The following is a 70,107-nucleotide window of genomic DNA, read 5'->3' as shown; positions in this document are numbered from 1 at the left end:
GACTCCTCTGCAGTCCCTGCTCTACTCAAGGCTTCCAACTCTTTTAAATAAGCCCTGCAATTGCACTACTGGGTGTTTACCCCAAAGATACAGATATAGTGAAAAGAAAGGCCATCTGTACCCCAATGTTTATAGCAGCAATGGCCACGGTTGCCAAACTGTGGAAAGAACCAAGATGCCCTTCAACAGACGAATGGATAAAGATGATGTGGTCCATATACACTATGGAGTATTATGCCTCCATCAGAAAGGATGAATACCCAACTTTTGTAGCAACATGGACGGGACTGGAAGAGATTATGCTGAGTGAAATAAGTCAAGCAGAGAGAGTCAATTATCATATGGTTTCACTTATTTGTGGAGCATAACAAATAGCATGGAGGACATGGGGAGTTAGGAGAAGGCATTTGGGGGAAATTGGAAGGGGAGGTGAACCATGAGAGACTATGGACTCTGAAAAAGAATCTGAAGGGTTTGAAGAGGTGGGGGGGTGGGAGGTTGGGGGAACCAGGTGGTGGGTATTAGAGAGGGCACAGACTGCATGGAGCACTGGGTGTGGTACAAAAACAATGAATACTGTTATGCTGAAAATAAATTAAAAAATGATTTAAAAAATAAAATTAAAAATAAATAAATAAATAAATAAATAAATAAATAAATAAGGCTTGTGCCTGGGGTGCCTGGGTGGCTAAGTCCTTAGGTGTTGGCTTAGGTCATGATCCCAGAGTCCTGGGATTGAGCCCCGCATCGGGCTCCTCGATGAGCCTGCTCCTCACTCTCCCTGCTACTCCCCCCGCTTTTGCCCTCCGCGTCAGTATAATATTAAAAATAAATAAAAGCCTCGTGCGTGCCACGTTTAGAGATTGAAGGGGGCAACCTGCAGAAAAATTGGTCTAAGAGGGGCCTTATAGGGGAATTGTCTGGGCTAAGCTCCACTTAGTCCCCATTTCCCCTGCTGCAGGCGTTGTCCTGGGAGCCCACCCCACCCGCCACCACTGCAGGGGCTCTGTTTTCCCAGGTCCTTGATCCTGGCAGTCCAGATTTCGGGGCATTCTGAACCCAGTGTCCCAATTCAGCAGCGCATTCCCGGTGTCCCAGCCCTTCTGCTTAATCCCTCACCGGCGAAGCCGCCGTAGCCGCGGGTCCAGCAAAGCCTCCACCTGTGCCTAACCACAGGCCACACTGCTCTCCGCCGCGGACTCAGCCCGGCCGGAGACCCCTCCCACTGCAGGCGCGCGCGGAGCCACTCCCCTTGTGTTCCCCTGCGTTCCCTTAGCAACGCGGTACACAATTGCAAGCCCGGCCACACGCGCGATGTGTTTCGGCAAAGCGGGTGCGCGGGGCTGAGGTGGAGGAATCAAGGGTAGAGGGCAGGAGGAAGAGTGGGGAGGCTGGAGGGCGGGGGGACGCAGTCGTACCTTCCACGGGGTTCGGTCGGGTTTTTGTTCTTGATGGGGCCCAGTCCTGTCTCGGCCTCCCCACAACCTACGTGCCCACAGGGCGCTCACTTAGACGAAGGGGCCTTCCTCACGTGGAGTTTCTGCTCTTTCTTGATCCTCAGAGTCGCTGGTTAGCTACCCCTTTGGTACACGTCAACAGAGGAAGCTCTTTCCTCTTTACCACCCCCAAAACTTGTTGGGGAACAAGTTTCTCCCTCTTCGAGGAGCGCCCCACAGAGGGCCTGGATGTTACATAGCAGAAGATGTGAGTATACACCTTCCCTTGGGTGGGTCTCAGCGTCCTGTCTGCGAATACCCAGGCTCCGTGGAAGAAAAATTCAATGGGATTTGTGATCTTTGGGCTGGCAACATGAGAAGGTGTCCTGGTCCTCTGCAGCGAGCTGTCAGGGCCAATGTAGGAAATTAAAAGACCCTTGCTCCCCACTTCCAACACCCTCCAAACGCAAGCCTTTCTAGCCTTTCTTCATATAGTCCTCTATATAGTCCCCACTCCATCCTCACCTTCCGAAGCCTCCGAACCAATGCCTCCCATTAGTCCAAACTGGGAATGTTGCTGTGCTGCTAGATCAGTTTGTGAAAGGCCATCAGACTGAGGATGGGATTATGGCAAATTCAGCTCTGTGGGGCTTACAGGACGGGATTCACTGGAATGCACAGGAATGTCATTTACTCTGCCTAGGCAGCCACATTTCTTTGCAGACTTCCTTATAGAATTGTTGCTATGGTCTTCACTCAGAGGAGTCAAAAAAGAAAGAGCAACTTATGCAAAAGAGTCAGATAAGAACATTTTGAGTTCATTCTGTTTTGATGACTGTAATATTCTCTGTGTGTTTCCTTTCTTTCTTTCTCTCTTTTTTAAAATATACTACCTGAAGGTATATGGATTGGCATACAACCTCTCTAAGATCCCGACCAGTAGAAAAGGATATACTCTTGGTGCCAGAACAGCTGAGAGGTTTAAGGCGATCAACAAGGTTAGAAATGGCTTGAATGTGCTTAGATTTTCGTGTGATCCATGTTGCTACATGTATTTGCATTGGGAAGCAAAGCGGGGAGAGTGGGAAGTTACCAAAAAATGTGCCCTGAAATTCAAGAAAAATATTTAGACCAACACTATGAAGAAATCTATCTGGAACGTTTAGGGGTTAGCATCTCAAATGTATATGAGAGTCCTGGGAGCATGGAAAACAGTTCTTGAAAGAAATGGTATCAAGACCATTTCTTTGGGGCTGACACAGCTTATGTTCAAGTATCAAAGCTTTGTTTCTATATATCCTTTTATCTTGCCACTTAAAAAACAAATTGCTACTTTTGAACCCTTTGGTTTTCAAGTCTAAAAGTCTTCAGTACAGGATCCTAATCAGTTGTTGGATATTTTTCTGACACTGGAGCTCCAAGAGAGGGGTACTGGCTCTAAAGAGTCTCCAAGTAGGATGGTGGGGGCAGCAGTTGCAACAAGTCACTTTGGTCCTTTACCTCCTGCTGATCTCTTTCTACAGCCTCAGCATATGTTTGTTTCAATAGCTGAATCCCATGTTTATCTTGGTTTTCTCCCTACTGTAGCCTTATATCTATAGCTGGGGTGGTAAAACTATAGCTGATACATGAACAGAAAGAGGATGAGTTGGTTTTCTTTAATTAGAGCCTTTATAAGTATATATCTCACCCTTAACATGTTTATCTTTTTCTGACAAACAGGACACGATGCTTTACCCAGGCATGTACCAGGCTGCAAATCCTCAGGAGCAAATACACAAACAAAATTTTGCTCCATTCAATGCCTCGTTGCCTCGATTTAAGACATACTCAAAGGACAATTCTTATCCTGGGTATGTCTTCTCTCTTCTGGAGCATTTCATCAAACAGCAATAGGAAAGGATGCACAAAGGAGGGGTTCCATCCAAACCATGCCTCTGAATAAGAAACCACCCACCCATCTTTAAAGAGCCAACCTCTGACCTTCCAGATCTCCGGCATTATAGAATTCTAAATCCTAGTGGTTCAGTCAATCAATAGTTATCAATGCGCTAGGCACTTCCAAGGGATCCAGAGGTTTTGTATTAAACCCATCGCACAAGGCTCCTCATTCCTTGCAAATTACACTGCCAAATCTGGACAGATGAGAAGCAAATACACTTAAAAAAATCAGTGGTAATAAGGACAGTTACCATATAATTTAGCAGTCAGACAGTGACCCTTCTGAAAATGTGCTTACTAATTATGGCAAGACAGTAGCCATGAGCTAGGACTGTCACAGGCATACTGGGCAGTGTGGTGACCCAGTGATGCACTGTGAAGACAGTGAACAAGGTGGTGGTGATGGGATGGATGGCGCCACTTTGGCAAGGATGTCCAGAAAAGTCTTTAGGGGAAATGACACTTGGCCTGAAGTCTGAATGACGAGACTGAGCCAGCCTGTGAAGATCTGGCCAGGGCTTCCTAGGAAGGAGGAGCTACAAGTGCAAAGGCTGTAAGCTGGGGAAGAATGGGTGGGAGGAATAAGGGGGAGGCTGGTGTGGCTAGAGTGTGGTGAGCAGAGAGGAACTGAAGACAGAGCAGGAGGGCGGAGGCTGAGCACGTGGCCCTTGTAGACCCAGTGTTTCAGGAAGCCACTCAGCAAGGGTGGAACTGCCGGGCAGAGTCAAGGTCTTTTTTGGTTCATGAGAAATGCAGGGATCAGTGAATGAGTGTAACTTTCTCCAGGCTGCATTAAGGAAGTGGAAGTGTTGAATATTGGCCCCCGTGCTGATTCTAAGTACTATTTCTTTCTTTTTTTTTTTAAGATTTATTTATTTATTTATTTGACAGAGAGAGCAAGAGACACAAGCAGGCAGAGCAGCAGAGGGAGAGGGAGAAGCAGGCTCCCCACTGAGCAGGGAGCCCCATGAAGGGCTCGATCCCAGGACCCTGGGATCATGACCTGAGCCGAAGGCAGTTGCTTAACCAACTGAGCCACCTAGGTGCCCCTAAGTACTATTTCTAACACAGCAAAAAGTCTACACCAAAGACCAAGTGTTATGAACAAAGGCAACTATAATATAATGCCACCTCAGTCAAACTTTAACGGTTCTGCCTCCTTATCCTGAGATTGCTGATTGAATAATCATCACTCTCTTACTCCCAGTTTCAAATCACGGACAGTACTTACTCATGATGGTGGTAGACTCTTTCCTCACCCACCCGTCCTGGGATCTCAGCCAAGGATACTGGGTTGCAGAAATATTTTTCAAACTAGAATCGATTTTAATCTTAACTGGGATGTCAAGACTAGATATATTTATTTTTTAAATGTTATTTATTTGAGAGAGATAGATAAAGGGAGGGGAGTGGGAGAAGGAGAGTGGGAGAAGGAGAAAGAGAAGCAGGTTCCTCTCTGAGCAAGGAACCCAGTGTGGAGCTCAGTCCCAGGACCCTGGGATCATGACATGAGCCAAAGGCAGAGCTTAACTGACTGAGCCACCCAGGCGTCCCAAGACAAAATATCTGTAACACTCACAGCTAATCGGAAATACATTAAAAGGCAAGGAAACCCCACAGTTGTCCCACGTTAGAAAGCTAATTGGCCTGTTGACTTTCCTGAAAGAATTAGGCCAAGTTCAGGGATAGCTGTGGTACTGATGGAGTTCGTATATGGTCACTAAGTTATTACACATGATGCTTAAATTTTTATTTCTAGCCCTGGCACATACAACCCGGAGATGAAGCCACCCCCCAAAATCACTTGGCCAATGAAATTTGGATCTCCAGACTGGGCTCAGGTTCCATGTCTACAGAAAAGAACCCTAAAAGCTGAGGTAAGAAGACTTGAATTTATGTAGAGCCCTCTCTCTGGTACTTTCATATGTATCAGGGCTTCTTATCCAGAAAGAGCTGCAGGAAGTCCTTGCTCCCCTGACAGTATATGTTTGTGCAGTTTTGTGCAGATATGCATATGAGAATCCTTTTGGAGAGTTGCCCAGTTTCATTAGATTTTTATAGGTGGCTATGAACGACGAAAGTCGCTTTTTGTTACTTAATCCTCAAATAATGTTCTGGTACAGGAACAGGACAATTATATCTTGGTGACGGAGGAGAGAAATCAGACTCTGATCGATTAAGTGACCTGTGCAAGCTGACAACTTGAATCTAGATCTTGTGACTCCTAAGCCAGTGCTCTTTCCATATACCACTAGAGTATCAGATCATGAGGGGGCTGTAGAGCATTCTGGTAAGAAGATGGATTCAGGGGACAGACTGCCTGGGTTCAAATACTAGCTCCCATATTGCTGACTGCGTGATCTCAGGCAAGTTTTCTAAGCCGCAGTTTTCCTTCTTTAAAAATGGATATTATAATAGAATCAATTTGATAAGGCTTTAAAGATCAAGCTAATGTAGAAAAGCATTTAACATAGTACTTATAACGTAATAAATGTTCAACCCATGTGAGCTATCATAATTTCAGAGGTGCTATTTTTTAAGAGGAAATTTGGGTTAATTCCACAACTATTTGTTAAATGCCTAATGTATCAACATCATCACATTAGATGAGTAACATTCAGGAATCAAATGCATATCTTTGTTTTTGAGAAGCTTACCAGGAATACTTGAAGACTTACCAAGTCCTAGCATGACCGCACAGGGAGATGACAGAGAGCAGCTGTACATTGACAGAATCCTAAGACTTGGTTCCCATGGGGTGCGCTTCAGCTGTGATGTGCACTTCTATTTTGCAAGTCAGGAAGACCAGAGGCAGCGGGATCGCATCAGAATATTGACCCAGACAATATTCCTTCATTGCAGTTGTCCACCGACAAGGACTTCAGAAAGCACCGGAACCGTGTGGCCTACCTAAGCCTGTTTTACAATTGAGGTGCTGTGACTACCTTCACGTGCCCCTCCTGACCACGGATCTAGGACTGAGGACAGGGCTGCTCTTCCCCCCTGTACTGCTGTGCTCGCTGTCTGCCAGCATGGGACCCAGGGAGGGAAGGGGCTCCCAACTCCTATGTGAGAACAGAAAGATTACATCAGAGCGTTCTGTGTCCATGTGCTGGTTTGTCATGTACATATGTAGATGGGCCTGGGGGGGGGTCCTGCCCAATGTTCAATGTGGTGGCTCCATTTTACTGAAATACTCATGGGTCTCTGTCTTCACGCTCTAATTCCCAGTCTTATGTGTTCTACCACGAGCCCTGGGGACAGGGGCTGTTGGCCTCACCATTGACTGGATGGTCACTTTGGATTGGTTTAGATGGCCACCTTGGACTTATTCATGGGCTTGCTACACTCAGAGGGTACTGACAGGCAGGGTAAACATTTATTTTTAAGAAAACTGTCCAGATTTCTGAGTTTCTGACATGCAATGGGCAGGTCAAGAATTTGTTCCCTTTCCCAGACTGATATTAAACTCACTGGATCAGAAATTCCCCACTTCCCATTACCTCATCTATGTCATTTGTCAGTCATCATGTTTAACTGAGTTCCTACCATCTGTCAGGAAGTGTGGCAAGGACTGGGAGTATAGCAGGAATCAAAATAACCTCATCTCCTGGTCTGGAAGCAACAGAAGCAATGACCTGCTGTAGACAAATTCCGGGACTGTCTGACTTGCTGGAACACACACTCTAGGCCCTAGAAATGCTCTATGTGGTTCCTTTAGCACTTTCTAGCAAACCACAGGGAGCCTCACTTTTATATTCTGGACCGTGAGCACATGGAAAAGGGAGAGAAAGCAACAGTGTGAAAAACCAGAGGTCTAAAGGCCTGTGTGTGTGTGGGTGGGGGGTGTCAGGGGACAAGCCAGGACAAGAGAGAAATGGCATGGAAAAATCCAAACTGAGCCTTGGCCCATTGAAGCTGGGGGCTGGATCTCTGCTCCCTGCTCCTTGCTGGAGAGACAAAACAGCTAGGGTCTGTGTGATTTAGCAGCTCAAAGCAGCACCATCCCATCTCGGCTGCCATCCAGCACAAAGCCTGGGGCCCCAGGCCCTCTACGTAAGATCTGAGTCTAGAGGGACCCTAGTGTCTCTGTGAAAGGGGAAGAGCTGCAGAAGGCAGAGTACCAGAAATCCAGCCTAAAGCCTGCTTCCGGGTCTACATTTGTTCATTCCTGAGCCCCACCCCCGACCAACCGCCCAGTCTATTTTCTTGGCAGAGCCCCCACTTGCTGTGGCCAAGTTCAGAGAACTCATGACACATCAAATCTTCTCAACAAGATAGTATTCTTCTGCACATGGCTTTGATGGCGAATGACACATGGAAGCAGGCCTCAAACTCCTACCATCATGGCCAAAAAGCAGATTTTGAGATTTCTGGTGACGTTTGCATAGTAAAAGCTGGGTCAAAGTGGAACTAAGAAATGGGGAAGCCAAGACCTCATCACTACTGGTTGGCTCTAAATTCTGGATTTAGGGGTGAGATACAAAGGGGTCTTTCATTCTGTTTAGGTCTTTTAGCCATGACTATGAGCCCAGGAAAATGGACAGAGTTCTACAGCTCTACCAGGAAAAAAGGATATGCCTCTATCTGAAATTGAGTCTCCACGCAAGCTAAAACGTGGAGGACCCCAGTTGAAGGCTAGAGAACAGCAGAGGAGCCTGCCAGCAGAGCCCTCTTCCTCAAATATTTGATCATTGGTCTCTCTTCCACAAAAACCCATATGGGTCCCCTTGACAGAAGAATCAAATCTGGACATTTCGCAAGGTCCTGCCCATCTGACCGCAGCCCACCTTGGCTGCCTCCTCTCCTGCTATCCCCTCCAGGTACCTTGTGTCCACCTGTTGGCATTTCCTGCTGCTCTACAATCACACAAACTCTCTCCAGCCTCTGTGCTTGTCCTTAGGCCAGTTTCTGCATGAGATCCCTTTTCTAACTTTCTCTACCCAGTGAGTTCCTACACATGCTTCAGGGTGAAATCTAACAGGGTTTCCTTTGTGATACCTTCCTCTTGCCTGCTGCTCTCAAGCACCTTTCCCTGTAACAGTCTCTATGTCACTTGTATTACCGTGAATTTGGCTGTATAGCAGGCATTGCTAAGGACTTGTTATCACAAGACATGTCAGATCTGGGGACGTAAAGAGAAAAATGAACAACCTCTTTTTTTTTAAATTTGAACTTTATTTTATTTTTTTCAGTGTTCCAAGATTCATTTTTTCATTCATATCACACCTAGTGCTCCTTGCAATACGTGCCCTCCTTAATACCCACCACCAGCTTCACCCAACCCTCCACCCCTCTCCCCTCCAAAACCTTCAGTTTGTTTCTCAGAGTCCACAGTCTCTCATGGCTCATCTCGCCCTCCAATTTCCCCCAACTCCTTTCTCCTCTCCTTCTCCCAATGTCCTCCATGTTATTTCTTATGCTCTACAAGTAAATGAGACCATATGATAATTGACACTCTCTGCTTGACTTATTTCACTCAGCATAATCTCCTTCAGTCCCGTCCATTTTGATACAAAAATTGGGTATTCATCCTGTCTGATGGAGGCATAATATTCCATTGTATATATGAACCATATCTTATTTATCCATTCTTCTGTTGAAGGGCATCTTGGCTTTTTCCACAGTTTGGTGACCGGGGCCATTGCTGCTATGAACATTGGGGTACAGATGGCCCTTCTTTTCACTACATCTGTATCTTTGGGGTAAATAACCAGTAGTGCAATTGCAGGGTCATAGGGTAGCTCTTTTAACAATCTCCTTTCTCTTGATCATAACTGAGTTCGGAGACAGACGTGCCATGGATACAATACTATACGATGTGTAGTGAACTGTCAGAGGTACAGAATGCTGTGGGGGGAGGGAAGGAGGAGTAATGACTTCTCATATGGAGTGGGAAGGTAGGCAGAGGACACGAAGAAAGATTCAGGGATCAGGGGAGATTTTACTAATTAACGGTACTTCATTAGTGATGATGGCACAAGTAGTAAATGGAAAGAAAACTCAAAACATGTTTTACAAGTAGAACCCAGATACAGACTGGGTTCAATGTGGCCACTTTCTGCATGAATTCATGTTTAAAAACCATGTTACAGCTGCCCAAAACAAAGAGAAATTCCGATGTTTATATCTCTTACAGAACATCAAAAAGTCTCTGATTTGTAAGCATACGGAACATTTCTCAAAATCTTTATCCTATGTTCTCCTCCAAGATGTTGCTGTGGAACATTGCTCCCAAGAAACTCCAAGTTCCAAATCTCTATTTTCACCTCTCCCATCCATAGTTTCTTCCCCTTCTCTCTTCCCTGTTACCTTCCAACTTTTTAAAATTTCATTTGCTCCTCGTTCCTTTTACATTTTTTGACCCACTAGCATCTTCTTCCTCTGCGCGTACGTGCCTGTGTGTGTGTGTGTGTGTGTGTGTGTGTGTGTTTCTGTCGACAGACCTTCAGTTTCTACCACATAAGACACAAGAATCAGACAGGCAAGATCTTTACTAGTGTGGTGGGGACAGAATAACATATTGCAAGGTGGGGAACACTCCCATATTAATAAATCTTGTCCCTGTCCTACAATGATAGACAAGGCGGAACAGACCATAAGCTGTGGACAGCTTCTGTTGGGTGTTATTTTCTAGAATCCAGGAGCAGACAGAATTGCTAGCTCTGGCCTTACCAATACCATATGTTGTTCCTGTGGCTGCATTTAGTCCCCGCTCATGAATTTTAGATTACTCATGATAACCTGAATTTGGTGTATCTTGGTGCTGAGAACTTTCTAGAAATTATATCTCTATCTTGAGATAGAGATATAATTGAGGCCAACCACCACCAGAGCATGAATAGAGGTGATACCGAGGCAGGAACCGTGGCTGAAGGGGTAGGAATGAGGACGCAGGTGAATTGGGGCTGAGCTGAGCTCCCTTCCCTTTGACAGAAAAGGCTGTGTTTCCCACGAGAGAAACACAAAAGAAAGAGAAAGGAATGGCCAGAGTTCAGACATTACCCAACTCCATAAGATCAATTCCATTGTGTGTTGGTGGAGGGGAATGATGCAATGATGAAGGAAAATGTACTCCTCCATTCACCACTATCACTCCCACACATCTAGATGGAGAATTCTTTGCATCTTTCTTCCCAGGTACATCCTTCTAATTACATTTCTTGCAAGAATTTTGGGTCCCAGAGCAGTACCAGTTTTTACCTCCCTAAAGGTGGCATTACTGCATTAGAAGAACCCACTGCCTATGATTGTTCATAACCTACTGTGGATTGCAAGTTCAGGCACTGGGCTTGCTTCAGACAGGAAACATGCTCAAGAGCAATAGGCTGATAGAAAATTCCTAGTGAGCCAATGCCATGTCTTATTTGTCATCACGTGCCTCTGTGCCATTCACAGAGCAGACCTTATCATATAGCAACACGACAAAAAAAATTAATACATTGATCTGGATCTGATTTTAACAGTAATTGTATGATTACCCATCCACACCTCACTTTCTTTTTTTTTTTTAAGATTTTATTTATTTATTTGACAGAGAGAGAGAGCACAAGTAGGCAGAGAGGCAGGCAGAGAGAGAGGGGAGGAAGCGGGCTCCCTGCCAAGCAGAGAGCCCGATGCGGGATTTGATCCCAGGACCCTGAGATCATGACCTGAGCCGAAGGCAGAGGCCTAACCCACTGAGCCACCCAGGCTCCCCACACCTCACTTTCTTCCACTGTAAAATGAGATTGGGTTTCAAAACTCAAAAGCTTTAAGCCCCAGGCAGATAAACTCATATGTGAGCAGGCTGAGAGCTCCCATAGTGAGTAGGGAGGAAAGGGGTCTGTGAAAATACCCCATTTAATGAAAAAAATTCATTAAAACTGTGATGCTGTCTCAAAAAGAACCACCATTTTGTCATCTGAGCTGGCCTCAGACCACCAGTTTGAAATGTTCTCTAAGGTTTCTCTTTCTTCTCTAACTTTCAAGAATGGAGAGAAGAATGTGTTAGAAGGAATAGTGCTGAGAGGGCTGGTCACCTCCACCAGAATGTAGGAGCTACTGTGTCCTTAATCTCTGCGCTGTGGGTCCTCACTCAGGGAGCTCTGCCCTGTGTTCTCACCCGTTGATCAAGTCACAGATTCCCCCAAAGAATTGTTGCTAACTTTCAGTTTAGAATAAACCTTTTTTTAATGTTCATTTAGCCACATCGTTAGTTTTTATGTAGTGTTCAATGATTAATTAGTTGCATAGAACACCCAGTGCTCATCACAATACGTGCCCTCCTTAATGCCCATCACCCAGCCACCCCCACCTCTGAAACCATCAGTTTGTTTCCCCCAGTGCATAGTCTCATAGTTTGTCTCCCCCTCTGATTTCTCCCCCTTCAATTTTCCCTCCCTTCCCCTATGATCCTCCATGATATTTCATATATTCCACATATAAGTGAAACCATATGATAATTGTCTTCTTCTGGTTGATGCATTTCCCTACGTATAACCCCCTCCAGTTCCATCCACACTGATGCAAGTGGTGGGCATTCATCCTTTCTGATGGCTGAGGAATATTTCATTGTATATATGAACCATATCGTCTTTATCCATTCATCTGTTGAAGGGCATCTCGGCTCCTTCCACAGTTTGGCTATTGTGGACATTTGCTGCTATGAATGTTGGGGCGCATATGCTCCTTCTTTTCACTACATCTGTATCTTTGGGGTAAATACCCAGTAGTTCAATTGCTGGGTCATAGGGTAGCTCTATTTTTTAACGTCTTGAGGAACCTCCACACTGTTTTCCAGAGTGGCTGCACCAGCTTGCTTTCCCACCAACAGTGTAAAAGGGGAACCCTTTCTCCACACCCTCACCAACATTTGTTGTGTCTTGTTAATTTTTGCCATTCTATCTAACTGGTGTAAGGTGGTATCTCACTGTGGTTTTGATTTGTATTTCCCTGGTGGTCAGTGATGTTGAACAGTTTTTTCAGGTGTCTGTTAGCCCTTTGTATGTCTTCTTTGGAGAAGTGTCAGCTCATGTCTTCTGCCCATTTTTTGACTGGATTATTTAATACAAGCAGAATACAAAGAAGACATCTAGAAGGATCAGTAAAGATGTTTAGAGATTCTTAGTTTATTACTTGAGGGAGTATGATTCTAGTGCACAGAGGGATCAAACTAGTCTAATAAAATGCTGCTGTCAGCCCAGAGAGACAATGGGGCAATCCCAGAGTCTTGCTGGGAGGGAGGAAACAGCTGCCTCTTGCTAGTCTACTTAGAAAGGGCAAAACCCACCCTGTTGACAGCCAAGTCGAAGACAGTATAATATTCCCTGAGGAAGACATCTCCCAGAATCCACAGGGGCTGTCCATTGGAGGAGGGCAGGTAAGTGACTTCAATCCCAAGGGTGCAGTAGCCATTGTCCTGCAGAGACCAAGGACATAAGGATATAACCAGGTGCATGGAGAGGCCTTTCCCCACAGGTACCTCCCACCCTATATTCCACAACACCTGTGGGGTCCCTGGCTTCTTGTTCACCCTCAGCCCTATCACTGGTGACTCTCCATAGGTGCTCAGATGTGAGCTGGGACATGGAACAGCTGTTTAGACCCATCCAATCCCATTTCCCTGGAGCCTGGGGTGCATACATACATTGAGGACATAAGTAGAAGGAGGCAGAGGTAATGGGGTCCCACTGATGACGAAGGTGATGGTGGGCAAGCTCTGTATGGAGTTGCAGTTGACCACAAGCTGAGAGAGAGGAGAAGCAGAGCTGTAGAGTGCCAGGAGGCTGGGGGCCCAGAAAAAGGGCCCAAGTCTCCCATTCCCTGTGAGACTCTCTTCCTGACCTGCCAGCGAGATTGGTTGAGAGCATGGAAGGCAAAGCCTGATTCCCAGGTACAAGACTGACCAGAAGCTTTTGCTTTCCTGGGCCTCCTTGGACACATCTCAGCTCTGAGATTTTGGTTGTACTGATATGGCCATAAGGAGTCAGGCTCATTCCAGAACACAGATTTCTATTGCCAGAAAGTCCCACTTACAGAGAAGAAGCCTGGGCACATTCAGTGTGAAACACGCTCTCACACAATTCATATCCACAGTAGTGTGCACCTATCCATGTGCTCAAATCACTCACACACACACACACACACACACACACACACACACACCCTGAGGTCCAAGATTTCGTCCGATTAACTAGACTCTTGCATGCAGGAGGAGCAAACTACAGAAGCATATTTAAGGGAACAGGTTTGGGCACAGGAGGTTGCTCAGAGTAAAAGCCAAAGGAGTATTCCTAGGGAAGAAGGAAACCCAAGTGGACTGGAGAAGTACAATATGCCTGACTCTGTTGTGTACAGTCAAATGACAGTGGCCACGCCAAGGTGAGAGGTGTTCCTCGGGCCTGCAATGGAACAGCCACCCCTCCTGACAACCATTCGGCCCATACTCACAGTTGGGGTTGGTATTTTCCCCCTGCTTACCCCTCCTTGACTGAAAGGTCATGATGTGTACCCACCTGATCTGACCCACGAGGGCTCAGTTCCCCCCACAATACACCTCCTCTTGTGCTGAGGTTGTGTGGATATACAGAGAAACCCTTGGCTTCTGGTTACTCACATCACCATTCTGAGCCTCCAGAGCTCCAGTTTCCTTCAAGAAGGAGCCTATGAACTGCTGGGGAACAGCTAGCACATAGGTCCCTGTGTCCACAATGGCCTGGCAGCCTTGGGAGCACAAGCCAGTGGCTTGGTTACCGACAAGAAACCTGAGGAAAACACCAGTAGAAGAGAATCAAGTTCCTCTGCCACAATCATGTGCGATGTCAACTGATAAGTGGTCATATGGTCTTGAATAAAGGCCAAAGAAGTGTATCTTTAATCGGTGGTGACGGAGATTTCCTGAAGGCTTGGAGTGTAAAAGTAACTGATTCATGGTCCTGAGCTCTGGGAGAAGATATGCTTGGACTAGAATTTTGAAATTTGTGAAATGTGTGACTTTGGAATCGTTACTGAATCTCTGAGCCTTGATTTCTCTATCTGCACAATGAAATACACTACTGAGCATTTTACAGTGTTTAGTGGAATATACATACAATAATACATATAAAATATTTAGCACAGTATCTGGCACATAGAAAATATCAGTGATAGCTGTTACTTTTACTGATGAAGGATTTGTTAAAGATTGAGCTACTTGGGACAATGAAGCTTCCAGGAACAAAGACATGGATTCACAGAAGCCAACGAATAACCAACCTGCTGACATGATAAGGCTCAGTGATAAGTCAGAAAGTTCATTCAAGAGCTAGATGCCAGAGTCTACTGAGCTCCAGGAACAATCAGCCTGAGGGTTTGCTGATTCTTTCAGAAGTGTGTGCCAATGCAAGAACAGGAAATATTGCCACACTGGAGGAACATCCTAGAGGTGTCCATAATCCATAGGAATTTCCCCCTGTACTTACTCATCAATGTCAACCTGCCAGTACAATTCCCGAGTGACTGGAGCCCAGACAATCTCACCAGAATAAAATTGGGAGTTTGAACCTCCCAGGATGAGCTCCCCACCATACTCATAGGTTGGTTGGCTGTGGAGAAAGGGAGAGAAGCATGAATTCCTACAATACACATGATCAGGCATCTCCTTCCTCCCCTCTCAACATCCCTCTCTTCAGACACACAGGAACCACAGGACGAGGGGTCTTATCTTCTGGTCTGCTCTTTAGACTCCACCAGGTTCAAGGCACAAGGGAGAGGAGACTTCTCAGAGGAACTCTCAAGAGCAGAGAATTGGAAACACAGACCTTGTCCATAAAAGAGGAGACATAATTGAAACCATGCCTCTGAAAAGAGACTACAAAGGCATCCCAGGGAAACCCTCCTAGAGACAAAGTCAGAACAAGAAGAAACACCTCAGGGGTACCTAGAATGGGGTCTGACAGAGTGAGATCTCCTGTGTTCAGGGAGGGGGATGCTTTTGTCATGCTCAAGTTGGTAACTAGACAGTGTTAGGGGATTCAGGCCTCTTCTGTTCCCTACCCTGGCCCAGTAAGTAAACTTTTCCATGAAAGTTCAAAGCCAGTAGAGTAGGAAATGTACTGGATCTGTGACCAAGATACTTGTGTTTGAGTCATGGCTTCATGCCTATCAGACTTTGCTCAGTATTGACCACCTGTTTAAGCCTGCATTTCCTCAGTGGAAAAATTGGGTTAATGAAAAGATTTTTGAGATGTCATGTGAAGTAATAACTACAAGTACTCTTTGTAGAGCCAAAGATGTTATTACAAATATCATTTATTGTAATTATCTTTATTATAAATTTGATTTGACTGTATTAGTAAGTAATCATGTGGCTTGTTCTAAAGCTCTACAGCTATGCAAATCTAATGCAACAATGTCCACATTTACTAATTATATCTTAGAGGACTGTAGTTCATTTAAGGAAAGGGTCATCCTATAGCTGTGACCTAAATTAATATTCTTCTAGTGCAGGGGCACCTGGGTGGCTCAGTGGGTTAGGTGTGTATCTTTGGCTCAGGTCATGATCTCAGGTCATGAGGTCCAGCCCTGCATCGGGCCTCCCTGCTCAGTAGGGGATCTGCTTCTCCCTCTCCCTCTGATCCTCCTCCCTGCTCATACCCTCTCTCTGTCTCTCTATCTCTCTCTCAAATAAATAAACAAATTCTTAAGGAAAAAACTCCCCTAGCGCATTAAAATAAAATTCCCACAAAAATGTAATTATGGATTTTCAGAAATGTGTGAACATCTTGTGTCAAGATATGTTAAAATCTTGGCCTTGTCTGATATTGACTTGCTGAAAGCTCCTACATTGCTTCATTTGCTGAGACCTACCCAGGGCAAGGGTGCTCACCGAGAGAAGTAGAAGCTGAAGATGGGCTGGGTGAGCTGGCCTTGCTGAAGCATGCTCTCCATGACTGTTGGGCTATTCCCCACTGCCAGGTCGGGGTAGGCCATTCCGAGGATACCATCAAAGTTTGCATAATAGAAGGGGTTGCTGGGTTCAATCTCACTCAGACCAAATAGCTGGTTCTTGATGACGATGTTCTGAACCTGGGACAAGCAGAAAGAAAAGATTAACAACTCGGGTGGACAAAGTCTTCCCAGACTTGGGTGCCCAGGTAATAGAATGTACACTTTTCTAGCGGAGTTGTCTTCTTTCATGCTTAGTTCAACCATGGGTGGGGTCTGGAAGATGAAGGGATTCAACATCACCCAACCATATATGGCTTGGAAAGAAGAGTGTGGGTGTTGGGGAAGCAGAGGCCATTGCGTTCTGGAGTTAGAGTGTCCACTTCCATGGACAGTGAAAGGACAGTGGATGATTTTATTTTGAATAATCTGTGTGCACAAATGACATAGGAAATGTGGGTGCTTGATGTAAAGAAAAGAAAATAGTGAAAGGAAGGTCTTCAAATACCTACAGTAAAATCATGTGGAGAAGGAAGCAGATGTGCTCCATGTGGTTGCAGAGGCAGCTTAAAACCAGGGAGCAAAGTCAGGGGAGGCACAATGTAAAGAGCTCCCTGCAGTCAGGACTGCTGGGGAAGCAATTCCTGTCTTGGGAGAAACGTTTTGATTAAATGGCCTTTAGCATCCTTTCCAAACATCAGTTTCCAGGAATTTGTACCTATTTAGTAATCATGGGTCTCTCTGAGTGCTTTATGCTCTGAAAAAGGGGCGCCAAAGAGCAGACCCACAGAAGAATTGAGAACAGCACTTACATTCACAGTGTCATATCCCAGGAGCACAGTCAGGCTGCCACTTCCATAACAGAGTGTATAAGTTTGCCCATTGTTTCTGTAGGTAGAGGAACTGCTAGGATTGAACGTGTTGTGATTGGCTATGCAAGGATAGAATGGAATGTTAAGGTCAATACATTTTCCAAAATACTTGGAGGACACTTATCCTTGATGGTCTGAGACCATCAGACGAAGCCTGGGATTGGGCTTCAGTCTCAGATCCTTTTGCTAAAGATAATCTGTAGCCACAGAAAAGTCTGACCCCTTAGGAAAAAGATGTCATCCCTTCCTTCCTTTTCCTGAGGGATGGCTCAATCCCCTCCAGGAATTGGGGCCTACAGGAGAGAGCTGAGGAAAGGGAACAATGTAGAAAAGAATGGAAGCCTTGGTCTATTTCTGCTATCTCTCTCCAGAACTGTAGCACCAGTGAAATGTAGACCAGAGTAAAGATTTCCAGATGGTCTGAATTTAAGGAGGCTGAGATCATGGGTATGCACCAAGAACTCTGGAATTGGATGCTGAGATTGTGCTCAGTCCTGACTCTGCCCTGCCCTCTGCTCCTCTCCATGGGTGGGTGGTAATGGTGGTATACTCACAGCAGGCCTGGCTCTGGCAGTAGGTAGAGGGCACCCACAGGTTGGAGGAGCCTGTGTCAAAGAGGACCAGGAAATTTTGTGGTGGTGTCCCAATGCTGATCTCTCCAAAGTAATAAGACTGCAAAGAAAAGTTTTTCATTCTCATTAAGCAGACAAATTTTGTCCTAAGGATGGGGAAGAAGCTGACTCACTAGAAACCACATTTTGGCAAAATCATTTTCTTGGGGTATAAGTAGCTTCTCCTCCAATGGGCTCTTTTTCCCATCTGGAGCCATATTTCTCTCAATATTCCCCATTTTCATCCCCAATTGCAAGACTTTGACTGGGTGAGAATTAATCTGGCAAGCCAATCTCTTCTTCCAAAATCATTTTCTACTTTGTATCAGGTGATAACTCCATGGATTTACCATTCTATGCCAGAACATGCAAAGTTGGAGAACTAATCACTTTTTCTCCATTTCCAGTGTCCATCCTCCCTCCCCACATCTCTCTCTCTCACTCTCTCTCTCGCTCTCGCTCTCTCTCTCTCTCTCACACACACACACACACACACACACACGCGCGCGCGCGCTTCTTTCTTGTCCAGTGTTAGATATTTCTCCACCATTCTCTTCACTCTGGTCACACAGGAGCTAAGACACCAGGAAGTTTAGAATGAGAGGTAGCATGGAAAGCAAGAGAACTTCACTGAGACAGTTTAAGTTTTAAGTGAATTAGTTTTAAGTTTAAGTTCTAAGTGAATTCAGGCCAGTTATGTCACTTACCTGCCTCTTCTTCCACCAGCTACAGAAAGTGAAAGTCGAAATAGATATGTAGGGTGGCTTCTAGATCTGACACTCATGTAACATCTCACTAAGCACAGGCCATAGGACACCAGTGTGTTGAGATGCCCTGAGCAGACACTGCAGCCTCGAGAACACTCAAACACTTGCTCTGAGTACCAGTGTATGTTTCCAAATGGGGAGATATATGGTATCTGGAGCCACTGGAGATTTGCCTGGCAGCTTTGTATGTGCTTTCCTTCTTTCCCCTGCAGCCCATCCCTGGGACTTCCTTTGGCTCTCTCAATTGACTTCAATATGGTCACTGTGAATCTCATCACCATATAAATGGAGCTTTAGAGAGTGAGCCAGTAATGGGAAGAAAGAAGGAAGGAAAGGGAATACTGCAGTTTTAAGGGGTACCAACTCATAACTTACCCAGATACTTTCCATAGAAGGTGAGACTTAGGTTTAGTAAAAAGTCCAAAATCAGGGCAGATGAGAGGTCTAAATAAGTATCCAAGAATGGTTCTTAGCCAAGGGATATGGACACCACCTCCCCCTTCACTTACATTCAGGTAATTGGTGAAGGGCTCATAAGCAACAGCATCAGTATTGTAAAGATACTTGGCACCTGGGTCGACCTTTGGGTGGTTCTTCAGGAATGTGTCTAGTACACCCCGCTCTTTCATCACCTGGCAGATGGACTTGCCTTTCTTCAGAATGATTCTGCAGAGATTAGGGCAAACAAAAGGAGTGAGCTTCACGTTCTCCATTAAAGCAATTCCTTCAATGATCTGGTCTGGAGTTTTCAAATCTCCTTAGCACTCTGAAAATCCACTGCAACATATATTTGGGTTTTTCTACTTACATATTGTTTCCACAGAATAAATTTCTGTTTATCTGAAGTCCCTCCTATAAACTTGGGACACGAATCCTGTTTCCCTCTTTCTTAGCCAACACAGCACCAATCTACCCTTACACACACACACACACACACACACACACACACACACACACCACATTCATGCATGCATGCATGCATGCATCCATCCATCCATCCACCCATCTATCCATTTATCCATCCATATATCCATTTTAAGTCATGGTTCCCTGGGTTTTCAGTTAATGGTACCAAGACACAAAAAGATCTGCAGCTAAATCCTCATACATACCTTTCCACACCCTCTGAGAGGTGTAGACAAATCAAGACCAAGACCAGGATCTTCATGGTGCTGATTTTGGTGGCCTACACACACAACAAGACACAGTGGTGCACTCAAGGGTTGGGACACACAGAGAGAGATTGGGTCTCTCTTTTATACTCTGATCTCCCTGCACTTTTCACCTGTAGGCACATGGTCTTTTTAGCCTTGTACCAACCTGTGCCCCTACACATCTATGGATTCTGTTTGTTTTTCCTCCTGGCAAGAATTATGGCCTTTAATATACACTCTGTAGTCAAGGAGTTATTAGTGACTTTGCTGATGGAATCCAAAGATTAGGATGTGATAGCAAATGGGAAAAGCACTGGAGACAAAGGATCCTGGTGCCCACATCTACTGGAAAATGGGTGCTGGCACTTTCTGCCAGAACAATTGAACAATTTGTTCTTTGGCTCCAAAGTCCATGTGCTTTTGGAGATTTGCAGTAGACTCTCCAGTTCTTCTTCTCCTTTTCCTTCCTGTTCCTCTCATCAGACTCCTCTGTAGTCTTCTGATGTGATTCTCATGGTCCATGACACTCTGATCTTTATTTTCAATTTCTTAGTTCACAATTAGCCAACATATATGGATTGTCTACTCTGTGCTTACCTCTGTACTAAGCTCTGGGAGTACAAAGAAAATTCAGAAATGTTCCTCCTATGAAAAGTCAGCATCCTGCCTAATGACTGACACAGAATCTGATTATGAGATGATGTGATCACTCTAGCATCCAGATGTGTGTTGAATGAATGAGAATGATAAGAACAGTATTCATAAAGCAAGCAGAGACAGGAAGTGACAGCTCCTGTGGAGGCATGGAAAAGCCTTTAGAGAAGAGGTAACTTGAGTTAGGATCTTCCTGGTTGGTAGATGAGAAAGTAAGGAAAGTGGAAAAGCCACTGGAGGCAGAAGCAAAGCCTTAGCAATGGCACCCAGAAGTGCAGTTGGTGTCATGGAACACTGTGACCAGTATGGCCACAAGAGCACTTCTCAGCATGGCTCTTCACAAGCTAAGACCCATCCAAAGGACCTGCACTGGGTCTGCACAGTCCTCATCATGCCACTTAGCTCTGGAAATTATTTTCTACTCAGGTTTCCGTTGCAAATGAAAGGACTATAATGCTAAAATAAGAATACTCTTGGTTCTACAAAACTACATTAAAGTAGCATGTGTTTAGTATCCACAAATTTTAACTTCTTATTTTTATTATTTTTTTATTATGTTATGTTAGTCATGTGTTCCAAGTTTCATTGTTTGCATATAACACCCAGTGCTCCATGCAATACGTGCCCTCCTTAATACCTGTCACAGGGCCAACCCATCCCTCCCTCCTCCTTAAAACCGAGTTTGTTTCTTGGAGTCCAGTCTCTCATGGATTATCTCCACCTCTGATTTCCCCCCCTTCATTTTTACCTTCCTTCTTCTATTCCTATTTTTACCTTCCTTCCACATTATTCCATATGTTCCACAAGTGAAACCATATGGTATTTGGCTTTCTCTGCTTAACTTCACTCAGCGTAATCTCCTCCAGTCCCATCCATGTTAATGTAAAAATTGGTTATTCATCCTTTCTGATGGCTGAGTAGTATTCCGTTGTGTATATGGACCACATCTTCCTTATCCATTTGTCTATTGAAGGACATCTCTGCTCTTTCCACAGTTTAGCTATTGTGGACATTGCTGCTTTGAATATTGGGGTGTTTATGGCCCTTCTTTTCACAACATCTGTATCTTTGGGGTAAATACCCAGTAGTGCAATTGCTGGGTCATAGAGTTGCTCTATTTTTAATTTTTTGAGGAACCTCCACACTTTTTTCTGAAGTGGCTGCATCAACTTACATTCCCACCAACACTGCACAAGGGTTTCTCTTTCTCCACATCCTCTCCAACATTTGTTGTTTATTGCCTTGTCAATTTTTGCCATTCTAACTGGTGTAAGGCGGTATCTCAATGTGGTTTTGATCTGACCTCTTTGGTTAGGTTTATTCTAAGGTATCTTATGGTTTTTGGTGCTATTATAAATGGAATCAATTCTCTAATTTCTCTTTCTACAATTTCATTGTTAGTGTATAAGAAAGCAACTGATTTCTGTGCATTAATTTTGTATCCTGCCACATTACTGAATTGCTGTATGAGGTCCAATAATTTGGGGGTGGAGTCTTTTGGGTTCTCCACATAAAATATCATGTTGTCTGCAAAGAGAGAGTGTTTGACTTCTTTGCCAATTTGGATACATTTTATATCTTTTTGTTGTCTGATTACTGTTGTTAGGATTTCTAGTACTATGTTGAACAATAGTACCAAGATTGGGCATCCTTGTCATGTTCCTGATCTTAAGGGAAAGGCTCTCAGCTTTTCCCCATTGAGAATGATATTCACTGTGGGTTTTTCATAGATGGATTTTATGAACAGAGATAGAGGAATGTTCCCTCTACCCATATACTCTGAAGAGTTTTAATCAGGAAAGGATGCTGTATTTTGTCAAATGTTTTTCCTGCATCAACTGAGAGGATCATGTGGTTCTTCTCTCCTCTCTTATTAATTTGTTCTATCAGATTGATTGATTTGCAAATGTTGAACCACCCTCGCATTCCAGGGATAAATTCTACCTGGTTGTGTTGGATAATCTTTTTAATGTACTGTTGGATTCTATTAGCTAGTATCTTATTGAGAATCTTGGCATCCATATTCATCCGGGATATAGATCTGAAGTTTCTCCTCTTTGATGGGGTCTTTGCCCAGTTTTGGGATCAAGGTAATGCTGGCCTCATAGAAAGAGTCTGGAAGTTTTCCTTCTCCTTTTTTTAATTTAATTTAATTTATTTATTTGACAGATAGAGATCACAAGTATGCAGAGAGACAGAGACAGAGAGGAGGAAGTAGGCTCCCTGCTGAGCAGAGAGGCTGATGTGGGGCTCCATCCCAGGACCCTGAGATCACGACCTGAGCCAAAGGCAGAGGCTTAACCCACTGAGCCACCCAGGCACCCCTCCTTCTATTTTTTGAAATAGCTTCAGGAGAATAGGTATTATTTCTTCTTTGAATGTTTGATAGAATTCCCCAGCGAATCCAGCAGGTCCTGGACTCTTGTTTTTTGGGAGATTTTTTGATCACTGCTTCAATCTTGTTACTCGTTATTGGTCTAGTTAGGTTGTCAATTTCTTCTTGTTTAAGTCTTAGAAGTTTATAGTTTCCAGGAATTCATCCATTTCTTCTAGGTCGCTTAACTTATTGGCATATAGCTGTTGATCATAATTTCTGATGATTGTTTCTATTTCCTTGGTGGTAGTCATGATATCTCCCCCTTTCGTTCATAATTTTATTACTTTGGGTCCTTTCTCTTTTCTTTTGAAAAAATCTAACCAGTGGTTTATTGATCTTATTAATTCTTTCAGAGAGCCAGCTTCTAGTTTCATTGATGTGTTCTACTCTATTTCTGGTTTCTAATTCATTGATCTCTGCTCTAATCTTAATTATTTCCCTTCTAGTGCATGGGTTAGGCTTAATTTATTGTTGATTCCCTAGTTCTTCAATGTGTAAAGAGAGTTGTGCATTCAGAATTTTTCTTTTCTCTTTCTTTCTTTTTTTTTTTTTTTGAATGAGTGAGTCTTGGATGGCTATGTATTTCCCCTTTAAGATATTTTGCTATATCCCGTAGGTTTTTGGACTGACGTGTTTTTGTTCTTATTGGTTTCCATGAATTGTTTAAGATCTTCTTTCATTTCCTGGCTGACCCAAACACTCTTGAGCAGGGTGGTCTTCAGTTTCCCAGAGTTTGAATTTCTTCCAAACTTTTTCTTGTGATTGAGTTGCAGTTTTAAAGCACTGTGGCCTGAGAATATGCGGGGAATAATCTCAGGCTTTTGGTATTGGTTGAGACCCGATTTGTCACCCAGTATGTGGTCTATTCTGGAGAAAGTTCCATGTGCCCTTGAGAAGAATGAGCATTCTGTTGTTCTAGGGTAGAATGTTCTGTATATATCTATGAGGTCCATGTGGTCCAGTGTGTCATTCAAAGCTCTTGATTCGTTGTTGATTTTCTGATTAGATGATCTGCCTATTGCTGAGAGTGGAGTGTTAACTTCCCCTACAATTAACATATTATTATCAGTGTGTCACTTTATTTTGATAACTGTTGGCTTATGTAATTGTCTGCTTCCATGTTGGGGGCATAGATACTTGGAATTGTTAGATCTTCTTGTTGGATATACCCTTTAAGAATGATACGGTGCCCTTCTGTATCTCTGACTACAGTCTTTAGTTTAAAATCTATTTTTTCTGATATGAAAATTGCTACCCCAGCCTTTTTTTGCAGTCCATTGGCATGAAAGATGGTTCTGAATCCCTTCACTTTCAGCCTGGATGTATCTTTAAGTTCGAAATGAGTTTCTTATAGACAGCATATGGATGGGTCCTGTCTTTTTATCCAATCTGCAACCCTCTGCTATTTTGTGGGAGTATTTAGGTCATTCACATTGAGAGTGATTATTAAAAGATATGATTTTTATGGTCATCATGCTGCCTGTGAGGTCCTTGTTTCTATAGATTGTCTCAGTATATTTCTGTTCTATATCACTCTTGGGTCTTTCTCCTTTTATAGAACCACCCTTAATATTTCTTAGTGGTGACATATTCTTTCAGCTTTTGCTGGTCTTGGAAGCCCTTTATATCTCCATCCATTCTACATGACAGCCTTGTCAGATAAAATATTCTTGGCTGCATGTTCTTCTCATTTAGTACTCTGAATATGTCTTGCCAGCCCTTTCTGGCTTGCCAGGTTTCTGTGGACAGGTCTGATGTTATTCTGATGTTCCTCCCTCTGTACATAAGGAATCTCTTCCCCCAGCTGCCCTTAAGATGTTTTCCCTGGCTTTAAGATTCATGAGTTACATTATTACATGCCTGGGGGTCAGTCTGCTCTTCTTGATCTTGGGGGTATTCTCTCTGCCTCTAGAACACAAATATTTGTTTCATCCCCCAGGTTAGGGAAGTTCTCAGCTAGGATTTGCTTAAATCTATCTTCTGTTCCTCTCTCTCTCTCTCTGTACCTGCTCAGGGATTCCAGTAATTCTGACATTGGAACATTTCATGGCATCATTTATTTCTCTAATTCTGTTTTCATGGATTCTAAGCTGTTTGTTCCAGGCCTCCTCCTGATCCTTCTTTTCTATCAATTTGTCTTCTAGATCACTAATTCATTCTTCTGTCTCTTACCCTAGCTGTCAGAGTATCTAGATTAGATTGGATCTCATTGATAGCATTTTAAGTTCTGTCAGATTAGCTCTCACTTCTGCCCTTAAAGAATCTATGTTGCCATTAATGGTTCTCTTCAACCTAACTACTGTCTGCATAACTGTTACCCTGAAGTCTATTTCTGACTTCTTGCTTATATCCATATCCATTAGATCTGTGGAAGAGGTCACAGTCTCTGAAGTTTTCCTATGTTGGGGGTTCCTCCTCCTAGTCATTCTGGTGAGATGTGGTTGAGGGAATGTACAGATTCCAAACTATTGACCACAACCCTAGCAAGATGCACCTGTTTTATAGGGACCTTAGGGTTGTCAGCCTCTTGTTCTGTCTTCTAGGGGAGGGGCCTGTCACCCTGTTACTCAGGCAACCTTATTTGGTCAGAGTTGCCTTGCCCCTGTGGGGCTGGGGGGAATGGACTTAGTGAAAACTGGTTTGGGGGCCTTTGGTTCTCTGGTGGCTTTCCCTGGTGGCTCTCTGTGTCTTTATTTATTCATTTATTTATTTATTTATTTATTTATTTGACAGACAGAGATTACAAGTAGGCAGAGAGGCAGGCAGAGAGAGAGGAGGAAGCAGGCTTCCCGCTTAGCAGAGAGCCTGATGCGGAGCTCGATCCCAGGACCCTGCGATCATGACCTGAGCCGAAGGCAGAGGCTTTAACCCACTGAGCCACCCCGGCCACCCTCTCTGTGTCTTTTTAGAGAGTCAGAGCAGAAGTGACCATATCCAGTCCTCTCTCAGAACAGAGAGATCGCAGTCTGTTCTCCAGAAAGTCCTCCAGACCACACTGATTCCACTTTTGTCTGTGCTGCTGAAAACCACAGCCTCCTGGGTTGTGCGCCCCATAGCAGCACTCCTAGCCCTCACTTCCAGGTCCAGGCAAGTCTCTGCCCTTTATGCGTCTAAAACTGCCAGCAACCCCCAGTTCACATGAGTGCCCCCATAGCTCCAGGTTTCAGTTTGGGGGCTTCCCTTAAGACCTTTCCCCATGGCTACCAGTCTGCAAGTCTGTGCCTGAGCCACAGCGTGGGATGCTTTTGAGCTCCTATGTTTTCTCACCTTCCCACGCTGGTGCTTATGGTGGCTCCTTCCTCCTTCCGTCTATCTTCTGATATCTGTCTGCAGAATCTGCTCCCCTCTTCATACCTCAAAACCAGCCACCAGAGGTATTCTGTTGGTATAGAACCTCATATATCTTCTTACATCTCAGGCTGATTTCATGGGTGTTCAGAATGGTCTGGTAGCTATCCAGCTCAATTCAGGAGACTGGTTGAAATAGGGTCCCCTACTTCTCCACCATCTCGGCTCCCTCCCCCCTGACCCACATCTTACAAATTTTTCCACAGTATTTAACTTCTGTTCCATCAAACTATTTATTATTAAGCCTCATACTGATGAAGCACGCCATGGAGCATCTGGATCAAACTCTTGGAGCACAGTAGTAGGTGACTACTCTGGCATGACTTGTTGGTGAGGTGGACCTCGTATGCCATGTTAAATAACATGGACTTTATTCCTTAAGCAATAAGGAGCCATTAATTTGTTTTAATCAAGGAAATGAAACACTTAATGCTTTTTATATATCCTTTACTAATGTCTAGATTGTAGCCTTCTAGAAGCATGTGGTGAAAGAAGTCAGTTTACAAAATGACTCCCTACATAAAGTTGTAGTGGGCACAAGAGAAGTTACTGGAACTTTGTCATGAATCTGCCTTGAAGCCTTTGAGCTATACACAAACCCAAAGAGTTTCCAATTTCACATGCATGATCTAATATTTCTTTATAGAAAGAAATTATTAGAGGGAAACTAGAAGATCTACAGAAGATATGCTTATATCTACAACTCCCACATATCGACCTTGGACCAGACACATATTTCATTTAACCATTGTAACAACCCAAGAAGCTGATTTAACTTCCCCGTGATCACATAGTTAACCAAAGGCAGAGCTGAGACTTCAGGTCCCGTTTGCCTCAACTCAACCCGTATCTCAGCATAGCCTCCTCCTCTAAGCCTGGGGTGCTCATGCTCTCTCTGCCTCAATGTGCACAAAAATATCAGCTTTAAGGATAATGACAGAGATTTACATGTGACTTTCTGTAGAAAGGGATTCTAACATGTTCTTCCACTCCTAGTTGTCCACTGCCTGCCTAGAAAATGTAACCCTGCATGCTGCTGCCTCCTGGTGGCAACATTCCTAACTTCACAGAAACAGAAACAGAAACCTTTCATGGCACTCTTCAAAAGTCTAATGAGAAAGTGACGAAAGCTCCTAACATCAAGTCCACAGCTCACTTTCCTCTGTGGAGACGACTGGTGCCTGCTCATTAGCTACGCCCACTGAGCCTGTGTCCTGCCCCCTTGTCCACCCACCTACAATCTGCCAACCATTCCTGGGACTTGTCCAGCACACATGTGCGTCTCTGACCTCTTGTCAATCCCTTAACACTGCAGGCTCTCTCACTGCACTTACCAAGTCTTCTCTGCAGCAAGACATTAGTACATAACCTCTCTGAGTCTGCTTCCCCAGCATGAGATGCCATGCCTGTGAAGCATAGAGCAACCACTCGTTTCTATTAGAAACAAATCGTGGACTACTTGTCTTCTCTCTCCCACTGGGTTTAAAGTCTTGTAGAAGCCTGGGTTCTGAAATATCACCCACTGTGCTAAGCACAGTGCCTTCTACCCAGAATTATCACTCAGGATTATCTACCAGGAGAGGGAAGAGGGTAGCAAGATACACAGTCTTCCATCCCCACTTATTCAAGGGGTGCTCAGGGACCTTCTCTTCAAGGTAGTCAGTGTATTAAGATGTCATTGCTCTAGCCCTTTCCATTGGTGAAGGCAGGAAATACATTTTTGTATACACATATTTCTGTATCAATCTCTGTATGAACTAATCCATAAATATTTTTAAAATCATGATTTCCTGCTGATACATCTGAATCCAACACCCCAGGGTTCATTCTTACCTTTCCTTTTTTCCTATCTGTAACTATTTCTCTGACTGTGAGAAACATGGCTCTTCTTACCCACAGTATGTTTCCTTCTGTGTTTAATTCTGGAATACACATAAGGCAGTTTCAGAATTGCTAACTTATATACCTATAAACAGCAAATTTTCTAGAGTACTGTATTTGTTCATAGTTCCTTTTGTCTTTAGCTTTTCAATATAGAGGCAAAATGTTATTTTCCAAAGTTACTAAGGTTAGTTCTTTCCTTCCCTAATTCCTTCAATGTGATTATGTTGTTCTTGTATTTTTAATACAGTTAAATACATTTGTTACTCTTTGTATTTCAATTTTGGGTTGATTTTATTTACTTTTGTGGATCATGTGAAGCATTTTCGTGGTTCTAAATTCCGAATTACACAAATATGAGTATTCAGGTAAGTATCAATCCACCCTTCCCTGGTAACCTGTCCCTAGTCTCCCATTCTTTCCACTATATCTCCACTCAACTCCTACAGGTACCAAACTCATTGTTTCCCTGTTTATCCTTTCTGTATTACGTGGGCACAAATGAGCAGACACATGTATTTTCTGTCCCCTTTTTTCTTACAGGAAAGGTAGGATACTGTAGATGTTCTTTTGTGCTTTTGTTCTCTTGACAATGTTATAGCTGCTGTTTAAGTGATGTGCTTAGATGACAACACCAGAAGTGTGATTGTAAATATAGAAAAAAAGAGAGCCAGAGAAGAGACTTGGTGCTCCCCAGCATTAAGCAATCAGGGATGAGAGGAGAAATCAGCAAAGAATACTGTGAAGAAATGACCAGTCAGGTAAAAACAAAAGCTGGAAGCACAGTGAAGAAAGTGTCAAGGAGGACAAAGTGACCAAGTGTGTCAATGCTGCTGCTCTCTCAAGGAAGGTTGGAACAGAGACTTGGCCACTGCAATGAGCAGCATGTGTATCACCAGGGACATTGGCAAGAGTAGTTCTAATATACTCATGGGAGCAGATGTTCCACTGGAGTCAAAAAGAGGATTATAGGAAACTGTGCTAGGAGAGAGCCTGTCTCTGACCACCCATGAGAGGAGTAGTTGTGCAAGACAGAGAGGGAAACACATAATCCACATTGAAAAAAACTGGCACTGGCTAGACACAAATTTCCTCTTTCCAAAAAAAAAGCTGTAGGGGAAAGTGAACTTGAAAGGTGGAAGCTGACAATTACATTGTACAGGTCATTTCAAGAAAAGAACTCCAGAAAACTCAGATGGATTCTTGTGTTTCCAGTTTATTCAACAGAAAAGAGATGATCTCACTGATGTTGGGGTCTGCTCATACCTATGAAGGGTTTATGAATGTCTGGGTAAAAGCAGCTCCCTACAAGAAAAGACAAGGGCTTTTCCCAGCTTCTGCCTTCAACAGAGCTTAGGCTCCTTGACCCACAGCAGAATGTTCTGGGTTTTCTTTTTTTAGAGAGAGAGCACTTGTTGGAAGGGTCATCAGGTTGACAGAGGAATTGTTCCCATAATGGGAATACAGGGATTGTCAAGAGCAAGAGGAATGTGTCCTGGGGCTAGATGACAGGACCAGAGGATGACCTCCTGCTTTCAGCTTCCATGTGAGGAACAACATAATCCAACAGGGGATCAGTGTCCACCTCAGAAATAAAATTCTTTTCTCTAAGGGTCTTGGTCTGCCTATCAGGAGTGACTGTCATCTTTCCAGAGGGGATAGTCATCATCTCAGAGTCTATAGCCCTCTTTCCACGGGGCATGGCTCTTCCAGAGGTCCAAAAATAATTAGGAATCATAGTCGTCTCTCCACTGGTCATGGTTTCTCCAACAGTCTCAATCCTCCCTTCCAGAGCTACAGTGAATTTTCCAAAGGACTCAGTTTCCCTTGTAGGGGTCACAGTCCCACCTCTGTTTCTTGTAGTCATATTTTGAAACTTTCCATGGGTATTAGCGGCCAGAGACTTTCCTCCTGGGAATGAAATCCTCATATCAGCGGTCCAAGCTTTGGTTATAGCTGGCCTTTCAGGGCCAGTTCTTGGAGAATTCAAAGCAGTTGAGAACCAAACTTTTGGTGAAGGAGTTGAGCTGGACTCTAGAGAAAATCATCAGAACAGGATGAGACTCCTACTGCTTCCTTCCCATCCTATTAATTACTGGCAGGACTACAACTGAAGTACATGCTCCCAAAATCCAGAGTTGAAGGATTTTATAATATACCCACTTGAGGGCATAGATAAAATCCCACCATATGGAAGACTTGCTCCTTGATTTCATCACATTAACGTGACCCCAGACACACATGGGGACTCAGCACATTTACTAGATTTCTGGTGAATGACCCCAGGGAGCCTGCAAGTCTTCTATGCTTAAGGCCTCACTTTGACCTCTCTGATTGTGCATTCAACAAGACCTTGCTGCCCCAAGTCCTAATAACAGAAACCTCCTGTGTCCCGCATTGTAGGAGGCACCAGGAACAATGTCAAAGGGCAAGGAGGCCACTCTAGACAGCATTTTTATAAAGAACTGGGTTGGAGTCCTATCTTTGGCCCTGACTAGCAGTGTTAGCTTTCTGAGCCCCAGTTTCTTGGTGTATAAAATGATGGGTATAAACCAACTCAAAGGATGTTTCAGCTCTAGTATGACAGGTTCCATCTCCTAAACACTGGGGCAGTCTCTACTATCAATGAGATGTCAAAAGAAATCTGACTTCCTTTTCTGGCCCTTGTCCCATGAAAACAGGAGGAAGCAAGACAGAAATAAACTAGCATATGTTGAACACTAACTATGAGCCTGTAGTTTTCATTCTTTACTTCTTTTCATTCTTGTAATAATGCCATGAGTATAAGGATCATTCCTGTTTTACAGATAGGGAACCCAAAGCTCAGAGGGGTCACTTGGAGCACACCTCTAAACCAAGAAAATGGATTGGCCTGACATCAGAACTTATTCTCTTCCCTGGAAGTCATGCTGCCTCACCAAAGCCTTCAGGTCTAACAGAAGGGACCCAGCCAGAGCCCAGTTACACAACTTCTAACCCCAGTTCCAGGCAATGGCTACTCACCATTCTGCACCAGGAGACTATTCAACTTGCTGACAAGGGGGAAAGGGCCAGTGCCACAGAAAGCACCCTTGGTGTCATCCAGGTCCAACGTCCACACCATGGCTCCCCCAAAATTCTCTCTCTTTATGAACATTGCCTGAAAAAGTAGTAGTCAATCAACTTGCTACGCTGGGCAACACCCAGACTGGGTACAATGGCAAAACACTGAAGAAAGACCCTCAGGAAACACCACAGGAGCAAGAGAGCCAATGTTTGAATCCAGCCTCTAACCACTTCCTAGCTGAGGGATCTTGAAAAGGTCACACAAACCTTAGTGCCTTTGGGCACCAGTGTGGCTCAGTCAGTTAAGGGACTGCCTGCAGCTCAGGTAATGATCCCAGAGTCCTGGGATCATGCCCCAATCACTTTGGCCTCCTTTCTGGGATTTACTTTCCCCAGAGTCCTGGGATCATGCCCCACATCAGGCTCCCTGCTCAGAGGGGAGTCTGTTTCTCCCTCTCCCTCCATCCCTCCCCCCTGCTTATGCATTCTCTCTCTCATACTCTCTCTCTCTCTCAAATAAATATTTAAAAACAGCAACAGCAACAACAAAAAACCTTATGTGTCTTAGTTGACTCGTTTATGAAAAAGGATAGTAACATTTCCAACATGTTTAGGGGCCAAAGAATTCCTACAAGTACACACTAGAGCAAGGATGGAGCTCAAAGACATTATACTGAGTGAAAGAAGCCAGTCACAAAAGGACGAATACTGTATGACTCCACTCACAGGTGGTCCTCAGAGTTGTCACTTGCATATAAACAGAAAGCAGAGTAGGGATTACCAGCGGCTGGAAAGATGAGAAAGTTCTGGAGATGTTAGGTGGTGATAGTTACACGATAATATGAATGCGCTTAGTGGTACTGAACTGGACACCTAAAAATGGGTTAAATGGCAATTTAATTTTTATGTCATGCATATTTTGCCACAATTTTAAAAATGGATTTTAAAAAAAAGAGTTCCTACCTGTAAAATATTTGGATCAATACTTTGCACCGAGTAAATGTTCATAAATATTTAAAACTGTTTCTCCAAGATCCCAAGGCTAATCAACATTATCATCATTCTAAATAGATGTTGATACATTATTTTAGAATCACTTCCATGTAGCTTATCTCACAATGATGCTATAAAGAAGAGAGAAACTACCTTCACAGATAAGAAAATAAAGGCTTTTGCCCATGATTTCTAAAACCTCAGCTATAACTAGAGGGCAGGGTTTAGCCTCCAATCCGGGTCCTATTACTACTTTGCTGGTGTTCTCTGTCAGGGCTGATGGAAAAGACAGACTCCATAACCTCTGCATAGCTGCATGACTTGGCCAAATCACTTTGGCCTCCTTTCTGGGATTTACTTTCCCCAAATGTAGAATAAGAAGAAGGAGGGACCCAATTAGAGATCAGCTGAAACTGTGAAGACTTCGAGTTTTTATCCTGCTTACAAATGAACAAGTTAGCCTGCCAGTTTTATGTGTACACGTGCACGCACAGGATCTCTGGATCAGAGAACAGACCAGCGATGCTCGCTGCAACACAACAGTCAGAAGAGCACCTAGACCCTGGTCCTCGTGCGCCAGTTGCCCAGAGGATGACACGGCAAAGGCCAGATAGTCACCTGAACGTGCAGGAAGGTGTCAGCACAGGCTCCTGAACTCATGAGCTCATCGAGGACAGCCGGCAAATCAGACCGTCATCCGGAGAGAGGGAGAGCCTCACTGTAACATAGACAAGCCCTCTCTGCGGAGGGGACTCGACATCTGGGACTGTAGCAAAGGCTCTGAGGGAGAGGGAGAGGCAACTTCCTATTTTCATTACAGCTCGTCCGCTTCCTTTGCTCAGAGGGCCCAGACCGTGCAGGAACACTGAGAAATCCAGGGATAATTCTCTCCCGATGATGATCTCTGAGGTTTCTTTCAGCTCTGGGATTCTGGGATGAAATCCCTTAATCAGCCTCACACAGGGTTCTGCCCCACCCCCTCTAGTTCTGCAAGGCGTGGTAACAGCCCCTCAAAGCGAGGACACCATCCTGGCTGGCCTGGGTCCTCCCCCAGCATACGTAGGTCAATTCCTTCTCCCGTGTCCTGCGGGTCATATTCTTAATTCCATCCAACTGGGTAATTCCACTGAACCATTGAATTTTTCTGTGTGTGTCTTCTGGTCCCAAACCAGAGTAAGATCCTGGAGGCTGAAAGCCATGCTCTCTACCTCTCTCCCCACAGCAGGCTTCACCCAGTGATAGGAACAGGGGAGGTTATGGTGGATCTTCATGAATGCTGCCCTCTCTGATGCTTTCTACCCCAAACTTCCCCCAAAGAATAGCTGACACCTGTTACTTCTGCATCACCCATAATACAGGAGACTGGAACTTCTTTTTTTTTTTTTTTATTTCTTTTCAGCATAACAGTATTCATTGTTTTTGCACCACACCCAGTGCTCCATGTAATCCATGCCCTCTCCAATACCCCCCACCTGGTTCCCCCAACCTCCCACCCCCCACCCCTTCAAGACCCTCAGGTTGTTTTTCAGAGTCCATAGTCTCTCATGGTTCACCTCCCCTTCCAATTTCTCTCAACTCCCTTCTCCTCTCCAACTCCCCTTGTCCTCCATGCTATTTGTTATGCTCCACAAATAAGTGAAACCATATGATAATTGACTCTCTCTGCTTGACTTATTTCACTCAGCATAATCTCTTCCAGAGACTGGAACTTCTAATAAGCCCCGATATCCAGGCAGTTGCCAAGTCCTGATCATTTCTTATTCAAAAATTACCTCCTCTTCCAACCACCTGGTCCACGCCCTCACTATCTTCCCTGCACACCTCTGCATTCCCCAGTGCTTTCAGAATGCCAGAGTGCTTACAGCAGGATCCCATGGGGACATACTAAGAACAGTTTCCAAATTCTTTCTAAGACCTGCTAAATACTCAGGGATGGAACCAAGAATTTCTATATTTGTCAAGTCTCAGGTGATTCCAAAGCACGGGCAGGTTTGGAAATCACCAAAGGCATATAATTTTTGTTGTAATTCACTATGGAAACCCGCCCGGCTCACTTCCATTCAACATCGCTTGCATGGGGCGAGGGGGTGATCAGAGTTAGGTTCTAAAGGCTTCAAACTTACAGGTCATATGCCTGGTCAGAAACCTGATTTTGTGTTAAAATACCTGCAAGAAGTGGGCCACACACCTACACCAGGATTCAAGTCCCTCTATAAACCGGCTTGCACTTTACCACCTTCTCTTACACTTAACAAAAATTCTCTGCCCCACACCCACATTCTTTGAACCTACTTTGAATGAGCTTTCAGTGCCCACTGAACCTCTCCCCCTGTCCTTATTTCCCCCTGCTGCTCACCTCCGTCAGGAGGCCCTCCCTGACTCTCGTACCCCACATATCAGTGCCACTCATGGAACGCTTAGCATGGTCTACCTTGTATTGCTGTTTATCTGTTATGAAATTATCTGGTCCAATCAGAAAAGAAGAAACATTGCCAAAAATCTGTGTAAACCAAAAGAAGTCATTTCTCCCCTCAAAACCAAAATTCCTTCTCTTCAAAAGGAGAGGGTTGAATAGACGGGATTAGGAAACCCCAGGTAGGTCAGGTACCTGAGACTCACCTGATCCAGCCACCCTCGCCTTTTTATCCTCCAACCAGTACATGCACACACATGCATGCGTGTACATGTGCGCACGTGCACGCGCACGCACACACACACACATATTGTACAGATAAGAGTCTCATGGGAGCCAGAAGAAAACTATATGCCGGAGCAAGAAAGGACCAAGGTCTTACCTTGTGACTGAAGCTGATAGCATCATCATAGCCAACCCACTCCTTCCCCTTGTAGGCGTAGGGGACATGCTGAAAATCAATCCAGTGCTTTGTCGCCCTCTGGAGAAAGGAGCAAACCTGCCCGGAGGATCACCAGGTTAGTTCTGGGAAGAGTCATGGAGAAAAATGCCAGCAGACACACTTCTCTTTTCCCAGTGGTGAAGAAACCAAGGGCCCCTCTCCAGGGAGTAGGAAGAGGCAGACCAAAGAGGACCTTCTCTTTCCTGAACAAATTCCTACTAGAACATGTTCCTTTCTCTAATGTCCATGATGGAAAGGGAGACAGAACCAAGGAGTGGCTGACATCCTTAGAAACCAAATCAGGTCTTGGCTAAATAACGTCAATGCCAATACTAACGGTAACCTATCCCACCTGACCAAACCTGGATCTCTTCCAAAGAGTTACCATAAACAAACCTCTCCTCTCTTCATTAGAAATCAGCCTGAAGGGCCCAGTCTCAGTAGTTATCACACTAGCTTGTGAACCTCCAATAAATTTAAAGTTCTCAAAGGTAGGGAGAACTGGGTAATTACAATCACTCAACCATCTGAGTGACTACTAGGTGCCCGGGCTTGTACTGGAAACCCTACGCCACAAATAAGTCGAAGTGTTCCAGCCCGTTGTAGAAGCTCATGCCCCAGGCTTTTTTTTCTTTCCTTTCTTCCTCTCTTTGGTTCTTTAAAGGTTCCGTCAACATCTTTTTGGCTGTAATGTTGTTCAAGAATATTATTTCCACTATGCCATCACTTGTAGGAAAACCTTCACTGGCTTAGCAGGAAAACCTCTCCAGCCAGCCAGCCAGGAGCCAAGACTAGGGAGACCCTGTGCCTCCACTCCTACCTAAGGCACCCACATACACCATGTGCCCCAGCACCTACTGTCTTTGCCTGGGAGGCCCTTTCCTCTCATCATTCCTGCCCATCAGGATTCTTCCTGTGCTCCAAAGCTCTGCTCCATGAGACCTTTCCAGATCCCTAAGCCACACCCCCTGTTTCTCTTATTATCCTCCCTTGTGTTTATATCCCCTTGGGTCCATGTCTCTTCCTTCTACTCAGTAGAAAGCTTTGTTGAGAAAGAGAATAAGGGAATGGAACTGGGGGAAGAAGAAAGAATCTGTAGGAAGGAAAGTCTTGAATTGCTTCTAAAGAATCCAGTAGTGGGAGGGAAGGGAATCAGGGAGTGAAGATGAAACAAGATTGGCCAGGAGAGCTTAGTGATTGAAGCTGGGGAGGGGTAGGTGGGAGTGGTGGCTTGGGGGTGGAGAGGAGGTCACACTATTCTTTTACTTTTGCAAATGTTTGAAATTATATATATTTCAGATATTATTTTTATTTAGGCCAGATAGTCATAAGTCAGGATTGACTTGCATAACAGTTAAGATTCTTTCGAGGTCCCCCCCATTTGGACTTGACTGAGCCCCTTATCCCCTACAAGGGACTCAAATACCTTCCCCTGAAGAAAAAGGAAGTATCTCTGATAGTGGATTTCTCCTGCACTGGTAAACCACTTCTTTGTCCTGTCTCCAGTCCTCACCCTTGCCTCTGCCCCGCTGACCTTGCTCTTGCCCTGTTAGAGGATGGAGAAGCCCTAACAGATAGACGTCCCTATTTCTGTCACCTCATAATAAGCCAGGAAGCCAGATTGCTTGGTGTACTTTCCTGGAGATGCAGGTCCCACGGCTTCAGCCTGCAATCCATTCTTGGAGGCTTTAAGGAGGCGAAAGCTACGCCCATAGGTGGGGAAGCCCATGAGGAGCTTCTCTGGGGGCGCCCCCAGCTTTCGCCAGTAATTCATAGTGTACGCCTGCAGGTAGACAGAACACAAACTCCTACGTGTTACGGAGGGCCGATGCCCCGGGCTCAGGGCAGGCATCTGGGCCCCTTGAGGTCTTTCCTTACCGAAGAGCTGGGGTCTCCAGACAGAGAGTACAGGGGGCTGTTGTGCCCTGTGAGCTTTTCCCAGCTTCCATGAAAGTCATAAGACAAGACATTGATGAAATCCAGGAGTCTGTGGAGACCGAAAGGAGGAGATAAGCAGATTGGGCTAATGAGATTTTCAAGTCAGATCAACCACGGGACTAGCCAGCTAACTGTGCCCTGGCCACCCAAGCTGCCCTCCCATCTCAGCCCAGGCTGCCCGCCCGTCTGTGTCATCCACTTGAGATGAGCCGCCGCAGCAAACTGCTGATCAGGGACAGCCATGCCTCAGAACTTGGGCCATCCTGAGAGCTTCCAGGGAAGTAGGCAGGAGTCGGACATGAAAACACATTTGTGGGGCGCCTGGGTGGCTCAGTTGGTTAAGCATCTGCTTTCAGTTCAGGTCATGATCCCATGGTCCTGGGATCGAGTCCTGTGTCGGGCTCCCCGCTCGGCGGGGGGAGACTGTTTCCACTCTCTCTGCCCCTCCTCCCATGCTCACGCTCACACTCGCTCACTCTCTCAAATAAATAAATAAAATCTTTTTTAAAATTTTCAGAAGGAAACACACTCGTGCCTGACGCAAGTACTAACAGGTTGCGTAAATGTCATGAGGAAGGCAGTACTGCCCACAGCAGCTAAAGAGCATCTGTCCTTCCACCATTCGAGGCGCCAGGGAAACCATGTCTTCCAGAACACTTTCAGAATGAACAAGTGTCAGTAAGCACTTACCAGGTCACAGGAGTAAAGGTGTACAAGGATTCTGTCATTTAATTTTAACCTGATCAATGGCCTCAGTGTCACAGTGGTCTCCATTTTAGAGCTGAAGATGGTGAGACTCTGACAGGCTCACTAACTTGCCTGCGGTCACCGAGCTGCCTGAGGGTCAGACTCCCTCAATCCTGTCTGCTATCCACACCAATGCTGACAAACTCTATGCCCCACGGGGTCTCTCCCCCTGGCCCCCACACTGAAACCCGGCTCTCTGGTGTCATCACACACAACACCCCATCCTCTCTCTCCTTCTGCACCGGCCTCAGCTCCTCCTCTGTAAAAATTTCATTCTTGAGGTTTGAGAAATTAGCCCAGAGCTGGCATGTCCAGAAAGAGTGAGTTCTGAGTGACGCCTGGTGGCTCATGGGTTAAGTGACTGCCTTCTGCTTGGGTCATGATCCCAGGGTCCAGGGATTAAGCCCAGGGTCAGGGTCCCTGCTCAGCAGGGAGTTTGCTTCTCCCTCTCTGCCTGCCGCTCCCCCTGCCGCTCTCTAGCTCTCCTGACAAATAAGTAAAATCTTTAAAAAAGAAAAAAAAAGTCAGTTATGAGCTATTCTTTTCTCTGCTTTGTAACTTGCACAAAGACGGGTACTAGGAAAGCTGGGCCTGGCTGGGCTTTCTTATTTTTGTATTTGTGGCGGTGGGTGATTTTTCATTTGCCTCTGATACCAGCCATGGGCGGCAGAGCGTATGTCTACAGCTGTCCCCTGGGACAGCAGAGGCCGGGCCCATGGGATGCTTGCCTGTGAGACCCAGCAAAAGGCTTTGCGGAACGCACTACCCAAGAGGACGTGATGGTTGGGACTGATTCTACACCCCACATCTGATCTCCTAAAGAAAGCCCGGGCTATGTGGAGCTGAGCTAACCTTTGTCCCCACCCATGTCCCTCAGCTGGATGCCCCCCCCCACCACCACCAGCACTGATGCGTGGAGAACTCAGGGGGGCAGTGCGGGGGCGGTGCAGCGGTTGTGAGCGTGAGCTGCCTCCTTGCCTCCCACGTCCTGCCCCGCCAGGCAGCACGCACTCACCCTCCTAGAGGGCGCACGTCATAAGCCGTCCGGATGATCTGTGGGTCCCCAGAGACGGCGGCAGAGAGCAGCAGCCTGGGACGCGCTGTGAGCATCGCCTCCTGCCGGAAGGCAAACAGGAGCTCCTACCAAGAAAGACGCGGGCGCAGCGTCCGCACCGTCAGGAAAATTAAGTATCAGCCAGGAAAACTATTTACAGAGCCCCTCGAGTCAGGCTCTGAGGACACGGAGGGGAGCCAGACATGGGCCCTTCCCCCAGGCTCGCGAGAGAGGTGGCCTCGAGCCACCATGATAACTGACTTAATAGAGGGAGGGGTAGAGGCGTGGCCGGCAGGGTCGGGAGCGCAGGCTACAGACTGCCTGAGGGAGACCCGGCAGTTGCCGAAAGGAGGCGTCATTTGGGCTGGCCTGCTGCAATAGGACCTGGCTGTGACCAAGAGCAAGAGCCACAAGACTCCTGCTCTTTCGCCTGACACTTATAAGATGATGGTAGTAAAAGAACGTTCTACCACCATTCTCCTGCCCCTGCCCCTGGCCTTGTGCTCCTCCTGCGCCATGAGCCCAGATATGATAAAAATCGAATCATTGCTGGATCCTGGAGCGCGCCGGACTTGGCCTTACTTCAAGTAAGAGGAGGAAAGTCCACCGGTCACTCTTGGGGCTGCCTCTCAGTCCAGGGTACAAGAAGAAGAGGTCCAGACCGTCAAACTTATGTCTCCTCAGGAGGGATATAACCGAACCAATAAACCTTCCCCGGTTGGATAATGTGGACAGCATAGTGGTGAACCTGCGGGAGACCCGGGGTGAGGCGGGGAAGGAGGGCTTTCCGCAGAACCGCAACCTCCACAAAGCCCTTTGGTTCTTGCCCGGCAGAGGGCACACAGCTATGGCTGGAGGAAAGGAAGGCGGGTCCACCCTTCTTAGAAGCCCCTCCCAGCACGGGGCGGGGCGGGGCTAAATACCCGCTATGGAGGAATTCAAACTGCTGGGAGGGGGCTGCAGTCTCACCTGGTAGTGCCGAAATTCCACCCACCAATGGACAGCAGTGTTCTCAGCTCCCCGTTCCTGTGATGGGGGATAAATGGAGGTAACCTCGGGCCCCACTCCAGCGGGTCCCTGGGGAACAGTGCAAAGTAGAGGGGGAGGGTGGAGAAGTGAAAGAGGAAGGGAGGTGGAGGGAGGGAGAGGAGAGCAGAGCAAAGCTCAGGGAAGAAAAGGAAGGAGAAGAGGGGAGAACAATCAAACCATGGGTCATCACAACCCAGGTTCCCCCCAGGCTTGTCCAAAGCCCACAAAACTCCCCCTCATCCCCATGACGCTCCCACATAAAGAAGAAGAAAGAAGTAGTCTGAAATGTTTCTTTTCACTGTTTTCTTGGGCGACAAGTATTTATTGAGCAATTACTATGCGCGGTTGATGGCTTTAGGTGCTTGACTGAGATACAACAGAGAGTGAGACAGACAAGCTCCCTGCTCTCAGGGAGCCTGTGATCAAGTGACAAGCATTTTTACCTTGGCCGTCTATAATCATTCACACAGAGACAGACCTCCCCTTGGACAGGGAGAGAACCCAGGAGTTGTGGGGAGGAATAGTTAAGCAAGCACTTAATGAGCACCAGCCGTGTCCAAGGCACTCCCCCAGCCACTGGTATACAAACATATTGGAGACCCTGCTCCTTGCCTTGGGGGTGTGGGGCTTATTGGCTGGGGGGTGCAGGTGACAAATGGTAATAAAGACCCTAGCATTTGTGATGGGCAGGCTCTCCTTGAAGCACTCGAACAGCATGAGTACATGAACTCCACCCCACTGGCTTGAAGGGTGAGTTGGGGGTTATCAGGCAGAGGCAACAAAGGCCTCACAAGGGCAAGGAGGAAAGAATGAGCTTGGGGTGTTATTCAACAGGGAGTTCTCAGGCAGGGATGCTCCCAAGGCCCACTTGAGAGGAGGCTAGGACCTCCTGAAAAAATGATCCCCACATGCCAATGAACACACCTCTGCTTGAGTTTGTTGAACTCTGCATACGTAGTTTTCTCATCCTGGGGATCCTTAGCAACAATCTGATTGTTGTTCATTGAGGCAAAGGCAAATATCAGGTGGGTGCAGAGAAAGGGGTCCAGGTCCTGGGGCAAGACGGAGGCAGGGCTGGCGCGACCCTGTGCCCAGCTGGTGAAATAACACACCAGTTTGTAGGCAGCGCCTGGCAAGGGAGGACATGTGTTAGCTGGCAGAGACCAAGGGAGGGTATGGAGCTTGGCTTCCGCTGACCACTGTGACCACAGCCTGGGAGGCCTGGCCACCAGAATACCCCAACCCCCATGCAAACACAGCCCAAAGCAACCCTGAGGTCTGCCCCCTCCCCACCCCTACTGCTGAGGCCCCAGGGGGAAAAGAGTGCTTTATGCAGTCCTGATCAGAATGGATCCTCGAGTCTGGATCCTGGCGCACAGAGCGACACAAATGGCTGGGACTAAAAATCCTCCACTGAACTGCAGCAGATCAATGATCTGGGACACAGGAACCGGGACAGGGAGGGGCTGCAGGGGACACTCCACACAGAGAACTTCTCAGCCGGAGAAGCTCCCCAGCTCTGGACAGGAGGACGCAATGTCCTTACCATCGTGCTGTTTCAGCACAAGAACCAGGCCTGCAGGAAACAAAGGATGGAATCACACTCAAATTCCCATGCTCTCCCGGAGTGACATGCCCCAGCCCCACTCCGGTCCTCCAGGGCACCCACGAACTGGGGACCATAGCCAGACACTGACACACACACGGAGACACGCTGAGTTCACTGGCTTCCTCTTCTCTAAGTTGAGCCATTGTTGCCAGATCTATCAAAGCTCCTATTCACCCCAACAAACACCACATCGATTCACACATGCTGATTAGCATGGGGACAACGATGACTTAGAAGTCCCAGCAAAAGCTCTAGGCCAGTGATTCTCCCCCTGGCTGTAAGTATAAAACGTAGTAATGTTCTGGCTCCTCCCCTAGAGATTCTGATATCACTGGTCCAACGTGGAACGGGGCGTAAAGATAGTTAATGGGTAGCTGGATTGGAGAACCACTGCTCGGCTCACTCCTGCCTGGGCCCTTCCAGCCCTTCTCTGTTTCCCATCCCACCTCCATCTAATCCAGCCCCAAGCCCCTGGCTGCATCTCAGGCACTCGAGAGGTGACAAACGTAGGAAGCCTGGTATCTCCTGGACTGAGTAATATTGTGGGGGCTGGGACCTGCCACACTCACCAATCCACAGCAACAGTCTGCCCATCTCAGAGGTCTGAGAGCTGTGAGCTTAGGGCTCGAGCCCCTTTATAGGAGCTCTGGGACAGTGCTGGCATAGCCCAGCTACACACACACACACACAAAGCCAGGGGCAGTGATTAATGGGCTGCTGCCTGAGTCACAGTGACCCCAGCACCTCCCATCCTCCCTCTCCAGTCGAGCTGTAGCTCTCAGAGCTTGCAAAGTGATAGCTCGGTCTGACACTGGCATGCAGTGGGTGTCTGCCAAGGGCCATGGCGAGGTCAGGGCAGTGCTCAGCCCTGTTCCTGGGATTTGTCCCCCAGGGATTGAGTATGAGGAGGAGTAAACACTGTATGGAGGCAGTAATCCCAGTGTTATCAGGTTATTGGTTAGGGTAGCAATGTAATGCAAAGTTGAAAAGTCCCAGCTTTGGACCTAGGCAGGCCAAGGTTTGAATCTCAGTGTCATCAGTTAGAAGTTTTATAATCATGGGTGTTACTTTGATCTTTGGGCTTCAGCTTCCACACTTGTAAGATGGAAGTAATAACCCATACTCACCTCATAAGGTTTTATAGGAATTAAAAAGATAATGTATGAAAAACTGTTAGCTCAGGACTTTGCATGTAATAAGGGCTCAGTGAATGGTTGCTGTCACTAAGGATGCTGAAAGAGTTGCGCCCACCCCCCCACAGAGTGAGGTTCTCAAACTCACATGCTGACACCCGCCAGGCAGGTGACACAAATGGGTGAAGTGGACACAATAGCCCTCTCCACTTTATTAGAACAACAAGAGTTCAAGCCCAATGATACACACGAAATAACATGAAACCCCTTGGTCAGGAGACAACAGAGATTGGTATCAACAGGGACAGCACTCCCAAGTAGCCACTAATGGTGGCCATGTAGTGAAATAGATCCCACGTTGGAAGATCCCTCAATTTCTTTCCTCCTTCCTTCCTTCTATTGTCAGAGAGAGAGAGAGTGAGTGAGAGAGAGAGCGCACAAGCAGGGGGAATGGCAGGCAGAGGGAGAAGGAGGCTCCCTGCTGACTGAGGAGCCCAATGTGGGAATTGATCCCAGGACTCTGGGATCATGACCTGAGCCCAAGGCAGACGTTTTACTGAGCTACCCAGGCATCCCAACCTCTCAATTCCTTAAGAAAAGACAAAAATCTGAATCTTTGTGTGAGTGAACAATGTTTGATCCAGTATACAAGCCAGTGCTGAGAACTTAAGGAACATAAGGAATATAATTCTGGATACCTGAGAACCAATGTTTAAAAATACAACAACAAAATGAGAGATAAACAATATAGATCTGTAGCCAGATGCTTTTATGATATATGTCTTCTCTTCCTGCTACAGAGGATCTCAGATCATGAGTAGGTCCCATATGTCAGGGTCTGAAGCTCAATCGTGGAGGACCAGATTGGATACCCATCTTCTCAGAAACCGATAGTTCACCTGGTCCACATGTCACTGAGGTACTAACCAGATGTCAATATAATAAATGACATAGGGGCCTGCTTCCCTTCCTCTCTCTGCCTGCCTCTCTACTTGTAATCTCTGTCAAATAAATAAATAAAATCTTTTTTAAAAATGACACAGGGAAACACAAGTACTAGTCGTTGAATTTGAATCCCATCCAGTATGAAGAAATCAGAATCTTAAATCTTGAATCGGAAGATTGCTTGGGTATCATGGAACAAAAACCTTAAATGGTATAGAATGTTTAGGCAAAGGGTATTTCCGTAAAACTCCAGGCAAGCCTGATGGAATAACCCACCTAAAGAGACTGTGTCTCCATTTGTTGATCCATCCTTGTCTTCCTTTAAATATTCAGCAAATATTCATTGGACATGTGCCAGGCCCTGCTAGGCACTTTGGGTATAATGGTGAGCCTGACATCGTTTCTGCTCTCACGGAGCTTCTAGTCTAGTGAACAGACTGCTCACACCCCCAAAAGCTAGTGTTAGGTCTCCCTCTTAAAGAAGTGTTTGCCTCTCCCATCTCTCTTGGATAGGGGTAATGGGGAAAACATGAGTTTTGTTGCTAAACACACTTGAGATCCAGTTCTTACCCTGCATCGTCACTGGGGCCACTTGCATGCTAACACCACACTCCATTCCTTGGACTGAGAGTGACTTGAATCAGGAGATAATTAAGCTTCCTGAGAGCAACACTGGATCAGGCCAGGCAACAACTTGAACCACTGGTTACATTACCACTGGTGTGGTTTCTAACACTGATGACCATGTTCTTCCTTCCCAATTCCTAGCCTGAGTCACCTAATTCTTGTTAAGAGGTCTGTGTATTCATTTCTCTCTGTAAACTATAGACACTACAGTTGTTCCCCAGGCCTGGATGCTGACTCAGTCTTGCCAGGCACCTGGGGCCCTTGCTGGTTATCTTTCAAGACCCCCCCTTGAAGTGAATGCCTGCCTCTCTCTACTTCTAAGCCTCCCCTCAGGCCCCTTCTGTCCCCCAGATTCCATTATCACTTAGATTTCCCACTAGATTTGTGCCCTTCCATCCTGACTCCTGCCAGAAGCACTAGTTCTGAAAGTTGTCTCCTGGACAGAGCTAAATTTGCCTGCCAGTCTGGGTCATCTTCATCTGTACTTGGGTCAGTCCTCCGGGATCCTGTTATGCTGCAGTGGGTAAGGCTGGATCTCAGACCTAACCATCCCATGCCTTATGATGACTGAGGATGAAAAGAACACTGCAGCGAAACAATGGACACCCAGGAGTGACCTCTGCTTCATTCAGCGATGACCATGCCAAGGATGGCAACTGTAACTCCATGTGTATAGCAGATGATGAATAGTAAATACTGAATGAGGGCTATGTTCAAAGTCACTGCACCATGTCACTCTGTCTGTTCTCAAAAAATACCACCATTGTTATATATTTTACACACCCACCCGGATACTTGAAAATACTCCTCCCTAGTGCTTAGCCTGTTCTCATGAGGAAGAAGACATTTACTAATGTCTTCTAGTTGGCTTATGGAAAAAACATCTACAGCAGTGCATCGCCTCCTGTATTTTACAACACTCAACTAGATGAAAGCAAGATCGTGGAGCCGAAACACCTTGCTTTTAACAGAGCATTTGGCCAAATCTTTTGTGATACTCATGTGGATAAACTGGACAAGCATGACTTGAATAAAGTCAGTTGGTTGAATCTAAGGGCCCAAAGAGTGTTGACTAGATTGGTGCAAACTTGAAAGATCTTCACCATTTTACATCTTTAAAATGAATGGTACAGGGTTGCCTGGCTGGCTCAGTTGGTAGAGTGTGCAACTCTTGACCTCAGGGCTGTGAATCTGAGCCCCACGTGTGGTAGGTTTACTTAAAAAAAAAAAAAAAAAAAAAAAAAAGGCGCCTGGGTGGCTCTGTTGGTTGAGCGACTGCTTTCGGCTCGGGTCATGATCCTGGAGTCCCGGGATCGAGTCCCGCATCGGGCTCCCGGCTCCACGGGGAGTCTGCTTCTCTCTCTGACCTTCTCCTCGCTCATACTCTCTCACTGTCTCTCTCTCAAATAAATAAATAAAGTTTAAAAAAAAAAAAAGTGAGCTAGAGCAGTGTTTTCCAATATGTGATATGAGAAGATTTTTGGTTCTGTGTAGGGATTTTTAATATATTAACGCATATTAAAAAGTATGCATTTCCCCCACATTCCTGATTTCATAGACGCTGTTTAAAAACTGAGGCAATTCAGAGTATTTTAATAAATTAATAACGATAGTACTATTGGGATGATTTTGCTGCTCTAATGTGACGGAGAATCAGCAAGTAATGTTCATATGGCTATTAAAGAACTGGCCTCCTGCTGTCCTGTGGAGCAGGAGACACCGTGGGAATCAGAGCAGTGTCTGGTGCCACCCGAAAGCACACTGAGCTTCCCTCAGCATTTGGCTCCAGGTGCCACCCGAAAGGTGAGCCTGTAACTGCTGTGACTGCAGGTCAGCAGTGGACAACAGTGGGTCAGGATGATGGGTTTCAGAATGAGAACAATGAAGATGGGGAAATGGATTGACTCCAGCATTAGACCTCTGAACCAGTGAAATTAAATGCAATGTAAATGCCTGTAGGTTTAAGTCAAGTAAAATGAGCCCATTCCCAACCGTCAACGGTCGAGTCCATGCTCACACTACTGAAACTCTCCCCTTGTCCAGGACTTACTGAACCACATGGGCTATCACATTTCTCACTGGGGAGTCACTTTCTATTTTAAACCACCTTTTTTGCTCACTTTAACACAGATATTCAACCCAAACTGGGACAGTCATTCCTACCTGGGCTGGTGATTTTGATCAGATTTGCAAATGTCTTGGTGGCAATCATTAATAGATGTGATTACTCTCATCCACACAGACATGAATCCAAACCAACTTTCTTTTACAATAAGATAATGTGTTTTTTCAAAAACTAGGGTTTCCTTCTTTGCTGTCATTTTAACCACCTTGAAACAGACATTTCCTTGGGTTCTCATCACTGCTTTCCTTTCCACCATTCCCGAGTTCAGGAGGAAAAGGACTAGGCAAATTTAGTTCCTACCACCTCACCCCTCCTTTCTCTAGGCCATCACAACTTTTTGTGAAGTTTATCTCTGGGAAGAACTTAAGTGTTTCCACACACCCACCTACCCTTTTACCTTCCAAGAAGTTATGGTCAGGAGCAGTGAAGGCTTTCTTCCCATCTTACCCCAAACCCAGTAATCACATGACTACAAATTCCAGTATTTTTACTTAGGGTTATTGTGATGACAGACCTCACATTTGGCAAGGGTGAAGCATGGAAGTTTTAGTTACAAATATTTTGTCCATATTCCCCTTCAAACTGGCCCAGTTCCAGGTGATTTTAGCTGAGCTAAACTCGCAAAGCACCAAAGCACATAATGGATTGTTATTTAGTTTCATAATCAGTAATTGGCCATGATTTCTGGCAGTTAACTAGTCCACCAACCCAAGCAACCCAATATTTAAGTCCCAAGTAGTTACTCTAAGGGGCTAGGGAAGGACACACACAAATACTGGGCTCTGACGGATACCCGGATGACTCCCACAAGTGAGGTATATCTAACTACACATAATACACGCTTCAAAAGATAGGCCAACAAAGCCTCAGCTTTTTATTTCACCAACTAGGATTTCTGATTCTCTGATGCTGTACTTTAAAATCTTCAGAGTCCCTAGAAACAGCATTCAGACTTCCTACATCCAGAGAAAAGGGTCTAGAAGCCAGGAGAGGTCAGGCCTCAAGCTGTTTTCCAGTGAAAAACATGGTAGACCTTTCTCTGCACAAGTCTATGTCAGTTTTTAACTTAACTGAAATGCCTTTATGCTCTCCACCATCCCCCAACCTTTTTCCATGGGATCTATGACAGGAAAACACTCATCTTTCACATATATAATTCCACGGGATGGAGGGTGGGGGGGGGCAGGAACATTATACAGGTACCAGCCAAAATGTTATTCAGCCAGAGAATGGACTTTTGACTCAGTTTAATGGCAAAGAGATGTGCAAAACCACAATGAGTGTCCTGGCTTTTCCTTGAGGTGAGCTGGATGGGATTTTTGTGAATGGAAGCATTGCCGTTAAGAAAGGCAGATTAAGTTCTATAAAAAATAAAGTTGCTCCTATCTCCATGAGTAGTATATAAGCTGCTTCCAAGAATCCAGGGATGTTCACATCCCACACCTCATCCAGTCAAGGCCAATTCTTCATGCACAGCTACATAGGAAGCATAAAACCCTTTTGTGAACTTTTTTTTTTTTTTTTTTTGGTGGGGGGAGAGTTTGGGAAAGATGTAAGATGGGTTTTTTTTAATTCCCTCCCACCACCAAAAACTATGTATCTACACACACACTCAGACATACATACATATCCAATTTTAAGAAAGTTTTTCTTCCCTCTCACTACAAGATCCCAGCATCCAGCTTCCCTCAGGGTGAGAGACAAAGCCTATTAATTGCCCAGATCTGCTGTACCAACATACTGTATAAGGCTCCTGTGTGGTATCACAGACAGAAAGGGCAGGGGCAGATGGAGTGGATACTCAGGGGGGATTTGCTTTTTGTCTTAAATCCACTCTACTCGGCAACACTCTTAGGTCCAAGGGCTGGGAGAGGCTCTGTAGGCAGGATGTGGTGGAGGACCTGATGGTCCCAGCCCACTGTGGTAAGGAGGGAGTGATTGAGCGGGGACCAAGTAGCATCTCTCACAAAGTCTCTGTGGGCTCGGCTTCTAAACCTAGAAGAGAAAAAAAGGAAAGTTTGGGCATGATGAGAGACAAGAGGAAAAAGCAGACTTGGAGAAGAGAGAATCCAACACAACCAGAGCACCTTTCTGGATGTGTGACACAAACTTCACCATATGTGTGGCCTTGTCACCAGGACAGCAATGTAGTTATCCACAGAGAACTTCATCAATCATTCAATCTGGTGCCCTCATTCCATAAAGAAATGGTGGCTAAAGCAAGGGCCAGGATCAGAGAGCAAATCATGGCTCTCTTGGTGAAAAGGAAGTATTAATTCTAGTACTGGGTTTGCTGCCTTTTACCCCACAGCACGTCGCATATCACCTATGTGTTCTTTATGTAAAAAAGGTAATCCCTTTCTGTACCTGATCTTAGCCAAAAGGCCAAGAAGTGATGGGTAGTCCCTTTCTGGAGATGGCCAGATCACCAGACTTGGAAATCCCACCTACCACCACACCCCTCCTTACCAGGGACAGAGCTGGCTGTGAGTCAGCCCCAGGAAAACAGGGAGACAGTCAGTGTCCCCCCACTCCCACCACCCGGTCCCCTTGAGTGAGACCGTGCACTTTGATGAAGACAGAAAGGACCCAGCCACCCACAGCCCTTCTCCCCGATTCCTGACCACAGGATCCCACTTCACACTTACACCTCAGAAAAGCCTGAGTCCAGCACGGCGAGTGAGCAGTCTTCACTGACAGAGGCCAGGAAGGGGGTGCTAGGAGAGCAAGGGGAGGGTTATGACTGGTAAAGCTAGGGTCCCAAGATGAATCCTGCCTGGTCTAGCCCCCACCTCCCACCCAAAAGTGACCTGGAAGAGGTGGCCCGATCCCCACCCTGGGTTAAGGTCTGGCTACCACTTGAGTCCACATTACAAGTTCCAGGGAAAGAGGAGGGAAATGGAATAAGCCAGGGTGGATAATCATCCTGGCGGCCAACTACCCCATCTGGTCCTCCCTGCAGCTTTAGCAAGAACCCAGAAACTTTCCCAACCACACAGTCTCAGAAGCACACACTATTAATCATTCTGGGTGTTGAGCAGGAAGAGGATCTTATTTTAGCCCTGTGCAGGCAGAAACCAAACTACCCAAAAAAGGACTATGGTCTTCAGAGATCATCAGCTTCTGAAACCTCAGCCAGAGCACCATCTGCTTTAAGGAATGACCTAATCAGCTGATGCTCTGCAAACATAAGCATGACCCAGCACTGTCCCATTCATACCCATCAGGCCTCTGGGGACAAAGGACAGTACCTGTGTGGGGAGAATACCAGCCCAGTGACACACTGGGAGTGCACAGCTGAGCTGAGGGCACACCTTGCACTCTTGGAGTCCACAAGGGAGACGGTCCCACTCTCATCACCTAGAAAAAAGAGGAAGCCCATCACAGTGGATAAGAACATGGGCCCTGGAGTCAGCCAGACCTGGATCTGAATGCTAGCTCCTCAACCTTACACGAGCTAACCACTCTGAGCATCAGTTTCTTCTTTTGTCAAATAGGGTAATTAGTCACTGGTGATTGTGAAAATTAATGAACAAGGTAGTTATCATTTTAACCACTAACTATGTCATCACATGTACAGCCTGGCAGCTATGAGAGCATGGGAGTTATTCCTACTCTCCAACAGAATGCCCTATTTGGCAATCCACTTGTTTTGTGGTCCACTGACTTCTGGCCATGCCCAGAATACAGGAGCTGGAGAACACAATCAGGAATCAAATCTAAAAAGTCATCATGTTTTCCCAAGCCAAACTAAACCCACTCTTGGATCATCCCACCCTTCTCACTGGTATAATTCACATAATGCCCAAGCATGTTGCTGAGACCAAGCAGCTAGGGCCTCATGCATTACGGGGTCAGCGTGCTCTCGTCCTCCCCCTTCCCAGAGTCAAATGCTATGGGACAGGCTGCCTTACCAAAGACAAAGACTTCACTCTGCTGAGGATGCCAAGCCAGGGAGGTAGGAAGGTAGCCAGAGGCAGTACAGCCTGCAATGAGAGAAGAGGGATCTGAAACGAGACTCAGAGCCCAGCTCTGTGAAGGAGCTTCTCCTACAAAGTCACTCCAAATCCCAGAAACATCTTTATTCACCTTCCCAAACCCTGCTAAGGCAGTTGTGTCCCTGCCCTTGACCCTCACACCCTCATTTATCCTTTGGACCCCTGCCCCTTCTGGACACGAGTCACACGCAGGTTTCAGGCATAAAGCATGATGGCAACAATTCTGGCCCCTTTACCCACCCGTCCCAGAAATGTAAAGTCTATCATTCACCCACAAACCAACCCATCCTCTTGGTACCCACTGCACAAAATGCAATCAACAGAGCCTCAGTGGGGAAAGAAGTGATTATGTCCCGTATGTCACACTGACTGGGCATCTGGTGACTTTGCCTCTGTCTCTGGCCAAGGAAGCCTCTTCCAGGTGGGTTCCTAGGACCACCCTCCCACCACTGGCTCTCAGACTCACCCATCTGTGATGCTGGCTTAGGACAGCGGGTATCCCAGAGTAAAATTCTGTTGTCCTAGAAGGAAGAACAGAAAAAGAGCTTCATAACCCAAAAAGCAGCTGCTGGCCAAGTCTCCACACTAGACTTGTGGCCAGAGGGTTCAAGTGTGGTCAGGAAGTAGGGAGGGAAGGAAAGGCTGTATCTCACCTCACTGCATGAAAGGAACATGGAATCCTTGTGGGGGGAGGCCGCGACACAGGTGACCTGCCCGGAGTGAGCTGTGAAGGAGAGAGGAAGGGAGGTATGACAGAGCAGAAGCTGGAGGCATTACTACCGCACAGCCCAGATACTACCCAGGGAGGTGTGAGAAAAGGGCCTTATCGCATGATGCAATTTAAACAAATTTTTGTGAGAGATTCTGGATTAGACAAAACCTAAAAGAAGATGTTGATGGAGTTCTAAAACCTACAAAGGCTTGGGGAAGAAAATGAATTAGTAAAGAAAAAGAGAGAAAAATTAGGGGCTAAGCAAGAAGAGCGAAGGAATTTACATGCCAGAATAGCAATTCTAATACAATAGTAACCACACACCTCCAGATAACCCACAGACACTTTCAGAGAACATTTGCTGAAATTGACTGAGAAACTGTCAGGGTCTGCCAGTGCCCCTTACTGCCTCCACTTTCACATCCCCCTTCTCCCAGCTGTAGAAGGGACGCACACCTCTCACCCACCCCACATCGCGCCCTGGTACAATGCCCAGGTGTCAAAAACCTACGGTATTAAACCAAAGAGGCTTTTCCCTAAGAGCCAAAGAGCAAAAAAAGAGCATCCGGGTAAAATTCAGTGCAGGGGCTGGCCTTGCTTCATCCTACCACAAACGCTAGAGTGATTCTGGGACTTATCTCTGTTCCTGTCTAACAATGAGAATTTTGAAAACCATGGCAGATGGTTGTCATAAGGACACATCTGACAGGCTGAACTGAACTTCAAAATGAAGTGAGACTTTTTCGAATAGAAAGTTAGGTCTAACTCGGCCCGCAGGCCTAACAATGCAGGCAATGCAGGTTGGCTTTTAGCCAGTTAGGTTACTTGGCAGACATTCTGCAGAGATTGAAGGGGCTTAATTTGCTAATCCAGGGCGCAATAATGATATGGCCAAAAAGTACCTCCGTTGCAACTATTTAAACTTAAATTAGATGCCAATTAAAAAATAGGGGAGAGGGTAGTGTTTTGAAAATTTTTCAGGAGGCCTATATGATAAAAAAAAACTTTGAAGATCACTGTTATTTGTTATTACAGGCTGTGGAAACCACATACTATTTAGCCAGACTGCCTGAGATAGTCTGAATACGGCTCTGCCCGCAGGAGCTGTAATCAAACCACCTCTCACAGCTCTTTCCTAGCCCTAGCGTCCACGGAAAGCCACACAATGAAAAGGAATTGATTGCTCACTTGAAAGCAAAGCTCAGAGATAAGCACCATAGTGGGGGGGGATACAAAAGACAGAATAAGTGGTTCCTCTGCCCTCAAGGGATCTGCACCTCAGTGGGGGGAAGACAGAACTACAAAGAATTAATGAAAAAAGATGAATGGAGGAAGTGCTAAAAGAGTTAGGGCAGAGCAGGGAAAAATCCCTCATAGGCCTAAGAAACAAAAGGCAGGTGTATTAGATGCTAGGTTGGCAATTTAACATTGTTTGACCATTTACAAGTCTCAGACCCTGAAGGAGTTTGTAATTTTTGCCTTGGCACCTACGTGAACCATACACTTTTGCAGTTAGAATTGGCAGGGAATGGCGCTTAGGCATTGAGGGAACCAGGTGTTCATCCAACATCTACATCTAATGTGTGGCCACACACACATTAATGCTCCAGGTATTATCTTCATGAAGAATGGCTCCCCGAATAAATCCAGCGGCTACCACTATTAATGAAATTGAGTAAAAGAAAAAAAAAAGTAACATTAATAGAAAGTGATAGCTCTCGCCAGAAAAATAGAAATTTTATGGAGGTGAATATTCAAAAGTTCAAGATTCACAAGTCTCAGGGTTTATTCTTGGAGAATGTCAAGGACCTCCTGTGATCCGGTTCAATCAGAGCAGTATGTTTGAAGGGGGAGTGACAGAAGGGCTTGAATGCTGTGACAAGAAAATGGGATATTAACCCACAAGCCACACAAACCACAAAAGATGAGGGACTGCAGATGGAGAGAGGAGGTAAGTGCCACCATCTGTGCGAAGTAAAACCTGAAAGCAAAAGAGAGCATCAGAAATGGAAAGGGAAATCACTGACCAAGTGGAAAAAGACTCCGAAGAACTCAGGGACCCACTGATCATGAGGAAGCAAGCAAGGGCAGAAAAGGACTGAGAGCTGGAGTCTCGTGTGGCCAAGAAGATGGTGAAGCTATTACCAGAAATAGGAAAATTGAAAAGGCAATGGATAGATATTGGGGCCCGACTATAGTTTTGGAAGAAAACTATCAGGCAGAAGCGCAAGGAACTGTTTTCCCTGATATCTGAAGTTCAAAGAGCCCAAGGGGAGAATAAAAACAAAACAGCTAAGGCCAGGACTAAAAAGAACATGCACTTACCCCGGTATGAACTCAGTACCATCTGCTGGGCAAGGTCCCAAACCTTGATGCTAAGAAGCAAAAGGAAAGAGATTCTTAATTTTGACCTGGAGTATCTACATAAAAACACGTGTTCAAACAAGAACTTCCTTTAACTAACATAACCTATGTCATTGACTACTGGGCTTCTGCTAAGCCCTATTCACAATGGCTTGTTGTATCTCTAGAAATGTTGTAGATATGTCATAATTAATAACCGTGTTCTTACAGCACACCCAAAACATTACTCAATGAGGCTAACAGGAGAGTAAAGACAACCAAAAGAGGTCTAAGATGCAGAAGCAATGAGCACAAGCACCCACCAGAAGTCTTTGCTACCGCTGACAGCTTGTGTGCCAGAGCTCAAGACACTGACTGTAGACACAATGTCATCATGCTCATACTTGCAGAACTTGCTGACAATGAGTGTCTCGTTCTCATCCAGCTCCCACAATTCAACAGCACCTGTTGGGAGTGTGGAGAAGGTTGAGGAAAATGAGTGTGGATTACACTAATACAGTAAGTCACTTCTAGGATTCAAGTGAGTCCACTGTCACTAAACTTAAAAAGTAACCTATTACTATAAACGCAAAGTCCATTTTTACTAGAGGATTTAGCTTATTTCCAAGCCATCTGGCTTTACGCTGGCATTACTGTTTTCTTAATAACAGTTCAGACAATTAAGCAGGGAAAGCTTCTAGAAAGACAGGGAAAGATGGAATGGCTGGCAAAATCCATTATCTGGCTTCTTTGAGAAAACACTGGAAAATAAGTCCCAAGAGACAAGGATAAAGTCTCAACAATCTGTGTAGCATACGGTCTGGTGTGGTTAAATCTTTCCAATTGCTTGGACATTAGTATTTGTTGAACAATTTGAATAAATGCCCTGTAGCTTCTTTAGAAATGTTTTGAATAACTGAATGTCTTGCACAGTGACAGGTTAAGTACAGAGAACCCTCCAAAAGTTATCTTAAGTAGGTAGTGCTCAAGCTCAACTGTCCGAGAGGTTCAGTCTTTAACGTCCCACTTATCCTTCCATGCAATGCCTGCAGATATCCAAATACTGATTTTTTTTTTAAACTCCAAAGACTCCATTGCTGAACGTGACTTTCGGAACAAACAAAGCAGAACGAAGACATTTAAAAAGAAGAAAATGGGAGGAAATGGAAAGAGACAGCACAGACTGACCTAAGCATCATCTTTAAGATCAAGATCATCCTTGGTCTGGGTTGAGGGGGTGATACTGGGAAGGTTATAGGGAAGAAAAATGGTTCCAATTCACTTCCTAATTTTGTTAGAAATTCCCATGAGGCAATTTGGAATCTCGGAAACGTTATTTTGCCGCTACACAAGAGCTCTCCTTCGGGCCAACACCCTCAAGCTCCCCCAAGCACGGAGTATAAACCCGGTTCGATCTGTACCCCATCGTCCATTCCACCTGTGGGGTTTTGGAGAAAGTGACTCACCTGAATCGGAAGCCACTAGGATACCTCTGTCCCCAACCCAAGTGAGGTCAGCCACTCCGGCCTCCGTCTGGACTCCAGCGGAGCAGAAGCCTTCGTTGGGGGCGGCACAGGGGTCCTTGAACAGCCAGAGAGAGCCAGCCCAGCAGCGGCCACTCAGGCTGGAGGCCCCGAGCAGGAGCGCCCCATCTAAAGGAAGTATAAGTTGTCAGCGCGGGAGGAGTGAAAGGGCTCGTCTCCATGGTGACCGCACAGACAAGCACGCGGGCGGAGTCTGGATCTGAGCTCAGGAACCCGGGGCAAAGGTGGGGACTAAATTAAGAGACGCGATGCAGGGGTCGGGAAGGCATGCGGGGCGGGGGCGGGCTGGAAAGGCCAGTCCCGGGAAAGGACAACCCGAGCCAGGGTGAGGGAGCCCCCAGGCCCGGGATCTCGGCTCACCGGACCGATACCGCGCAGCCTCCAACTGCCGTTCCATACAAGCGGGCGCATTAGGGGGAAGGTTCCACTCGCGGACCGCCGGGGGCATTAAGGGGGGCGGGGTTTCCTTCCGCATCTCCACGGTTCCAGCTCCAACCTAGACCCAAACTGGACGCCCGCCCGAGATACTGCACCCGCAGCCCCACGTGGTGCCCCTCTGGGCCTCCGCCCCTCTCCACAGGCTCCAGCCACTCTACATCTCGCGAGAATTGCTTCTACGGTTCCATTCCGAGGTCGGCAGCCGCGTTCTGGCAAAAAGTTCTCCGCCTTCCGCGCGTCTTATCGCGAGAAAAACAATACGAGGTAAAGTCAGTGGGCAGAGGGCACAATGTTCTCTTCTCGCGAGACTTGTGAGCGACCATCTTGCTCCCGCCCCTGACAGAGTGTCTTGTCCGGGTCACTGGGACGCAGAGCCTACTGCGCGGACCCTTTTGACCATGCTGTCCCGGGTGGTTTTTTCTGCGGCCGCTGCAGCGGGTGAGAAATCTAGACCCTGGTCGGGGCCATCAGAGTGACTGCAAAGGAGTGTGTCTAGGGTAACTGGAGGAAGTGGGAGGAAAGAGGGTGTAGAAAGGCGCGGCAAGACTTGGGCCTGAGTGGGGAATTAATTACGCCGCTCGCAAGGGGCGCGCCTGGGGGTCTCGGGGTACGGGAGAGAGAGGTGCATGGCCTTAGTGGGCGGGCTCCGCGGGGACGAGGAAGGGACAGACCGGATTTCACCTTGACCTTGCTGACCTGCGCGTTGTTTATGTGCAGCCCCCTGTCTGAAGAACGCAGCCCTTCTCGGTCCAGGGTAAGTAAGAGGGGTGTAATACCCCCCCTTCGTCCTTGTTTTATCACTTCATTTCACTTCTGTGTAACCCCGTCTTAGTTTTAGGCCGAAATTACCCTTCTTTAGGTAATTTTGAAAGGCTTAAAGCTTCATTGAAACTGCCGGGAACGTTGTCTGTTCATCTTCTGGCAAAGACTAAGAGGGTATGTGATGTGTTCTAACTAAACTGGAAGCTGGTTTTGGTGTCTTCTAAGCCCCGCCCATTTCCCTTGTGACCTTCGTCTGGACTTAGCTGCCAAGGCGGCGGAGCCGCGGGAATCGGAATTTCTAGATTGCATACCCAGAAGCAAGTTTTATTAAATAAAATATTGAAGCATGTTGTTTTTAGTCTCCCTTCCACATTCCGACTTTTACTGCCATATCGTAAGAGTCAGAGAAGTTCATTGATTCAGTCAATCTTATCTTGCCACTTACATAACAAAAGATAGAAAAATGAGTAAAGCTAACCTGCCTTCCCGAGAGGAGCAGCTATAGATAGTAGTGGTTTAGAGCAAAGACTGTAAAGCTAGAGTTACATCTGGTTCCTCCACGTACCAGCTGTTTCCAACTCTGCAAAATGAAGATAATAGTACATTATGGTTAGGAGAACCAAGAGACTTAATTCCTGCAAAACTCTAAAAGCAGCACTGGATATATAGTATGTGCTCAGTGTTGACATCTGTTATTAATGTTTCATAAATCATGTTTTCTTTGGACTTTGTCTTTTTGCTTCCAGACTTAGACCTAAATCTTGACAAAATTTGACAACTATTTTTGCCTTGAAAAAAAAATGGCTTTTAATTCATTTGTAATTAATTTTTGTGTGTGCAGTAAAGTGAGACTACAGTCGCTTCCAACTTAGCAGAGAAAAAAGATTCCATATATACAGGTAAACAATTTTAATAGAAGTCATAAACAAAATAATTACATATATAAGATAAGAGGAGCATACTCGATTTCTCTTGTTTCACATTCCATATCTAATACATCAGCAAGGCTCTTCCTCCAAATTATATATGGACTTGTAACCACTCTTCCACTACCAGTGCTACTGAAGTATGAACCACTGTCAGCTTTCTCCTGGTCTGTTTCAGCAGCCTCTTAACTAGTCTCCTAGCATCTCTGTTCTTGTCCCATTATAACCCATTCTCCTAGTAGCTGTAGGGATTACATGAGCTCCCAACACCAACAAAACCCTCCAGAGCTCCTTGTCTCACTGAAATAAAATCCAAAGTTAACATAACCCAGACGGCCAGACATGAATTGATCTCCTCCTGCCTCTTAATTTATCTCCTTATATTCTCTTTTTGGCTTCACTCTAGCCATGCGGGCTTCCTTGCTATTGCTGTGAAAAGCTTATTGTTGCTCAGAATCTTTGTACTTGCTCTCCTCTTTTTCCCCCAGGTCATTGACTTAGATGTCATCTGACCTCACATCAAAAAAGACTTACCATTCATTGCTTCTTAGCACCTACCTTACCCTATTTTTCTTCGTAGACTTTCAGCTGCCTGAAGTTGTATATAGACGTACACACTAACACTTTCCACAACCCCACTAGAATGTGAAGGCTGGGACTTGTCTGCTCGTTGCTATGTTCTCAGCACCTGCCATAAGGGTGAATGAATGTAAGACTGGGGAGACCTTTATTTAAAAGGATATGCTTGAGATGCTTTGAAGGCTGGTTGGGCTTAGCAGCCATTTAGTGAAAGTCATTTCAGGCAGAAGGAGCAGCATGAGGCATGTGTTTGGGTTTTTTTGTTTGTTCTTGAGAGCTCTAAGTAGTTCCATATGGCTGGAGGATAGGAGAATGAAAAAAGAGGAGGATTTAGAATCTGACAGCTGTCATGTATGCTATGTTAAGGAGTTTGTTTCCTGTAGGCAGGAGAGCCTGTTGAAGAGCTTTAAAGTCAACTTTGCATTTTAAAAACATTGGCACTAGTGTAGAGGGGCTAGGTTTAAAGGGGTATTTGTTGAGAAGCGGGAATACCAGGTTTTGGATTAAGTCGTTTAGGCAAGAGATGATCAGGGCTTGAACTATGACAGCCAGTTCGGGAGAGGATTTGAGTTGGCCTAAAGCAAGTTCTCTAGTTCTGTGATTTAAATCAGTGGTTCTTGGAGCACCTGGGTAGCTCAGTTGGTTGAGCATCCGGTTCTTGATCTCAGCTCCTGTCTCAACTCAGGGTCTTAAGTTCAAGCCCCATGTTGGGCTCCACATTGGGCATGGAACCTGCTTAAAAATAAAAAAGGGGTGCCTGGGTGGTTCAGTGGGTTAAGTGTCTGCCTTTGTCTCTGGTCATGATCCTGGGGTCCTAGGATCCAGCCCTACATCAGGCTTCCTCCTCAGCAGGAAGCCTGCTCCTCCCTCTCCCTCTGCCTGCCACTCCCCCTGCTTGTGTTCTCTCTTTCTCTGTCAAATAAATTAAAATCTTTATAAAAATAATTGAGCATCTGCCTTTGGCTCAGGTCATGATCCTGGGGCACTGGGATCGAGCCCCACATTGGGCTCCCTGCTGGACGGGAGGCCTGCTTTTCCCTCTCCTGCTCCCCCATCTTGTGTTCCCTCTCTCCCTGTCTCTCTGTCAAATAAATAAAAATCTTTAAAAAATGAAAAGAAAAAAAATTGAATAAATCAGTGGTTCTCATTCCAGCACAGTATTGCCCTCCAGGGGACATTTGGCAATGTCTGAAGACATTTTTGGTTGTCACCACTGGGTTGGGGCGGGGGATACTGACTGGCATTTAGTGGCATAAAGGCCATGGAGATACTGCTGATCACTACAGTGTACACAACAGCTTTCCATTATAACAAAAATTGTCTATAGTGATGAGGTTGAGAAACCCTGATTTAAATGAAAGAATCTTGAGCATGATTCCTAAATTACAAAACTTGGTGGGCTAGCTAATATATTAGGAAGCAGAAATAATCTTCAGAAGCTAAAAGAATCAAACCAAAATGAATGAAGTGATATAAATTCTTACACTTTGAAGAGATAGAGGTAGAGTGGGGATGTGTGGGACAAAAACATACTGAAAATTTGAAGGAGGCTGAGCTTGACAGCATATGTAAAAAAGACTAGAGGGTTTTATTTCATCAGAATTTTAATGAACTGTCACTGTGCTATAACTACTAAAAATGCAGTCTTGGGCAATTGGGCTATGCAAATAGTTTACAAATCCACAGTAATAGTACAATAATTCAAGCTCAGTAATTAGCAAGTTCTCAATACATACTTGTAGAATGAATGAATTGGTGCAGCTGTAGTTAGAGTAATTATGTTCTGTATACCTTATTGTAGTAAAAACAAAACCAGACAGCTCCTTGTGGACAGTCAGGATTGTGAGAGAACAGATATTTAACCCACATCACGGGCGTTGTGTATATTACATAGAGTAATAAAATTAGAACTAATGGATAGAGGTGTCAAGTATATACACAGCATCTCAGAACATAAGTAGAGCTACCCAACACTGGAAAGGCCTGTTTTCACACTGTGGCTAGTTAGCACCCCATCACAGATTATACTCAAAAAGGTCGGAGTTCTGGCCATCAGGGTGCTCACAACACAGTGGATACATAATAGCTAATTGCTTACATAGAACTTTATTGCATGCTTAGCACCATTCAAAGCACTTTACCTAAAATCCTCCCAGCAACCCTATAAAATCATATTCTTTATTTCCATTTTACCTAGAGAAAGCTGCAATTACAGAAGCTTCATCTACTTGCTCAAGTGACTGGTGTAGGATTTGAACCCAGATAATCTGTCTGCAAAGTCTACATTTTTATATATTGTAATTCTAATAATAAACATATAAAGTGCTAGACAGATGACCTAGACCTGCAGAATAGCCTTTAATTTTGTCTAATTGCTACCCGTAGGGTATTGCAGGCAACAAGGATCTTCCACACAGGGCAGCCAAGTCTTGCCCCTGTACCACCTCTTCCTGAGCATGGAGGAAAAGTTCGTTTAGGCCTGATTCCCGAAGAATTCTTTCAGTTCCTTTATCCCAAAACTGGCGTAACAGGTAAGCATTTGCCCCGTGTTTGATAGTACGTTTAGGTGGTATAGCTTATGTTTACGTAGAATTTTAGTGGTCTCTTACCTCTTCCACTTACACACAAAAATGAAGTCAGCAGTAAATTGTGGAAGTAATTCAGTGGAACAGTTTTGACTTGGTTGCCCTAACTTGTCTATGAAGTAAAGTGGTTGGGATCTTAACTTGATTTTATAACATTGTCTCCATTTGTTGGTACACACATCCACTGAATGCCTGCTCTGTGCCAGGTACTCTTCTGGGCATATAGTGGCGAGCTGTGGTGGCTGCCATCACAGAGCACATGTTCTGTCATAGGATGGACAATAAAGAAATGAGTAACTGTATGATACATTGTCAGGTAGTGGAAAGAGCTATGGGTTAAAGCTAGGTAAGACAGTAGAGGTTATTATATTGTATATATAAGTAGAAAACAGAAATTGAACCATATTTATCAGTTTTTTTTCCCTTTTAAGAAGGCATACACTATTCTGAAATCTTACATTTTTTATAATGCAATCTGCCTTCACTTACAGTATTTAATCCTCATAGTAGTCCTGTAAGAGATTTTTATTACCAAGAATAACTAGAAAATAAAGAATTTGCTGAGATTTAGTCTCTCTTTGGTGACTGGGTTGGACTTAAATCCAGGTTCTCCAATTCAGTATTCTTTTATGGCATCCATTGCCTTTCTTGCTCCAACTATTGCTGTGACTAGGAAACACTGGAAACCAAGGTGGTTGTTGTCTGTTTTTTTTTTTAACCCTCCAGGGAGTGGCCGAAAAGAACATTTCTGTAACTGAAATTGCAAGAAACATTAGGGTCCTCAGATCCCCAAAGAAGATTAAAAAAAAAAAAAAGTTACTTATGATAGGCTTTTTTTGCAAGTTCACAGTTAAAATTTTTAATTTATGTTCAAATTTAAAGTTTATGTAATGGAGGCAAATTTAAAAAAGAGCTATTGAAACTTTATGGAAAACTGGATAAAATACGTTTGAAACTGTTAATGCTTTTTATTCCTGTAATACATCGTAACATCCTTTGGTACTTGTGTTGCTCAGAAACACTGTACAATGCTGTCCTTTAGGGAGCAGTTTTGTCTTTGCCAATATCTTCTGAGGCACAACATCATGGTGTCCTTTCAGAGCTCACAGCCTGGTTAAAGAAAATAGTTACATTTGAAGCATTATAATTAGGCATTGTAGGAATTGAGAATCCTGATATCAAATTCATCCTTTTACATATATACTACTTTCTGTTAGGGTTTTTTTGTTTGTTTTCTTGCTTGCTTATTTCCAGCGTCAGGTAGGCAGGAATGGATAAATTTTATCCTGACCAGTGTTCCCATTATAGTATATTTTGCTGCACAAATTACTTAATCTGTCGTGCCAGGCACTCTGCATACCTTATTTCTCAGTTTCTTCCATCCTGTGAAGAAAGTACTGTTCGCATTTTACAGATGAGGAAACTAAACCTCAGAGATACTTGCTTAGTTTCTTCTGTGTTGCAGAGCCAGATTCCTGGAGTCCAGGTCCTTGTTTTTTTTCCACCCTACCATGCTGCTCCTCAGTGCAGGGTTATTTATAAATCCAGCTACTCTGAATCATTACATAACACCTTCAACTAATCAAATGTAGGACTTTCTTTCTTTTTTTTTTAAGATTTTATTTATTTGACAGAGATCACAAGTAGGCAGAGGCAGGCAGAGAGAGAGAGGAAGGGAAACAGGCTCCCCGCTGAGCAGAGAACCCAATGTTGGGCTTGATCCCAGGACCTTGGGATCATGACCTGAGCCAAAGGCAGAGGCTTTAACCCACTGAGCCACCCAGGCACCCCAAAATGTAGAACTTTCTGTCTTTCCTTTCAGATACAGTATATCCATCATAAAATAACTTTTCCTTTTTTCAGGACCATATGTGCTTGGAACTGGACTTATCCTGTATTTTCTGTCCAAAGAAATATATGTGATTACTGCAGAGACCTTCTCTGCCATATCAACAATAGGGTTGCTTATCTTTGTAGCTAAAAAATATGGTGCCTCTATTGGAGAATTTGCTGATAAACTCAATGAGGTAAGCACTGCAAACCTGATTTCTCATTTTAGATGGTATTAAAAGCATCAGTACCATCAAGTGATGTTTCTGATGTTAATGTTAGGGGACAAGCGTATAGAAATGAATCTAATTGCAATGATTAAAATTATAGAGTGTTAATGTTGGTTACTAATTTGAGATTTTTTTTAATCTATAAAACTTTGTCCAGTTTTTCCATAGTTGTGTTCATTCAACAAGATATTGCATAGCTATTATGAGCAATTATTTTTCAAAGATTTGTGCATTTCTGCCTGTATGTGTATACGCTTCTTCACGAGTGTTTTCACAAATGAGGAATATAACTTTGAGAAAGCATAGAATGAAGCTGTTTTTATTGCTCTTAATGCTTTTGCTGATCTTTTTTGTAAAATAATTGCAGCAAAAAATTGCCCAACTAGAAGAGGCGAAACAGGCTTCCATCAAACAGATCCAGGATGCGATTGATATGGAGAAGTCACAGCAGGCACTGGTTGACAAGCGCCATTACCTTTTTGATGTCCAGAGGGTAGGTTTCAGAACCTTCTAAGGAAAATAAAGTTACTCATTTTTGTGCATTTAAGACAAAAATTAGAATTTTAAGAGGAATGGTTGAATATCTTGAGCGTAGTTTATCTAGAAATGAGATTCAGGTGGGGCTTGGCAATTACAGCTATTTAGGTGTTTAATCTATCAAGTAGATAAATAGTTACTCTAAAATTAGAGTAAAAGCTATAAAAGAACATATTTTGGATCCACACAGAAGGAAAGTAGCCATTAAATTATAGCTGACTAAAAAATGATACTGTCTAGGGCCATAGGTGAAATACTCAGGTATGCTTGCTATGAGGAAGTCTGAGACCTTACATTCCAGTTCACAAAGCAAATTCAGATAACTGTGAAGCTTTTTACCATGGTCAGGGCATCATTAGATTCTAAAATACTTCATTTCTGAAACATTTTTAGGAATATGCTCAAGTATTTTTGTTTAACAATCACATTGTTATTTACTTTGAGCCCCTGCTTTATCCTGATATTTACAGTGAGATGCCCTTATATTGAAATTTTATGTTACAGAAGTGCATATGAAATGAAAAGTGAGATGCTACGGTAAAGTATCTGAAATAGTAAAGATCTAGGCCAGTATTTCTTAGTGTGGTCTTAGTATCACATGTATCAGTCCTCTTTGGTGCAGGTTTATGGACCCAGGCCAAGACTTGTATGCTCAGAAACACTGTTAGAAGCTACCTAAGAATCAATATTTTTAAAACTGATCCCTAAAGATTCTTAAGCAAATAAATGTTTGAAAACCTCAGGAAATTTTAAAACCTCTCCATATATATTTAGGTTTCACCCAGAGAATGCTTCCTATCTTATACATGATATATACACACAAAATCTTGACTTTTCAAGATGTATCTCTTTAATAAGAATCATATGGTAGTCTTTACCTTTTTACTTATTTATGAAATATTTAATGACTCGATTGACCTTTTCCTGTATAGAGACTCTGGTCAAAGGCAGGTGTTATATAAAATAAAAGAAATAAAATTTCTTTTATTTTATATAATAGATATATAAAGAATATATATAAAGAATAAAAGAAAAGTCTGCTTTCATGGAATCTGCCTTCTAGCCAGGGGCTGAGAGGATAGAAAATAATTGAGCAGATAGGAATGTCAGTGATAATGAGTGCTGTGTAGAACAACAAACTAGGAAAGGAAAAGAGATTTTAGAAGAAGGGAGTTACTTTTAATGGGCAGTCTAGAAAGGCCACTAATTTGTTACTTGAACAGATTTCTGAAGAAGTATTGGTGGAAGTTCTGTGGACTGGTGGGGAAACAGTATTGTAGCAGAGTGAGGAAAAATTGTAAGGGCCCTAAACCTGGAAATTTATTTGGTATAGTCAAGAAGTAGTGAGGAGACCAGTGTAGTTGAAGCAGAATGGGTGAGGAGGAGAAAGGAAATTAGAGAGTGGTCAGGGGCTAGATTGGGTCAAGTCTTACAGCCTTCTCTGTGGACTGTGATCTTCCCTCTGAGTAAGAAAGTCATTGAACCTTTAAGCAGAGGAGTAACACGATCTCACTTGCCTTGATGCAAATAGCCTTTGGTCTTGTAGCATTGGCTTGAAATGCCTGCAAGTTAGTGAAGTAGAGTTGTTAGGTGTAGACCATTGGATATAGGAGTTTGGAATTTATGAGGAGAAGTCCAGAATTCCAGGCTGGAGATTTGGGAGTCATAAGCTAACAGGTTGTACTTAAAGTTCTAAGACGTGGTGGGGAAGAACCAGTGAAAACAAGGACAGTTCCAGTGAGTAGTCATCCTAGGTATGGTCAGGAAATAGAGGGCTTACAAATTTGCCATGGATTTAGCAACATGGAAGTTCTTGGTAACCTTGGTAAGGTCTGTTTCAGGAAGTAATGGGAGTTGGTTGAAGAAAACGTGGAAGGGAGGAAATTGGAGTCAGTATAGACAACTGTCAAAATTGTCAAGGAGTTTTACTGTAATGGTAGGAAAAGGAATCAGTTGCTAGGAGGGGAGGATATAGGAATCAAGAGCTTTTTTTTAAAGGATGGAAAGTATAGTTACATGTTAGTGTCTGATAAAAGGAGAGAGAAAAATTGATGCAGAAAAAAGGGATAGGAGAGGTTTGCTGCAGTAATGCCCTTCAGTAGGCCAGAGGGCTTGGAGTATAACGTGCGGGTGGCAGGGCTGGCATCGACAGCTCTGCTGCAGTTACAGAAGGAAGGCAAAGTACACAAGTATGGGTTCAGACTGGTTTATATGGTGTGAGAAGTTTGTAGAAGCTCTTTTACTGCTACCTTTTTCTTGGTGAACAAGGATGAAGGTCATGTGCTGAGAGAGAAAGTAGTCGAGGAGATACCAGAGATGTAGGAGAAAAAAGACCAGGAGGTTGAATGGACTAAAGAAATGTACTTAGAGGTATTAAGGGCCTCCTTGAGATTAAAACAGGCAAACCTGTAAAGATTCTCATTACAGACTAGAAGATAACAACATCCCTGTCACTGTTGTTAAATCGATATTTTCCTGGAGATAGTAGCTGGATTCAAGAGTATCGACATAATTATTAAAATAATAACCAAATTCAGTCAGGTGTCTAGGTACACCGTTAATATCTGATAAGCAAAATCTGTACCCTTCCATATAAAATAGCAGTCAGTTAGGCAGTACACTGGAAGAAGATAAACTGTATAGGAAAAGATGCCTTGAGTAAACTTCAGTAGAAATGTGCAGAGTTTTTCCTTCAAAAAACATAACGATGCTTGTGAGGTATAGGGTTCTGAGTCCTGTTCTTAGATTGGAAGGCTCAGTGTTATAAAGACATCAGTTCTCCCTACTTTAATCTTTACATTTAACACATTCCTAGAAGGAAAATAACTAATGGCCTGGAGGGAGGGGATGTTGGGACTTGGACACATTGATTATTAGTTAGAAAAAGAAAGACTATCCAGGAATATTTTGAAAAAGAGAAGTAATAAACAGTCTTGCCAAATATGAAAATCCGTTACAAAATTATAAGGAGTTGTAAATAGTGTGGTGCAGTGCATGAATGGAAAGTCAGTGTGGCACAGTAGAGGAGAAGATCTAGAGATCCATTTAAATGCTGGGAACGCTAACGCAGTGTAGATGTGGCAGTTCCGTTGTAGAGGGGAGAGAATTGGCACCTGTGTAGACACAGCTTTGGTTTCCTACCTTTCACTTTCTACTAAAATAAATTCCAAATGAATTAAAGATCTTTGTAAGAAATGAAGTCATAAGGTAGAAAAAGAGAACACACGCAAAAAAATACCTTTGGAGTTGACAAAGCCTTTCTAATAAAGATTAAAAAATCCACAAACTTAGTGGTGACAGATGTTAACTAGGCTTACTGTGGTGGTCGTCTCACAGTGTATTTGAAATACTGAATCTATGTTAAACACCTGAAATTATACCTCAGTTTATAAAAACTTTAAATTACACCTCAATTTTTATGAAGTCCATGGATCAAGATGTGTGTACACACACACACACACACACACACACACAACCAATAGAGTATTGCTGAGCCCTCAGAAGGAATGAAACCTTGCCATTTGCAACAATATGGATGGAGCTAGAGAGTGTTATGCTAAGTGAAATAAATCAGAAAAAGAAAAATACCGTATGATTTCACTCATGGAATTTAAGAAACAAAACAAATGAACATGGGGGAAAAAAGAGAGGCAAACCAAGAAAGAGATTCTTAACTATAGATAACAAACTAATGGTCACAGAGGGGTGGTGGGTGGGGGCTGGATGAAATGGTTGATGGGAATGAAGGAATGCACCTGCTACAATGAGCATTGGGTGTTGTATGGAAGTGTTGAATCACTGTATTCTGTACTGAAACTAGTATTACACTGTATGTTAACAAACTGGAATTTAAATAAAACTTGGGAGAGAAAAAAAATAAAAATTTTAAAAACCCGGAAACTATAAGAGGAAAAGTTGTTAAATGGATCTCATGAAAGTTTTACATGTAAAAATAATCCTACACTAAGTTAAACGACAAACTGGGAAGAATATGTTTTTTCCATCTGACACAAAAGGGTAGTTACCTTAGGAGAGACCAACATCCCAGTAGAAAACTAGGCATAGGGCACAGACCATTCATAAATAAATAAATGTAAGTGGTTTCTGAATATGTAAATGTTCTTAGATAATGACATTAAAATTCCTATTTTTTCCGCTTATGAGAATAGAGAGTAAAAGGTTTAATTATCATTGGTTAGGGTTTGAAGTAATAGGCATTTGTGTTACTGGTAGGAGAATGAAGTGTAGTTCAGCTTTGTGGAATGTGACAGTTATTAATCCCAGTTTAAGAGCATGGGTTTTATAGCCTGGCTCCTTGTATTCAGATTTTGGCTTCACAGTTTATTACCTCTGTGACTTTCGATGAGTTCCTTAGCTTCTGCTTCAGTTTCTTTGCTGTAAAATGGATATAATAATAGCAATATCCAATAGTATGATTATAAGACTTAGCTGAATTGACAGTTTTTAGAATATAGTAGGTACTATATTGAGTACATGTTACTATTACAGCAAATATTTTTTTTGTTAACTTTGTTTTTTACTTATTTTAAAGATTTTATTTATTAGAGAAAGAAAGAGAGAGAGCATGAGCGGGAGGGGAGAGGGAGAAGCAGACACCCCACTGAGCAGGGAGCCCAGCAGGGGGCTGGATCCCAGCATGGCCTGTGTGGAAGGCAGACGCTTAACCAACTTAGCCGCTCAGCCACTCCATTTACAGCAAGTATTTACACATAAGTGAAAAGACATACAGAACAGTTGCAGCATTATTTCTGGTAGAAAAAATTGAAAGCAGTGTAATGTATTAATAGAGTTTAGCTAAATGAACTCTGAATTATGGGACACCAGTGTAGTAGAATTCGGGGTAACTTAAAATTGTGGTGGGTCTAGATGTCACAGTTAGTAAAAGTGATATGTGTGCGTGGGTATATGTGCATGCCTGCCTATACCTGTATTTTGTTTACTGAATATTTTTGAGAGAGAATACAAGAAATACAGGAAGACAGTGGCCTGTGGGTGGATGAGAGGAAACTCACTGTATGTACTTCTAAGTATATTTTTGCCATATGCTATTAGAATTTATTTACCACATTCACCTCTTATCTGTTCATGTTAAATAAAATAATTTGTCATAAAATACAAGAAAGTGGTGAGGTATTCTAATCGCAGAATCCACAGAGTGGAAGTGATCCTTCAGTGATGCCAAGTATTTCATTGGTTCTGAATTTTGCTTCAGAATAACATTGCTATGGCACTGGAGCTTACTTACCGGGAGCGGCTGCACAGGGTATACAGGGAGGTGAAGAATCGCCTGGACTATCACATCTCTGTGCAGAACATGATGCGTCGAAAGGAACAAGAGCACATGATAAACTGGGTGGAGAAGCATGTGGTGCAGAGCATCTCTGCACAGCAGGTACGTGGCGTCCGGAAGCTTCTGGAGTTGTATTGGTTTCTCTTAATGGGCCCCTGCTGTTGCTCTCTTAGGATAGGAGTAGCTGTCAAGGAGCCTTTAGCCTAGAGATGCTGGGGTTGCCCTAGTTCATTGTGGGTAGTGGTAACGTGGAAGACACTGCACAGCTACGTTGGTGGCTTTCCTCTTCCTCACAATGTGGTCTCCACAGGGTCTCTCACAGTCGGAGACAGTGGCAGATAATTGGGAACACTGATGGTGGCACACTTGTACTCAAGTTCCATCACGTGGGAAACGCTAACCAACATAGTTCATTTCTCTGTACAGCAGACTGGATAAAACTATTTCTGAGTCCCTTCCATTCCCTAATTCCATGATCTCTACTCTGTTTCCTCTTCCCAGCTGCTTACATTGTTGCTCTTGAACAGAAAAGAAATGTTTTTTTATTACTTGCCTTAATTTGTTTTCCTTTTTAAAGGTTATATTACTTTTTTTTATTAGGACTTGATTTCTTCTTTCCCAAATATATGGAATATATAGGCATTTCTGATCATTTTCTATATAGCCATCAGGGACAAGAAGAACAGAGTCTACCAACATTTAGTGATTTTTTTTTTTTCCAGTAAATTGTCTTACCTAAAAATAACACAATTAAGAAATGGGGAAAACACTAAAGAAAAAAGATAAAATTTTTATTCTTAACATTTCTGTGTTATTAATGTTTGTTAGGTTGTTTTTCATGCAGCTTTTAGCCATACAAGCTAACAAGTGGCACGTGGTTATAGGAGTGCCTGGCTTCAAATTCTACATAGATCACTCATAAAAACTGTGATCCGGGAGATTTTAACTAATTCCCTGGATTTGCTTAGAATAAATTGCATCCCCCCTTGATACGTAAAAAAATTGTAGTAGTCTTTCATGTCATCTTGAGAGTCTGTAGGAACCTCAAGGTCTTGTAACAGAAACTGTCATTTAGAATTACAATATTTATACGTACTTCTGTTATTTGGAGAGGTCTAACTAGAGTTCTCTTTCCTTATCATAGGAAAAGGAGACAATCGCCAAGTGCATTGCAGATCTAAAGCTGCTTGCAAAGAAGGCTCAAGCACAGCCAGTTCTGTAAATGCATCTATCCCAGTGGAGACAGCTAGAAGCAATTGACTGAAGAAACTAGTCCATGTGACAGAATCTTTCTGTATTGCTGTCTACTGAAGTTACACTTAACCTTCCCTAAAAATGAAAAGTTTGTTTCCTATAGTGAGAGAATTAAAACAATCTGTTGGTGAACGAGATGTTTTTCATCCTTCCGTGATCACTTTTGAATGAGCAGTTTGCTTTTAATAAAACTTGTTGGTGACTAACGATTACCAAGCTATAGTTTAAATCTGTAATTAATTCTACCATCTTGCACTGTGTAAGTGATAGTTGAAACTAGGTTTTTCAGGTTGCATAATATTCTGAAATATTTTAACATCATATGGCTAAAAATTGAACACATCATTGAACTGATATTTATTTATTTATTTATTTATTTATTTTAAGATTTTATTTATTTATTTGACAGAGATCACAAGTAGGCAGAGAGGCAGGCAGAGAGAGGGGAGAGAAGAGAAAGCAGGCTCCCTGCTGAGAGAGAGCCCGATGTGGGGCTTGATCCCAGGACCCTGGGATCATGACCTAAGCTGAAGACAGGCTTTAACCCACTGAGCCACCTAGGCACCCCTGAACTGATGTTTTAGTGGTAAGCTATTTCTGGCTACTGACAAGTTACAGGAAATTTAAAGCTTTTTATTACTAAAATAACTAAAGGAAATGTGTATCAAATCACATTGGCTTTATTATTTTAGTATGTCTATAGAATATATTATGGACCCAGTGTGTCATAAAATTAACCTAAAGAGTCCAGCAGATATGTAAAAAAATCCTGCCCTTCCATGGGTTTGTTTTGTTTTTTGTTTTTTTAATTTTTTTAAAAAAATATTTTATTTACTTATTTATTTGACACAGAGAGATCACAAGGCGTCAGAGAGGCAGGCAAAGGGGGAGAAAGGAGAAAGCAGGCTCCTGCTGAGCAGAGAGCCCTATGCGGGACTCGATCCCAGGACCCTGAGATGATGACCTGAGCCGAAGGCAGAGGCTGAACCCACTGAGCCACCCACGTGCCCC

General features: G+C 44.4%; 5 protein-coding genes across 8 annotated transcripts in view; 2 read left to right on the top strand and 3 right to left on the bottom strand.

The window, feature by feature from the left end:
- Positions 1-6,445, top strand: part of PIFO (primary cilia formation) — a 13,350-nt gene extending 6,905 nt beyond the window's left edge. The window contains exons 1-6 of one of the 3 annotated variants that reach the window (XM_032881259.1): positions 1,273-1,333; positions 1,562-1,704; positions 2,336-2,434; positions 3,159-3,289; positions 5,137-5,254; positions 6,240-6,445. In XM_032881259.1, the coding sequence (XP_032737150.1) occupies positions 1,315-1,333; positions 1,562-1,704; positions 2,336-2,434; positions 3,159-3,289; positions 5,137-5,254; positions 6,240-6,308 (579 nt within the window). In that variant the 5' untranslated portion in view covers positions 1,273-1,314 and the 3' untranslated portion in view covers positions 6,309-6,445. Of the gene's footprint in view, positions 1-1,272; positions 1,334-1,561; positions 1,705-2,335; positions 2,435-3,158; positions 3,290-5,136; positions 5,255-6,239 lie in introns of those variants that run through there. The other 2 variants (XM_032881256.1, XM_032881258.1) reach the window with 2 other exon arrangements.
- Positions 6,446-12,491: 6,046 nt separating this feature from the next.
- On the bottom strand, positions 12,492-19,714 carry LOC116881594 (pepsin B-like). Its single transcript, XM_032881459.1, has 9 exons — positions 19,646-19,714; positions 19,043-19,199; positions 17,710-17,827; positions 17,096-17,214; positions 16,225-16,424; positions 14,819-14,941; positions 13,975-14,122; positions 13,006-13,104; positions 12,492-12,777 (listed from the first exon to the last, which is right to left on the bottom strand). The coding sequence occupies exons 1-9, from the start codon at positions 19,699-19,701 to the stop codon at positions 12,625-12,627; spliced, it is 1,173 nt and encodes a 390-aa protein (XP_032737350.1). The 5' UTR covers positions 19,702-19,714; the 3' UTR covers positions 12,492-12,624.
- A 9,429-nt stretch (positions 19,715-29,143) lies between these two features.
- On the bottom strand, positions 29,144-41,646 carry OVGP1 (oviductal glycoprotein 1). The gene is given in 12 exon segments (XM_032881458.1): positions 29,144-29,404; positions 29,407-29,451; positions 29,454-29,981; positions 30,951-31,086; positions 34,781-34,897; positions 36,438-36,623; positions 36,719-36,827; positions 38,541-38,665; positions 39,162-39,327; positions 39,549-39,605; positions 40,533-40,737; positions 41,155-41,646. Coding segments are annotated over 11 exon segments (1,653 nt in total). The 5' UTR covers positions 40,613-40,737; positions 41,155-41,646; the 3' UTR covers positions 29,144-29,300.
- Positions 41,647-46,517: 4,871 nt separating this feature from the next.
- On the bottom strand, positions 46,518-55,295 carry WDR77 (WD repeat domain 77). 2 transcript variants are annotated; one of them, XM_032881462.1, is made up of 11 exons: positions 55,005-55,295; positions 54,567-54,752; positions 53,424-53,565; positions 53,083-53,132; positions 50,699-50,769; positions 50,512-50,566; positions 49,962-50,033; positions 49,299-49,407; positions 48,696-48,764; positions 47,967-48,042; positions 46,518-47,911 (listed from the first exon to the last, which is right to left on the bottom strand). In XM_032881462.1, exons 1-11 carry the CDS (start codon positions 55,117-55,119, stop codon positions 47,849-47,851), a joined length of 1,008 nt encoding a protein of 335 aa, XP_032737353.1. In that variant the 5' UTR covers positions 55,120-55,295; the 3' UTR covers positions 46,518-47,848. The 2 variants fall into 2 exon arrangements, with proteins under 2 accessions (XP_032737353.1, XP_032737351.1); XM_032881460.1 differs by having other exon boundaries at positions 46,518-48,042; positions 55,005-55,289.
- Positions 55,296-55,369: 74 nt separating this feature from the next.
- On the top strand, positions 55,370-69,233 carry ATP5PB (ATP synthase peripheral stalk-membrane subunit b). Its single transcript, XM_032881463.1, has 7 exons — positions 55,370-55,520; positions 55,800-55,836; positions 59,735-59,880; positions 61,798-61,961; positions 62,362-62,487; positions 67,765-67,944; positions 68,987-69,233. Exons 1-7 carry the CDS (start codon positions 55,481-55,483, stop codon positions 69,062-69,064), a joined length of 771 nt encoding a protein of 256 aa, XP_032737354.1. The 5' UTR covers positions 55,370-55,480; the 3' UTR covers positions 69,065-69,233.
- Positions 69,234-70,107: the final 874 nt, after the last annotated feature.

Source organism: Lontra canadensis, unplaced genomic scaffold (genome assembly GCF_010015895.1).
Source record: "Lontra canadensis isolate GAN:19392208 unplaced genomic scaffold, GSC_riverotter_1.0 scaffold75, whole genome shotgun sequence".
NCBI classification, from domain to species: Eukaryota; Metazoa; Chordata; class Mammalia; order Carnivora; family Mustelidae; genus Lontra; species Lontra canadensis.
Note: the sequence above shows the minus strand (reverse complement) of the source record. Positions and strands in the feature narration are given on the sequence as shown.

Coding starts and splice junctions, on each gene's coding strand:
- LOC116881594 (XM_032881459.1), bottom strand. CDS start 19,701: ATGAAGATCCTGGTCTTGGTCTTGATTTGTCTACACCTCTCAGAGGGT. Junction 16,425..17,095: donor TGGGATATGACACTGTGAAT/GTAAGTGCTGTT, acceptor TGCTTGTCCCAG/GTTCAGAACATCGTCATCAA. Junction 14,942..16,224: donor TTCAGCTTCTACTTCTCTCG/GTGAGCACCCTT, acceptor CTTTCTCCACAG/CCAACCAACCTATGAGTATG.
- WDR77 (XM_032881460.1), bottom strand. CDS start 55,119: ATGCGGAAGGAAACCCCGCCCCCCTTAATGCCCCCGGCGGTCCGCGAG. Junction 50,034..50,511: donor TAAGCCAGCATCACAGATGG/GTGAGTCTGAGA, acceptor CTCTCATTGCAG/GCTGTACTGCCTCTGGCTAC. Junction 48,765..49,298: donor CTGGTATTCTCCCCACACAG/GTACTGTCCTTT, acceptor TTGCTCTCCTAG/CACCCCCTTCCTGGCCTCTG.
- ATP5PB (XM_032881463.1), top strand. CDS start 55,481: ATGCTGTCCCGGGTGGTTTTTTCTGCGGCCGCTGCAGCGG. Junction 59,881..61,797: donor TCCCAAAACTGGCGTAACAG/GTAAGCATTTGC, acceptor TCCTTTTTTCAG/GACCATATGTGCTTGGAACT. Junction 62,488..67,764: donor ACCTTTTTGATGTCCAGAGG/GTAGGTTTCAGA, acceptor ATTTTGCTTCAG/AATAACATTGCTATGGCACT.